This window comes from Gouania willdenowi, unplaced genomic scaffold (assembly GCF_900634775.1).
Source record: "Gouania willdenowi unplaced genomic scaffold, fGouWil2.1 scaffold_356_arrow_ctg1, whole genome shotgun sequence".
Classification (NCBI taxonomy): Eukaryota; Metazoa; Chordata; class Actinopteri; order Blenniiformes; family Gobiesocidae; genus Gouania; species Gouania willdenowi.
Window position 1 is genome coordinate 67,129 of NW_021145118.1, and position 61,765 is coordinate 128,893.

General features: G+C 35.8%; 1 protein-coding gene and 1 pseudogene across 2 annotated transcripts; one reads left to right on the top strand and one right to left on the bottom strand.

Annotated features, from left to right (window-relative positions):
• Positions 1-2,025: 2,025 nt before the first annotated feature.
• On the top strand, positions 2,026-40,803 carry LOC114459837 (serine/threonine-protein kinase PAK 3). Of its 2 annotated transcripts, XM_028441992.1 has the most exons (16): positions 2,026-2,262; positions 18,442-18,635; positions 18,742-18,842; positions 22,171-22,324; positions 22,394-22,431; positions 26,782-26,844; positions 29,766-29,921; positions 29,994-30,168; positions 31,292-31,355; positions 33,061-33,109; positions 33,202-33,314; positions 34,670-34,787; positions 34,892-34,991; positions 36,922-37,118; positions 37,554-37,691; positions 37,757-40,803. In XM_028441992.1, exons 2-16 carry the CDS (start codon positions 18,464-18,466, stop codon positions 37,844-37,846), a joined length of 1,728 nt encoding a protein of 575 aa, XP_028297793.1. In that variant the 5' UTR covers positions 2,026-2,262; positions 18,442-18,463; the 3' UTR covers positions 37,847-40,803. The 2 variants fall into 2 exon arrangements, with proteins under 2 accessions (XP_028297793.1, XP_028297794.1); XM_028441993.1 differs by lacking the exon at positions 26,782-26,844.
• A 1,100-nt stretch (positions 40,804-41,903) lies between these two features.
• Positions 41,904-56,476, bottom strand: LOC114459838 (calpain-5-like; annotated as a pseudogene).
• Between the last annotated feature and the right edge of the window lie 5,289 nt (positions 56,477-61,765).

The window sequence follows — 61,765 nt, forward strand, 5'->3', positions numbered from 1 at the left end:
GTTTGTTAAAAGGATACTACACTACAGCTTTATAAATGTTATGACATGAGTGACGATAATTTGTAATGTGTGAAATATGAATAAAAACTATTGTTCAAAAAAAAAATTACATCTTTATAATATTATATTACAATGATTATTTTACCCAATTCCATCTATTGGTTGCCTTGTTGGGCAATGAAACCAATGAAAATATTGGTATTAATATTTCTGGTATTGGCATCTGAGCCTTTTTTATAGCCTTATTTATTTATTTATTTATTTATTTATTTATTTATTTATTTATTTATTTATTTTTTATTTTTTATTTTTTATTTTTTATTTTTTTTATTTAAAATGGTAAAATGATCCACAAGAGAACTGACAGGTAGTGGGAAAACTTGGTATGAAATATATGTAATGTAATTCTCCAGTTTTGTGTTTAATTAAATTGTAATTGACAGTTTTTGTAGATTTTCCATGCCAATTACAATTACAAAGTCAATTATCTGATTTTAATAGAAAAAGTCTTAATTATGGGTTAAAAAACGTAATAATTCTCAGAACAAAAGTTATAACAATGTGATATAAATTCATAATTATGAGAAAGAAAGTGATAGTTATGAGACTAAAAAGTCATAATTATGGGATAAAAAGTCATAATTCTGAGAAAGAAAGTCACAATTATGAATATCAACTCAATACCATTTTCAATACCATGGATTAAAAAAATAATTACCCGAAAATTTCTGAGAAATATTTATATTAACAAGAAAAGAAAAGCAAAAATGCGCTCTATTAGTGTTAAATAGTTAATAATATATAATAAAATGTAAATTAATAATACATTTTTGAATACCCTCCATTGTGCTACTGAAAAAACATCTGAATAATTTCAAAACAAGAGTCATATTTACAAAAGTTTTAAAAAATGAATGGAAAACAAGAAGAGATGCTTTTATTTTGAAAAGGGGATGTTTGATTTTTAGCTTGAAGCCGGTCTGAGTTTACCTCTGTGCTTAGGTTATAACCCTAACATTGTTAGTAGTATGTATGAATAGTATGTTAGTATGAGTAGTACGTTAGTATGAGTAGTACGTTAGTATGAGTAGTACGTTAGTGTGAGTAGTATGTTAGTATGAGTAGTACGTTAGTATGAGTAGTACGTTAGTATGAGTAGTACGTTAGTATGAATAGTATGTTAGCATGAGTAGTACGTTAGTGTGAGTAGTACGTTAGTGTGAGTAGTATGTTAGCATGAGTAGTACGCTAGTATGAGTAGTACGTTATGAGTAGTACGTTAGTGTGAGTAGTACGTTAGTATGAGTAGTACGTTAGTATGAGTAGTATGTTAGTATGAGTAGTACGTTAGTATGAGTAGTATGTTAGTGTGAGTAGTATGTTAGTATGAGTAGTACGTTAGTGTGAGTAGTACGTTAGTATGAGTAGTACGTTAGTGTGAGTAGTATGTTAGTATGAGTAGTATGTTAGTATGAGTAGTACGTTAGTATGAGTAGTATGTTAGTATGAGTAGTATGTTAGTACGAGTAGTATGTTAGTATGAGTAGTACGTTAGTATGCGTCGTATGTTAGTATGAGCGTACCGTTAGTCTGCGTCGTCTGTTCGTATGCGTCGTGTTAGTCTGACTCGCGTATGTAGTATGAGTATAGTGATAGTACGTTCGTATGAGTAGTACGTAGTGATTAGAGTATGTAGTGTGATAGTACGTTAGTATGAGTACGTACGTTAGTATGAGTAGTTATGTTAGGTGTGAGTAGTACGTTCGTGTGACATTGACACACAGCCTGTGTCTCCATGAACCCTTGATTGACTTTCATGAACCAGTGTTTCAACCTTTTATTTTGTTAACTTTTATGAAGCCACTCCTTAAACACTGAGAGCAGTTAGTGATCTGTGTGTGTAGCCTCCTCCCTCCCACCTCCCCACGCTGCTCCAGCTTTGTCTGTGAAACACAAAACCAAATGTGCCTGCCTGTCGGCCGCCGCCTCCCCTAGACCTGCTGCCGGCATTAATATTCAGCCTGTGAGCCAATCAGAGAAGCGGGGTGGATGACATCATGGGCTAGGGAACAGTGAGCAGCCAGTGAAGCATCCAGCCAGCCGAGCAAGCTTTGCTTTTAAGGTCAGGAACTGGTCTGACAGGAGAATGGCAGTGCTGCCTGTAAACGCTCACTGAGGACCCATAGTGACGACTATGACCGTAGCACGTCTGGTACGCCAAGGGCACAACACTGAGGAAGAGAATGTGAAGACATATTTCAGGTAATTCCCTCTCTCTCCGTCTATCTGTGTGTGTGTGTGTGTGTGTGTGTGTGTGTGTGTGTGTGTGTGTGTGTGTGCAGTAAGGGATGTGTTGGGGGCTGTGTGTGTGTGTCGGGGGTGCTTTGTAGCCTTTTCTCTGCGTCGGCCCTGCTACAGCTGTAGCTGTTTGATCTGCAGTCAGTCCCAGAGGCTCAGATGGAAAACGGACGCCTGCATCAAAGAAAAGGGGCTGGGTGTATTTTTTTTTTCTTCTTCTTCTGTGATCATCTGCATCACATCACCAATCCTTCTGCGCCCCAAAAATGTCATGTTCCACTGATGGTGAGGATTGAGAATGTATGCAGGCCTCCTCATAGGTGTGTGCAGTAGCTGCAGTGGTAGGTAGGCCTACACTACTACTACTACTACAGAATAAGAACGAGGCTGATGTGATGGATCAGAGGTTTATGCGGGTGGTGATGGAGGCTGATGATTGCTCTTTTGTTATCTCTGCACCGCCTCACATCCAACCCCAGGATCATCATCATCATCATCATCATCCATGAAGAACCCTTTTACTGTGTGGGATCTAACATGGATGTTAGTGACACAGGAAGATGATATACAACATCTGGTCACCTGACTTCATTGGGGACGTGGGAGTGGGGGTTGGGGGAAGATTCTTCCACAGCCATAAGCAGTGGAAGGAAGATGGAGGAAACTGGGTGGCTTTAATAATATGCGATTGCTTCCTCACCGTGAAGAAGAAGAAGAAGAAGAAGGAGCATCAGGGCCTGGTGGGAGACCTGTTGTGTGGCTGCGTGTGAGCGACGGGATGTTTGGGAGGATGAAATGATGGTAGAGGTGAATTGGGGGATGGGTTAGTGAAGCAGCTCTGACATGAAATATAAATAAAGCTTTTTATTCACCTTTGACACCATTAACCATCACATAGGGCTGGGCGATATGGTCTAAAACTCGATATTTTTTCACAACATGGCAATATACGATATAAATCTTGATTTTTTTTTTTTAACTCAATAAAGTCAGACCAGAATGCCACACAGGCACGTTTCAATATTTGTTCATTTAAATGCTATTTTTCCCCAAAAAATGGCATTTAAATGAACGAATATTGATCCAAAACTTTAATGTGAGGTATTTCCGTCTCATATCCTCATTTCAAATAAAGAGGAAAAGAAACAGTTAATATTTGCTCGAATTCTGCATTTTTTTTTCCGTTTTCCTCGAGTCTGGAGTTAAAACGATTGTCAGAAATTCAAACTAAGGATCTCGGAATTTAAAAAAGGAGAGAAAAGTTCCTGTTGATGGCATGGTTTGGTCTGTCAGCGGTAGACGGATAACTGAGTATTTTCAGAAACTGAAACATTTTTAAAAAGTCGTCTGATTTGATGAGTTTGGCTTTTACATGTCAATGATATTTCAATAAAAGGGCCAAAACCACCATGAATGCAGGTGTTAGAAGGGATTGGTTGAGGTGGATTGGGGGTTGGGTTAGTGAAGGAGCTCTGACATAAAATATAAATAAAGCTTTATATTCCTCTTTGACCATGAACCATCATAAAGGGCTGGGCGATATGGACCAAAACTCGATATAATCTCAACATACAATATAAATGTTGATATTTTTCATTCAAATCAAGTCTGTGTTGAAGTCGCTGATGTTAAATCCCTCACAGACGCATTTATTAACAAACATCTGCACAATATGTGCCACTTTACCCTTTTTCTCCTCTAAGGGACAGCATGTGTGAGTGAGTTCTATAGTGTGGCTTGTTTAGGGGAAAGTCTGCACTCATAAATCCATCTAACTGAGCTTTTCATGCTGTTCTGAGTGAAAACAGCGACTTCTAAAACAAGTATTTTAAAACAAAATAAGCTATAAAATATATATATATATATATAATGATATAGGCAGTATCGTCATTTTCCATATCGCCAAAACTCAATATATCTTGAATGTCGATATATTGCCCAGCCCTAACCAACACCATTAGATTGTACCTCTCGTAATACCGATACTCTATATCATTTTTAATACCATGGGGATAAAAAAAAAAATTACCCCAACATTAATAGATATATATAAAAAAATACTCTCTATTATAACATGAAACAATTAACAGAACCACAGGTTGAATGATAATATAAAATTAAATTAAAATAAAGAGTTGTGCAAAAAAAAAAACTTCAACTTTGACAACAAGTTTCAGATAATTCGAGGTAAAATAAAGTAGCAGTATCGATAGTTTAAAAATGAATACAACGGTTTAGTATCGATACTTTCATACTTTATAGGATAGTAAACTTCCTGAAACCATATCAAACATGCTAAATACTGTTAGTAAAGTCAACTACCTTTATTATTTTATATTCATATACTTTAGATGATTTACAGTAAAATTAGCTGCCACCCATCTTAATGGAAAAATACCATTAAAAAAGCATGAAAATGTAAGCGAGGGTTTAGTTTGTGTCACTGAGATATTTTCATTTAATTTTCAGCGAAATACCACCAACTGGTAAATCACATTCTGCATGAAATCCCAAGCAAGATCTACTAAACTAACTAAACTAAACTAACTAAATGAGCGAAATTTGGCTTATTTGTCTATTTGCCACCAATTTTTCAGAGAGAAATAGTGTGTAAATGCACAATATTGACCCAAAACATTCATGTGAAGTATTTCCGTGTCATATCGGAGCTTCATTTCAAATATGAGGGAAAGAAAACGGTTAAAAATTGCTCAAATTTTGCATTTTACGTCCGTTTTCCGTGAGTTAAAACGATTGTCAGAAATCCAAACTAAAATAAAGGAGAGAAAAGTTCCTTTGATGACATGTTTTGGTCTGTCAGCAGTAGACGGAGTATTTTCACTGTAACATCTTTAAAAAGTCATCTGATTTGATGATTTGATGTCAGATATTTCAATGAAAGGGCCACAAACACCATGAATGCATCATTAACCTACTTCTGATGCCTTTTTTCTGCTAGATAAACTTTCACAGAGCTCCACTGTTTTCAAACTGTGTTATTGATCACGTGCACTCTCTCACGGCCTCTGCCGTCACCAGATCCTGATCCAATAGATCAGCTCTGACATATGGTGCAATGTGGATGTTACAGCATATGGCTGTCAGTATGGTGCACGTTGGCTCCAGGTGCCCACGTGCACCCCTGCAGCATTATTTAGTCTGTGGTGTAAAGAAAATTCACGTAACCAGGCTGGCTTTTTGCATCTTTTCATCATCTTTCCCTGTTTAGATGACTTTACTGACCAAACATGTTAAAAATGGTTAATAGACTCAACTATTGTTATTGATTTTAAACTGTATTTCTGTTTTTTTTTTTTTTTTTAATTAAATCTGCATACTTACATTGAGAACTTTGCAAGAGCGACGTTAGCAGCACTGCTAACCCTCAGCTTGCTGTTTAACAGGAAAAATCCCATTAAAATGTGTGAAATGATCCCAAAATATTATTAGTCAAACCTTTAATTACCGCAAATCCAGGAATCACCTTCACGCTTTGCGCTAAATTCCGCGTAGCCGTGTGATTGTAGATGCTTCTGCTGTAACCTGTCACCAGGTAAACTGATCACCAGTTCAGCCAATACACCATCATCTAAACCTGTCTTTGTACCAGAGACGTTTTACATTTGAATGCATTCATAATAATCTGAACCAACATGTTTAAAAACACGCTTCAGATGAAGCTGTATTCATTTTCAGTCACAGGATAACATGATCACTACATTAACCGTAACACATAACGTGAGAATATGTTTCTCCTTTTGTCAAACTTTCTAGACCAAAACTCATTTTAGTTCAGGGGCCAAATACGGAGCAGTTTGACCTCAACAGGGCCACAGATTTTATGATGCAAAATGAGTAATTTCAACATTAATGTGCCATAGTTTGCATTTTACATATACTTTAAATACAAAATATATAAGAAACTGACAATATCCAAGCAATAAGTGACAGATTTCAGTCCCAACAGGATCTACAGTTTAGATTTCCTAGATTTTGTGACCAATTTCTATTGAATTAAGGTAAATATTATGTCATAAATTGAGGAAAATTAAAAATTAAATTAATTAATTAATTAAAAATCCCTGCAATAATGCGATATAAGCACCAGGAGTGTTTCATTTACAATACACAATGATTCATATTTTTTCTCTCTCCTGCGGGCCAAATTGGATGCTCCAAAGGGCCAGATTTGGCCCCGGGCCTTGAGTTTGACACATGTTCTAGACATTCATTCCAATCACCTGTTTTATGGTGAAAATAGTGTGTAAATATGTGATATTGTCCCAAAACATTCATGTGATGCTAGGGCTGGGATTGAAGATATATTTAGTTTTCTATTTTGGTGAAATAGAAAGTTACAATATTGTATATATCAATATATATATACAGTATATAGTTTTATAACTTGTTTGTTTTAAAATACTTGTTTCAGGAGTTGCTGCTTTCACCACTTCTCAGAACAACATTAAAAGCTCAGTGAGATGGATTTCTGAGTGCGTTCTAACTCAGACCTTAACCCTAAACAAGCCACACTACCGGACTCACTCACACGTGCTGTCCTTTAGAGGAGAAAAACAAAAAAGTATTTATACTGTATATATCACCATTTTGAGAAAAAAATATCCAGTATGAGTTTTAATCCTTATCGTCCAGTCCTATGAGAGGTGCTTCCTTGTCGTGTTGTGGCCCGATTTTAAATAAAGAGAGATAAATAATGAAGATTTTTACGTTTCAAAAGCTGAATTTAGTTATTTCCAGCTGTTTTTCACGATTATGGACAATCGGAGGCCATGTAATTCTAAGTCATATTGATCTGTCAGGCAGGTTTTTGTGCCATTGAAGTGTTTTTGAATGAAATAAATAATAAAGCGTATGCCGTTCCGTACAGCGGCACAATCCGAACCATTTGTGCGTGTCCTTGGTTTCCAGCCGTTACATCTTCACGTGTATTAGTTCTTTTTTCCTGGGCTTCCCCATGTTTTCCACCGGTCGATGTAACCCAACACACGCAGCTTGTCTTACCTCAGCTCAGCCTAACAAAAGCAGCCGACACAGGAGCTGATGTTGGCCCGTGGCCCGTTAACTGGGCCTGAAGTGAAATGTGATCCCATCACACATATCACATACAACCAATCTGTGGGAAGAGAGAGATTTCTCTCAAATATATCCGCAATTTTCACATGTATTTTTCAGATTTTCACCTGTTTTTAGATTTTCATGTGTTTTTTTTTTAGAATTTCACGTGTTATTTGGATTTCAGTTGTTTTTTTTTAGATTTTCATCTTTCATTTAGATTTTTACATGTTTTTTTAGATTTTCATGTGTTTTTTTAGAATTTCACATGTGTTATTTGGATTTTCACTTGTTTTTTAGGATTTTCACTTGTTTTTTAAGATTTTCACATGGTTTTTGCTTAGATTTTCATGGTTTTTTTTTAGATTTTCACGTGTTTTTTAGATTTTCACATGGTTTTTTTTCAGATTTTCACGTTTTTTTTAGATACATATTTTTTTTTAGATTTTCACATTTTTTTTTAGATTTTCACCTGTTTTTCATCATCATCGACTCAAATTATGCAAGTGAAAATTTTGAAAAATACATGTGAAATTATGAATATATTAGAGACAAATCTCTGTTCAGGACTTAGTCGGGGTGAGTTAAGGTCCTATTGTTGGCTCGTGCTTGTTTTCTGACGCTTTATGGCTTTGTGTGTGTGTGTGCGTGTGTGTGTGTGTGTGTGTGTTCATAGGCATTGATGTCTGGAGCTAAGGTGTGTCATGGCTACAGTCAGAGTGTTGTGGATTACCATGTAGGATTGGAGGCCATCTGGCCATTTTGTCTCAGAGGAGGGAGGGTGGGAGGGAGGGAGGGGTGTAAAGAGAGGAAACACTCGCACACTGACACATTGACACAACTCCCTGTGTGTAATCTCTCCCTGCTGAAAATAAGATTGGTGTGTGTTGTCTGTCGCTGGTAATCGGATGCACTTACTTTGAATCAAACTGCCTCATGTACTGTACGAAACACAATCAGTACATTTGACTTTAAAAAACAATCCCAGTAAATCAAAGGAAGAAGAAGACGTACAGTATTACTGGTGTGATATTTAAATGGAATTAAAGCTGGGCGATATGGACGAAAATTCATATTTCAATTTTTTTTTCTCACAATGGCGATATATGACATAAATCTTGATATTTTTAACTGACCAGAGAAACAATTCTACGTTCAATTTTCTGTTGAAAAATGCCATTATTAACAACCAGCTACACAATGTTTGTCACATTTTGCTTTTCCTCTTTAAAGGCAGTGGTTCTGAACCTTTTCAGCTCTGTGATCCCCAAAATAAAGGTTCCAGAGAGCGGGGACCCCCACTGTAGCTGAAGGTGGTTGAACACAGACATGAACATTGAAGAACAGTCATGTGGAGACAGGACCATCTATAAGGGGGAATAAAGGGGAGAGATTTTTGGGGTCCATCCATAAAGTCAGTAAAATGATGGTCCATTGTTCTATGAATCTGTGATAAACACATTTATTTATTCATCTGAATAATATCCACTGTTATCCAGGTAGTTTAGTATTATTATAGTCATCTTAAAGATGGAAATCCTGGTTTTAATCAGAAATAAAATGGGTTCAAAGTGACCAAAAAAGGTGGAAAACCACAGAAGTTGGTTAAGAGTTGTAAATTAGAATAGTAATGGCATAACAAATTGTGAATGTGGTTAAGCACAAAATATGAAAATAATTGGTCAACATATGTGACATTAGGTGTAAAAGTGGTGGAAAGGGTTTATAAGTGCTGAAAAGTGGAAAGAATGTGCAGAAAATGCATTAAAATTTAATAGAGAAGTGGCAAAAATGGGAGTAATGTAGCAAAAATGCATCAAAAGGAGCAAAAATATGGCAAGAAAAAGCAATTAAATTAGATTAAAATGGCAAGTTTGGTGTAGTTGGAGAAAAAGGGTAAAAATAAACAAAATGGGCTCAAATAGTTAAAAAAAAATCCTTATTTCAATCAGAAATAAAATGGGTTAAAAGTGAACAAAAATGGTGAAATGGGATTTTAAAAACCACAGAAATTGGTTAAAAGTTAAATTAGAGTGGACAACAAAGGACAGAAAAAGTGGTAAAAAGGATTTAAAGTGTCAATATTGGAACAATTAATATAAACTGGCAAATAATGGGCATGACAAATCATGAATGTGGTTAAACTGGCAAAAAAATAAGCATGAAATATGGTGAAAAGAGGTTAAAAGTAACAATAATGGGTCAACATACAGTATGTGACATTAGGTGAAAAGTGGTGGAAAGGGTTTGAAAGTGCTGAAAAAAGACATTGACATTTTATAGAGAAGTGGCAGAAATGGGAGTAATGTAGCAAAAATGCATTAGAAGGAGCAAAAATATGGAATGAAAAAGTGATAAAAACAGGTTAAAATATGGCAAGTTTGGTGCAGTTGCAGAAAGAGGGTAAAAAATAAACAAAAATGGGCTCAAATTGTTAAATTATATATATTCTTAGGGTCTTTAAGGCTTCTGGTGACCCCCCTCCCAGTGTTTTGCAGCCCCAAATGGGGTCCTGACCCCAAGTTTGAAAACATCTGGTTTAAAGAAGCTCAAACGTTGTTAAAGGCTTTTAAATAAAGTAGATCAGGGACCATAATGTATGTCAGGCATTATTGTAGCAGTTCCATTATGATTATCTATAAGTCTAATCTAATGCTAATACAAATGTATGCTAATGCTAGCTAATGCTAAGCTAATGGAGTGTGACGCGGGTCAGCCCATGCATCCTCACTTTTATTTTCTTTGGGAAATGCAAATATTCTGGCGCTATTTAAGATTATTTCATTCTTTCAATCAATAAAATATAACTTTTTGTTTATGTAATATTTTTTTGATTCTTTATTATGACGTATTTCATATTTTCAACATGTAATCAAACCATAGAGAAGTAGTTAATCTGGAAACAAAACAATGTGATAATCTGGATTCATATGATAACTACATGTCCCATGATGCCGTGCTCTAAGCTGTCGTTTAGAGGTGGAAGTGAGTGTGAATGTGAATCAGCAGTTCTTTAATAGCTGAGCTTCTAAAGTGGAGGAACAGTGATTGTGTGTCATCATGTTCTCCTTGTCTTATGATGAACATGATTCAAGCCTTTTATAGTAACACCACTAAAACACACAACGCTCATGACTCGACTAAAAATACAAAGTGAAATATTAATCTGCTTTATCTGGAAGTTTGGAGTTTCCTGTTTGTTGTAACGTATCATGTGATTTGTCCTTTTTTTAACGCGAGACGCTATTGGTTCTCTGAAGGAAACAAACACGTAGTATTACTGTAAAAATAGCTGTAAACGGTTTTAAAACTTTGATTTATGAAAACATTGACAACCTAAGAGCCTCCTAATGTCACATTAACACACCATTTTTACAGATAATTAGTTGTAGTTAGTAGTTGTTTCTGATCCCTTTAACTCAGATAAATTAATATTCTTACAAATAGTTCCAGGGGAAAAACCTCACTCAGAGATGTCGTGCAGCAGATTCATTACATATTTCAAGAGAATCATTCACTTTGCTATAAAAGCATGACATTTTGCACAGATACTCAATTATTCACTTGTTTATTCAGATTAAAGATGTGTATTAGAGGCTACGAAGGGTTTCAAAGTCTGCATTTCAAATAATGAGCAATCGAAGCATTAATACAGGAGAGAACAAAGGTTTATTTGTGTTTTTATGTATTTTTGTTATCATTCGTGTGTGTTTTTGTAGTCATTTTGTGTATTTTCCTTGTGGTGTTTGCATGTCTGGTCTCTTTTTGTGTGTTTTTAAGAATCATTCTGTCTATTTTTCTGTCGTTTTGTGTGTTGATGAAGTCGTTTTGTGTGTTTTTGTTGTTTTATTATGTGTCTGGCCTCATTTAGTGTGTTTTTAAGAATAATTTAGTGTATTTTTCTGTAATTTTGTATGTTTAAGGATTCCTTGTGTGTGTGTGTGTGTTTTTGCTGTCATTTTAGATGATTTTAGAGCTATTTTGTGTGCTTTTAAAACCATTTTTGCACATTTTTCTTTCGTTTTGGTGTGTTCATAAAGTCATTTTGTCTGTTTTAGTTGTTTTATTGTGTGTCTGGCCTCATCTAGTGTGTTTTTATGAATAATTTTGTGTATTTTTCTGTAATTTTGTGAGTTTATGGAGTCATTTTATGTCTTTTTGTTGTTGTTTTGTGGGTTTTTGGGACCATTTTGTATATTCTTAGAAGCAATTTGTGTATTTTTCTGTAATTTTGTGTGTATATGGAGTAATTTTGTATATTTTTGCGACACTATTTTGGAAAAAGGCGTTTCCACTGACACCTTGTTTTGACCAGATCTGAGCATTTTGGGATTTTTGGAAGTTTTTACCCAGGAGATATACACATGTTCGGACTTTCCAATGTCACCTCTGTTCAATAGCAATGGTGGCCGTGAATTTTTGAGTAGGGAATGCTTTTTTCTAAAATAGTGGCCCTTAGAGAGAATCTGTGCCAAATGTCATGTTTTTATACCAGAGTGAAGGATTTTTTTACTAATCTGCTGAACTATTACCGCTAAACCAGAGAAAACATATATTTGGACAAAAGCAGATTTGACATTTCTATGGTTAAAAAAACAACCAAGGTTTCTATCTTTGTGATGTTTGTACCGGTATTTAAATACATAATGTATATTAGAGATAAGGCACTTTTATCACAGTATTTTTGGAATCATTTTGTGTATTTTTTTGTTTTTGTTGAGTGTATTTTTTTTTCATTTTGTGTGTTTTTGTTGTCGATGTTTTGTTTTGTGTATTTTTGTGTAATTTCATGATAATTTCATTGTCTCTTTGTATAATTTCCCTCAGTTAATGTGTTGTTGAAGTGATTTTTGTGTTAATTTATTTTCTTTTTGTGTATTTTCTTTCATTTTGTGTGGTTTTGTTGTTCTTTTTTGTTTTGTGTATTTTTATTCTCACTGTGTATAATTTTTACCTCAGTTAATGTGTTTTTTAAGTCATTTTTGTGTGTTTTTGTTATTATTAAGTGTATTTTTGTTGGTATTTTCTTTTCGTTTTGTGTATTTTCTTTAATTTTTTGTGTTTTTGTTTTTTATTTTTTGTTTTGTGTGTTTTTTAAGTCATTTAGTGTATTTCTGTTGTTTTGTGTTTTTTTCATTTTGTGTAATTTTATTCACACTGTGTGTATAATTATCCCTTAGTTAATGTATTTTTTAAGTCATTTTTGTGTCTGTTATTATTAGGTGTATTTTTGTTGGTATTTTGTGTATTTTATGCTCTTGTTTCTGTTGTTTTGTGTGTTGTTGTAGTACTTGTGTATATTATTGTTGTCTTTTTGTGTATTTCCTCTTCATAATAATAATAATAATAGTTTTCCTAAAGTCTGAAAGTGTCTTTGTTAATAAAGTGAATATGTTTTATTTATATTTGCTAACTTGGCGTTTAATTACAGTTAACTTAGAGACAAACTGTGACATAATGATGACTCACGGCTTAAAGTTTATATAAATAATGACTTCAAAGACATTTATTACACTTATTAATTATGAGATCCTGATTATAGACGCTGGGATTGGAAGAGTCCCCCCCCCCCTCCTCCATTACTGGACTACCATGGGCTCCAGATCATAGACTCCTCCTCTTCCTGTGCTGGAACTTTCAATTTCAACCATTAATGTTTGAACGAGACGGAAAAATGTCTGCTCTTCATGGATAGATGAATATTTCATGGAAGTCATGGAAATCCTGCTGCTTCCCTGGATTCCTTTAGACACCTTTCCTTTCAGATACCGCTGTATAAATATGAATATATGACAAACAGAAGCACGTAGTAGTGTATTGATAATAATCTGCTTTATCAATGATGGATCGATAATAATCTGCTTTATTGATGATGGATTGATTATATTCTGCTTTATTGATGATGGATTGATAATAATCTGCTTTATCAATAATGGATTGATAATAATCTGCTTTATTGATGATGGATTGATAATAATCTGCTTTATCAATAATGGATTGATAATAATCTGCTTTATTGATGATGGATTGATAATAATCTGCTTTATCAATAATGGATTGATAATAATCTGCTTTATTGATGATGGATTGATAATAATCTGCTTTATCAATAATGGATTGATAATAATCTGCTTTATTGATGATGGATTGATAATAATCTGCTTTATTAATAATGGATTGATAATAACCTGCTTTATTGATGATGGATTGATAATAATCTGCTTTATCGATAATGGATTGATAATAATCTGCTTTATTGATGATGGATTGATAATAATCTGCTTTATTGATGATGGATTGATAATAATCTACTTTATTGATGATGGATTGATAATAATCTGCTTTATCTCACAGCTTTAATATCAATGACCGATATCATTTCCCCTTTTTAAGCTGCAGAAGAGTTATTTCAGTTCACACACACACACACACACACACACACACACACACACACACACACACACACACACAGTTGATTTATGGTGTTGACAGAAGAGTCTCTGTGTGATGGTAGAAGCTGCTTGTTTTAAGAAAGGCTCTCACTGACTGACTGACACTAAATAGGTCAGTGTTTTATTAGAGGGAAGAGTAGTCACACACACACACACACACACACACACACAGTGTAGAGAGACACAACTTCTATCACAGCAGGGACACAATAATGTGACTGTATCTGATCTGAGGGTTTTGTGTGTTTATTTTAGTCATTTTTGTGTGTTTTTTCTTTTGTGAATTTTGGTATTCATTTTAATGTGTGTTTATATAGTCATGTTGTGTGTTTTTCATTCTTTCATTAGATATTCACTCCACACACACACACACGTGCAGACCTCTCTTGCATTATAGTATAGATTTATTACTTAAAGCTGATATCTGGAGTTTCTGAGAAACGTTTCGATGCCCCGCCCTAAACAGCCTCACTTCCTCCCCCTGCCTCTGCCAATCTACTAGAAGCCACGCCTCTATTTTTCTGCATGCTCATCGCGTTGCTATATGTCTATGGGTCACGTGCTGTTGTGACGTGTGGCCTTGTTTCCGTGCACAGTTCCACATTCACTTTGATTGACAGTCTCAGAAACAGGAAGTAGAAGCCTATTGGCTGGGCGCAGTCGGCGGTTGTTTCCATTTGTATAGGGGTCTATAGGACGAAGGCGGGACTTATATACATTAATGTATATGAATGACCACCAGCAGTAGACCATAGTAAAAGAATAGTTAGATATTTTTATGAATTTCAAAAGAATGATTCATAAACATAGATTTGTCAGAAACTCCGGGTATTAGCTTTAAGAATAAGACAAAATAACAGCTGAATTAGACTTTAGTAAATATCAGATAGCATGAAACCATGTGGCTAACATTCAGCTTTCAGGACATCCCACTCTGTGTGTGTGTGTGTGTGTGTGTGCGTGTTTGTATGCGTATATTTGCTGGGTTTTTATTGTTGGTGACACACCTAAAGTCTAAGCTGAACAAACCTGTTTTGTGCTGTAAACTGGACGCTCACATGGAGTCTATCCAACACGGTGGAAACCACTGACGAGAAAAAAACTAACAACCAATAATCACTCTTAAAGGACCAATAGGGCAGGATTTGTGAAAAAATAAACGTTAGGTATTTTAATACTAATGTACTAATGGTTGATTTCTCCCTATTGCATTGAACAGATTGTGTCATACATTTTGTTCTGCTGTTCTGGGCACAAAATTCCCGCGCAGTTCTGCAGATGTGACGTCAAATGACGCTGATGCGTGTTCTCAATGGCTTAGATACCGGAAATAAAGAAGAATGAGAAGAAGAGACTAAAAGAAGTCCAGCACAGTGGACTAAACTACTGTTTGGTTCCACAGAGGCATGTGCGCAGGTTTTACAGTAAACGGTCACATGAACGGAGAGTAAATAAATAACAGTGTCACAGTTGGAGTGCTGAGCAAGATGCATTGTTTTTCTCCGACCCAACAGTGAAAACCTCATTTTTTTCTCATAGAAATGACATATGTACGTTTGTTTTAGTGGTAAACAATGGTTTTATTAACAAACAACTGTTCATGTCAAAATCAGATCAGCTCACGGGTAATAAGCGAAAGTGAAACATAAACAGATGCGCAGTTAACGCAAGAGACCCATCAAATCTATTGATTTGTGTTTTTTGGGTTATTTTTGTTTTTTGTTGTTTTTAGGGTTATTTTTGTGTGTTTTTTGTTTTGGTTTTGTGGGTCATTTTGGTGATTTGTTGTTTTTGGAGTCTTTTTTTGTTTGTTTTGTGTTATTGGAGTCATCTTTGTCTTTTTTAAAATGTTTATCAGGACACATTTTCTTGTCCGACCGCACAGTGAAAACCTTGTTTTTTTCCCTCAAAGAAATGACTGTTTTCGTTTGTTTTAGTGGTAAACACTAATTTTATTAACAAAAAACCTTTATTGTCTTCATCAGATCAGCGCACGGGTAACAAGCGAACGTCAAACACAAACGGGGCGCAGTGCACGCAAGAGACCCATCAGATCTATTTACATAATCCATGTATCAAAGATCAGGATAATCCATGTTATTGTGTAGAAAAATGAATGTTTCCATAGTGTATTCCTTTCTAATCGTCCTTCACTGTGACAGTTAAAGCTGCATTCTTCAGGACTACAGCAGCTGCAGCAGGAAATGAAGAACACTGCGTGCAAACAACACCATGTGACCCAACACAAATATCTGTCAGAACCCGACCCGTCCGTTGCGTCACGTGTCCATCATCTAGTCACAGTATCAGCTGTGCTCTGGTCCTACACAGCTGATGACTACAGTTACACTAACCACCGTGGTGTCGCTATGGAGTCTGATTTATACATCCTTTAAGATTATTACTTTAAAATTACAACAAAATGATTATTGCATAAGATCATATGTCGTAATGGTTTCCAGTATCTGTCAGTAGTGAGTGAGTCACTTTTTTCCAACCCGCCTGCAGAAACAGTTTCATTTTCTATTTATGGTCTTTTAGATGACTTTACTGGTTGTTGAACTTCCTGAATTCCTACCAAACATGATAAATAGGGTTAATATAGTCAACTACTGTTATTATTATACATTTTACATGCACTAGTAGAGCTTAATAATGGTTGATATCGCTGAAATCACATTTATGCTCAAACGTGTTGCCATATATGAGGAAATAACAGGTAATCAAGCAACATAAAGAGACGCAGAGAAGTTGTGTTCTGTAAATGATCAAAAATCATGCATTCTAATCAGGTTTTGTTGATGCGATAATCACATTTTCCATATTTTGAACATTTTAAAGTGAAAACATGAGAAATGTGGGACAACTGTAAAGGCAGCGATGTGTGTCGGGGTCGTGGATAGTGCCTTTGTTTGCTAATGTAGGTCTGCTCTAAGGGCTCGGCCTGGATGGCTGCTTTCCTGGGATGGCTGCACTGCACATCACATGATGGGCTTGGCCTCAGGGCCAGTCTAAGATGGGACGGGATGGGTGATGGGTGATGGGCCAGGGTGGATGGAAGATGAAAAGGATGAATGATGGAAATATTTAGTCTTGCCCAGCTCCCTTAGAATCAAACTCCTGCTCCGTGTTTTTACAGCTGAGCTCATCTCATCTCACCAAAGTCCAGGATTCAAGTCTCTTCTGCTAAGATATTAAAACCTACGTGTTCTGCTTTTGGATTGAGGTGATCTGAGGCTGATAGGAATCAGTTGTGTGCGCATACTTTAGTCTTCCTGTTGCATTTAGGGCGAGGCAATATTTTGATATTCAAGATAGATTGAGTTTTCCATTTAGATGATATAGAAAATTACAATATTGCCTACAACCCGCCAAAATAAAGGTTCCAGAGACTGGGGACCTGAAGGTGGTTGAACACAGACATGAACATAGAAGAACAGTCATGTGGAGACAGGACCATCTATAAGGGGGAATAAAGGGGAGAGATTTTTGGGGTCCATTCATAAAGTCAGTAAAATGATAGTCCATTGTTCTATGAATCTGTGATAACCACATTTATTTATTCATCTGAATAATATCCACTGTTATCCAGAAAGTTTATTATTATTTGTGCCATAGTATATAGTCATCTTAAATATGTAAATCCTTGTTTCAATCACAAATAAAATGGGTTAAAAGTGACCAAAAATTGTTGGAAAGATGGTGAAATTGGATGTTAAAAACCCTAGAAATTGGTTAAAAGTTGCAAATTAGACCGAAAAAGTGGTAAAAAGGGTTCAAAGTGTCAATATTGAGACAATTAATAGTAACAATGGGTTAAATTGGCAAAAATAAGCATGAAATATGGTGAAAACAGGTCAAAAGTTCCAATAATGGAGTGACATCAGGTGGAAAAGTGGTAGATGTCTTGAAAGTAGAAAAAATGTGCAGAAAATGCATTAGAATTTGATAGAAGAGTGTCAGAAATGGGAGTAATGTAGCAAAAATGCATTAAAATGAGCAAAAATATGGCAAGAAAAAGTGATGAAATTAGGTTAAAATATGACAAGTTTGGTGTAGTTGCAGAAAAATGAGCTCAAATTGTTAAGAAGGCATCTGGGGACCCCCTCCCAGTGTCTCGCCACCCAAAATGTGGTCCTGGCCCCATTGTTGAGAGCTCCTGCCATAGAGCATAAAAGGCCAAAAATATCACATATTGTGCAGCTCTTTGTTAATAAATGTGCCCGTTTGGAATTTTCTTCAGCAAAATTCTCCCAGAATTGTCTTTCTGGTAAAACTTTATTGCGCTAAAAACTGGACATGGAATCGTCCGTCGAGACTAGAACGTATCTGCTTTTCTTCTTCTTCATTAATGTGATCATAAGCAGAAGCACTGTGAACTGTTCCTCATTAATGAATGTTATAATTTGACTTCAAACATTTAGCGTTAGCATTAGCTCACTGATTGGAAATCTTTTCCAGTGCCAGTTCGTCTGCATTTTTAGTTGAACAAATCTGTCAAGATGTGATATTGTTGCATGTTGTGCTTTAAAAGAGTTGTGGTCTGTTGAATGTATTTAAAAGAAACGTAAAATATATTCTTCACCTCTCGCTCTCTCTCACTTTTTATCTTTCCCAGGACATTGTGAGTGCTACTAAAGATGTCTGATAGTGTCGATATTGAAGAAAAACCACCAGCCCCGCCCTTGAGAATGAACAGTAGTTCCCGAGATTCTTCGTCAGTGAATCACGCTTCCAAACCGCTTCCAATGGCTCCCGAAGAGAAAAACAAGAAGGTTCGTCTGCGCTCCATCTTCCCCGGAGGAGACAAAAGTAAGTTTCCTTCTCCGTCCGTCACCTTAACGTTGATAGACTTCTTCTTCAAATGTATTAAAATAAAGAATTCAAGCCTGGAATCACGTGTTTTCATCCTCGGCAGCAAACAAGAAGAAAGAGAAGGAACGTCCAGAGATTTCCTTACCCTCAGACTTTGAACACACTATCCATGTGGGCTTTGATGCTGTAACGGGAGAATTCACAGTGAGTGGACCTTTTAGTCCTTTAATGTTTGATGGTAAATGACTTCTCAGCTGCTGTGGATTAACTCCAATTTACACTAAATATAAAATACATCTTTGGACTGAATCACATTCTTCCACTGTTGACCTAATTCTGTGGCTACGAGAATTATCTCCACAACTGCTGCACTAGTCAATCTAGCCGTGCTAATAGCAAATGGCTTAATCAGTTTTAGTGCTCTTAGCTGTTTTATTTTATTTTTTATTCCTGCTGTTTCACGTTATTTGTGTGGGGGAAAATTCAGTTTTTTTTTTATATATCGTGGCTTTTTTAATTGTATTTGGCAATTGAAAATTGCTTTGTCCTGGAACTCCTCCTAGGTTATTAACGTAGCACTGATGACACGTATATCATCTCATAGTGGCAATGTCAACGATGTGCAGTCGACCTTTTTGGAGCCAAAATGTCAAGGTCAAGGTCATGTCAAGTGTCAAAAAACAAAGTTTTCCATATCTCTGCCAATATTTATCGTACAAGTTTGATGCTTACATTTATGAAAAGCTCATCTCAAGTGGAGTATTTTATTTGATTGAACCGAAGCTGTACGAGCTACCAGTAAAAAGATCGGTAGGGGTCAAAGTTCATGACATCACGAAAATACTTTTTCTCTATAACTTGGCCACAAATTGAGATCCAGAGTTCAGACTGGTACCATTGAACAACGTTTCCTTTCAATGTGTGACCTTGATCTTCACTTAAGGTCATATTTAAGGTCAAGGTCAGTCTTCTGTTTTTCCTGCATTATTACTTTCAATTTCATTAGTAAAAAGACCAACATAAAAGGACATTACTCAACAACACAATAAGATGACTTTCACATGAGCAATTTTTATTTGGCAAATTGCCAAATATGTATTTGCCTTGCTAATACAGGTCTTGCCTAGTTTATTAACATTATTAAATAAATACTTCCAGTGTAAAATAGATACATCCCCGACATGCCGTCAGGTTGTGTAGTTTTTGTCACGGGAGAAAACAGACTCCGATTGTTCTTCCCATGTTAATGTTTTGCTGATGAAAAACTCATTAAAAACCCATGAATGGTTTCCCTTTGTTTCACTATCGACTTTGTTGATGTGTTAGCTAGCTGGTAAATTTAGTGTGAGTCAGAGTGTGCACAGTTAAATATGTTCAGTCCCTCCACAATTTCATGGCCAATTTCTGTGATTGTTGCGGCTTAAAATGCCTGATTTTTAAAAAAAAACTGCAGCAAAAGTTGCAGCATTTTGAGGTTTTATTGTTTTCTATAACTTTGCCTAAATTGGTCAATTTGCCTAAAAACCTGATTGCCTTTGAATTCTTCATAACAATACATAATAACTTAACAAGATATGGATTATTTCCATCACATTTTAAAGGTTTCCAGCACAAAGAATATTACAGAGAATAAGTTTTCATGTGTTCAGCAATTTGTAAATGTGTGTGTGGAGATACCACTAGGGGGCGCAAGCACCAATGATATTGGCCACTGCTTCTGTTTTAGACGGTACCTGTAATGAAGCTCTATCAAAGATGATCCATAACAGTAGAGATTTAATCAGGTTATTTTCTTTAAAAGTCCTTCTAGAGCAGCAGGAGGTCATTAAACACTTGCGTTCACAATTGCCGGTAGTTTCTCAAAAGAGTCAGCTTGGCTGTTGTGACACAGTCTGTAACCAGACTAAATGGTGATTCCGGTGCCGCCTAATTGACCAAAAGATTAGATACAATTTAGGAAATTTGCGGTAATTGGACAGAATTGCAGGGCCGAGCAGAATTTGTGGAGATTTGCTGAACTTGCATTAATAGTTGTGATCGCGACATTGCGAATTCTGGGAGGGTCTGTAAAATACTAATAAAGGGACGAAATGGAATAAATAAAAGATCCAACAAAATTCAGTCTTTTTGTTTTTTACTATTGGCATATATACTGTGTGAAAAATTGATTCGGCGATATATTGCAATATTTCACTGCACGATTATCGTATCAATACGAAGAATGTCCAAACCGATTCTTTTAATCATGTTTTTTTAACGGAAAAACAAATTTCATAGCGCTAACATATGCATAGCACGTAAACGCCCGGTCACTAGGTGTCATTTTAGCTGGAAGTTAATTGCACTTTATTTTCATAAAACACACGTGACACTTTTATTGATGTATGTAGTTAATTTTTTTTAAAGAATTTAAGAAATTAACAAAATCTTGAATAATTAGATACATTGTTTCATACCAGTTTGTACTTGTAGAGGTGAAATTTGTAATTATTGATATTGCAATACGTCATGATTTATATTTTACCGTTTAGTATCGGGATATATCGTATTAGAATTTAGGGTTGGTGAAAAAGTCGATAATCAATTAATCGTGATTTTATTATTGACGATTATGAATTAATTCTTAAAATTCCAAATATTGATTATTTGCATTTTACAAATTGTAACACAAACCAGGCGAGCCCTCCTAATTTGGATATTTCATTTATAATATACAGTATTGAGGTGCTGCTGTGACATGTTAATCAAAAGGGAAGCTAATCAGCAATAATTGAAAAGTTCATTGATAATCATTAAAAATCAAAAATAAGCTTGTAGTTAAATTTAGACTTCAATAATCGGCATAAATCTCACCAGGAAATTGGGCTGATTAACCTCTTGGTTAGAATTTAGATGTTTGGAACAAATATATGCAAAACCAGACACTGATCCTCCAACTTTCTCAGCAAACACCTTTCTTAACCTCTTCAGCCCCAACGGACCCGCCGGTGGGGGCATCTCCAGCTTCCGTGACTCCCACGGGTCTTAATGTTATAAAGAATGAATGAAATCACACATTCTATACATCTCCGTAATCCTAAGAAACCTTTTTGTCCAAAAACATGTGTAAATTTGGCCTATTGTTTATTATTATCACCAAACTTGCTGCAGTTTATGTTCATATATTAGTTCAATTATTTCTGCTTTTATAGCCTTCAATAATGAGAATTGGCTTTATATTTGATGTAAATCTCTAGGTTGTTTTTTTTGGGCGGACTACAGATTTCTGTATTTAAAACATGATTTATTGTCACTCAGTATAATTTATTTCCAAAATGTCACATCATCTATAACCACTCCTACTTCAATCTGAACTAAAATTAGCCCTGTAGGTCATGTATAAGCTTAGAAAAACTTTATTTGTTATAGGTACAGTACAGTATGTGATTTTCCACAAAAAGTGTCTGTGGTTTAAGAGGTTAAATGAGCACATTACTCTTTTTATCTGTAAAATTATATTTTTAAATATCTGTTAAACTATTTGTGTGTGCAGGGAATCCCCGAGCAGTGGGCGCGGCTCCTTCAGACCTCCAACATCACCAAACTGGAGCAGAAGAAGAACCCTCAGGCCGTGCTGGACGTCCTCAAGTTTTACGACTCCAAAGAAACCGTCAACAACCAGAAATACATGAGCTTCACCTCTGGAGGTGAGCTCACTCACGTTTAACAATCTGATCTTCAAAAACAACAACAACATGTGTTTCTGTTCTTCTCAGACAAATCTGCACACGGGTACATCGCAGCAAACACTCTGGTGAGTTCTTCCACACATGCAAAATCAAACCCTGATCAGTGTGAGTGGATTCATACATGCTCATATATTTAAAAAACACAGAGGAAAACCCACCAAATATATATGATGGATCATCAGTTTGTTAGAGGTGCACATATTACCAATATTTTTAATTATCTGATCAATTATCGGCGTTTTTTGTACTAATTTCTTATTAAAGAAAGATGAACAAACAGCATCAATTACAGGAATAAAATCAAGAAAAGTAAGGACACTACGACTATGATACGACTCTAATATCTAAATATTATGACTCTAATCTCTAATTATTACGACTTTAATCTAAAAATATTACGACTCTAATCTAAAAATATTATGACTCTAATCTCAAAATATTACAACTTTAATCTAAAAATAATATGACTAATCTCGAAATATTACGACTTTAATCTCAAAATATTACGACTCTAATCTAAAAATATTATGACTCTAATCTCAAAATATTATGACTTTAATCTTGAAATATTACGACTTTAATCTCAAAATATTACGACTTTAATATTAAAATATTACGACTAATCTCAAAATATTACGACTCTAATCTCAAAATATTACAATTCTAATCTTGAAATATTATGATTTTAATCTTGAAAAATTATGATTCTAATCTTGAAATATTACAACTCTAATCTCAAAATATTACGACTCTAATCTCAAAATAATATAATTTTAATCTTGAATTATTACAACTCTAATCTTGAATTATTATGACTCTAATCTCAAAATATTATGACTCTAATCTCAAAATATTACAACTCTAATCTTGAATTATTATGACTAATCTCAAAATATTATGACTAATCTTGAAATATTACAACTCTAATTTTGAATGATTACGATTCTAATTTCAAATGATTACGACTCTAATCTCGAAATATTATGACTCTAATCTTGAAATACGATCTCGTAGTGCCCAGATTTTATTTTAATGTGGCCCTAATATGCCTCCATACGTACCCAGACGCACATTTTTAAAGATTTGTCACAGAGTGTTACACTTTATAACAGGTAAGTTGCAATAACATGTGATTGTTTAACGAGCTAACAGTGCTAACGGTGCTAATAGTGTGTTTTTGTAGCACACTGAGGTAGTAAATGCACTGAATGGAGGAGTGGTGTCCAGTGGGCGTCCCATTGTTGATTCTTACCCACATTCTGAAACAGTCACAGTCTAAGGTTTCCCGCTGTGCTGACCTCATTCCTCGCTCTGACCACAGTAATCTATGCTGTGGAGGCTTTGGGCTGTGCACGTTCAGTGTTTCAGTGGGAATCACAGCAGCAGCAGCAGCGTGCAGGGCTTCCGCTGTACTCAGGAGGGAAAGGGGCGGGGCCACGGTCAGAGGTTGTGCGAGTTCAGAGAGTGTGTTAGAGAGGTGACTCAGCATCTTCCTCTGCTGCAGTGAGATTGAGCCGTATCACAACACACACACCCACACACACACAGAATAGAGCAGAGATACACAACTTTTATCACAGCAGGGACACAGATATGTGATTGTATCCAAGGTCACATGATCAACATTCATGTCAGCATTAGAATAACGACCAATCTGAGCATTAACACAGGAAACAACAAAGGGATTTTTGTATTGGTGTAATTTTTGTGTTTTTTTTGTCATTTTTGTGTGTTTTTTTTGTGTGGGTTTTTTTTGTCGTTTGTTGTTTTTATGCGTGTGCTTTCAGAGTACTGTTTTTTTTTTTTTTTTTTTTTTGGTCGTTTTGTGTTATTTTGTTTTTCTTTTTTTTTATTTTTGTTTTAGTTTAATGTATTTTCTTTCATTTGATGTATTGTAGTTGTCATTTTGTACATTTTTGTATTCATTTTATGTTTTTGTCATTGTTTTGTTTGTTTGCTGAGTCACACAAAATGACAGAAAAATACACAAAATGACTCCAGACATATGACAACAAAGATGTACAAAATGACTTCATGAACACACAAAATGACAGAAAAATGCACATATAGTTTAAAGAACATACAAAATGTCTCCAAAATCACATAAAATGACAACAAAAAGACACAAAATCACTCCATAAACTCACAAAATTACAGAAAAACACACAAAACGATGATAAAAGACATTTTTCATTCAATTCAATTTTATTTATTTATTAATCTTAGTTTTTTCAAATTAATCTCAAATTAATGAGTGATGTTGACCATAGTTAAGCTCTATTAGTACTCAATTTAGGTTTACTAGTACGCAAGTACACTTTACTAGTGAATCAAAACTTAGCATTTTATGCTAATAATAATGATATAAAAAAGATGATTGATAGTCATTTTGTCAGAGGTGCAAATACCACAAAATATCTTTAGTATCTCATGAAGAAAGATGAACAAACAGCATCAATTACAGCAATAATATCAATGATTAAGGACGGTAGAAAGGACACTACGACTTAATTATTTAAATCTATTTTAAATCTACTTTTACTCAAATTCATTTTGTTCAACGGATGAATTTAATGCGTGAGGATTTTGTCAATTTACTTTTTTCATATTGTTTAAACACAAACACATTTGTGCAGGCACACACACTCGTGTACACACAGACCGTGGATGGCATTGTGTTTAACATCTGCACACAGCTGCACAGCCCCCCTGTGAGGGATGTGTAAAATATGAAGTATTTCTTTGTAGAATGAGATCAGGAGGATTTTGTGGGATTAGTCGCGTCTAGTTTTTAATCAATGAAATCAATCAATCAAAAATAATCAGATTTTTAATCTCACATATTTTGAAAAATCTGGTTTTATAACATGTAAAAAGCTAGATCCTGCACTGTAAATAATTATAATTTGACTTTACTAAAAACAATATGCATTTAGATTGATTAAATTAATAAATTAATAAAATCTATTTGATCTAAGTCAACATGCATTAGCCTATCATTAGCTTAGCATTGTCATAGCATGAATCTAGCATTAGCCTATCATTATCATTAGCCTATCATTAGCTTAACATTGTCATAGTATTAATCTAGCATTAGCCTATCATTATCATTAGCCTAGCATTAGCTTAACATTATCATAGTATTAGCTTAGCATTATCATTAGTTTAGCATTAACTTAGCATTATCATTAGTTTAGCATTAGCTTAGCATTAGCTTAACTTATCATTAGCCTAGCATTAGCTTACATTATCATAGTATTAGCTTAGCATTATCAGTAGTTTAGCATTACCCTATCATTAACTTAGCATTAATCTAGAATTAGCATAGCATTAGCCTATTTTTAACTTAGCATTACCTTAGCATAAACATAGCATTAACTTATCATTATCTTAGCGTTAGCATTAATCTAGCATTAGCTCAACATTAACTTAGCATTGCCCTAGCATTAGCTTAGCATTAATCTAGAATTAGCATAGCATTAGCCTATTATTAACTCAGCATTAGCCTATTATTACCTTAGCATTAACCCATCATTATCTTAGCATCAGCATTAATCTAGCATTATCTTAGGTATTAGCCTAGCATTAGCTTAACATTAACCTAGCATTAGCCTAGCATTAATATTAGCATTACCATTAACATTAGCCTAGCATTATCTTAGCATTAGCATTAGAATAGAATCAAATACACCTTTATTGAACTCCAGAGAGGAAATTAAGCATTATCCTAGCATAAGCTTGGCATTAGCATTAATATTAGGTTCGCATTAACCTAGCATTAGCACTAGTGTAATATTAGCCTAGCAAATAAACCGTTTGTGAAATATTGAAAAACATGGTTAAAATGTGCACCACATGATATTTTGACACTTTCATTTGATTTAATGAGTAACATTTTAAAATAAAAATCAAAGTGAGTGCATATTTACTGTTACTACATATTTGGCATCTTTTTATGCTTTTAAAGCTTTTTTAACTCAAAGAAATGCAGTTAGACAAAATATTTAGGTGTCACGTCATTGATTCATAGATTAAGTTTCTTGGTTTAATCCAGAAACAGAATGTGTTTGAAACCAGTTCAACAGAAACCAGCAGAGGTTTACAGAGTGGATCCTGATTTGTTTGCGTATTCCAGTGATATGCTAATACCACCCCAGTTTGGATGTGTAGTGTACCCACAGTTATGATGTGATCTTTGTTTGTGAGTGGAAAGAGAAGCGCTCCCACAGCTCAGGGTCCGTTTCTTAGCAGACGTCAACAGGTGACATGATGTTTATTATCATGTCTTCCTCTCCTGCTGTGTGTCGGGGGGCCTGTTTATGGACCCCAACCCCACCCCTCCCCTGAACTTCACTCAGACACAGTGTGTGGGCTTGTTTTGAGTAAATCCTCCCATTTTCAACCTTCACATTCAGAACCGACTGCTGTCCTCTGGACCTCCTGTCAGCCTTAGAACCTGCAGCGCGTTATTTGACAAGGTAACTCCTCCATATTATATTACTTTCCACATGATGTATCTTTGCATTGGCCTCCCAGCTAAATTCAGCTGATTTGACGTCCTGATAGCGATCATGCCACCATCACTGTGTACTAAACCTCCTCAGGACTCACATTAGATCCTCCAGTTACGATGCATTTATGTTTGAGCATAAATGTGAAATCAACCATAGTTAAACTAATATTTACATGTGGAGTACATGTACTCAACTTTGGTTCACTAGTGTGCAAGTCGTCTTTACTAGCGAAGTAAAAAATGTGTCACAAATACTGCATTATATGCTAATAAGAGGGCGGGGAAAAGCAAATTCAGGCTTTCCAGTGGCTTTAGAAAATATTACAACCAATCATGGAGCTGGATTTCATTATTTTCTCTCCTACTTAGCTTGTATTTGGTCTATTATTAGTTAATCTTACTAGAACTACTAGTAGATTAAAAACATTTTTCTCGTACTACTAGTGATTTTGAGTGTACTAGTAAACAAAAATCTAGTTTTACTATTAAGGCAAAGTAGCACATTATATACACAAGGAAAACCAATGTGATTTACAGAATTTCAAAAGTGCAACATTAAAACGTTGAAGTTTCAAATCAACATTAAAAACATTAAAACATAAAAAAGAGTTTAAAATAAATTTAATTATTAAACAAAGTTTAAAGCAAAACATTAAACAAATTAAAATCAACAATAAAAACATTAAAAATTGTTTAAATCAACAGTAAGATGATTATAAATTTCTCAGTCATACATATTGATTGTTATGTTATAACAACTAAAAGCAGCTTAACAACTATAAGCAGCATAACAACTAAAAGCAGCACAACTAAAAACAGTATAACAACTAAAAGCAGTATAACAACTAAAAGAAGCATAACAACTAAAAGCAATACAACAACTAAAAGCAGCCCGACAACTAAAAGCAGTATAACAACTAAAAGCAGCCCAACAACTAAAAGCAGAATAACAATTAAAAGCAGAATAACAACTAAAAGCAGCATAACAACTAAAAGCAAGATAACGACTAAAAGCAGCGTAACAACTAACAACAGTATAACAACTAAAAGCAGTATAACAACTAAAAGAAGCATAACAACTAAAAGCCATATAACAACTAAAAGCAGCTCGACAACTAAAAGCAGCGTCACAACTAAAAGCAGCCCAACAACTAAAAGCAGAATAACAATTAAAAGCAGAATAACAACTAAAAACAGTATAACAACTAAAAGCAGCATAACAACTGAAAGCAGCATAACAGCTAAAAGCAGCATAACAACTAAAAGCAGCATAACAACTAAAAGCAGCCCAACAACTAAAAGCAGTATAACAACTAAAAGCAGTATAACAACTAAAAGCAGCATAACAACTAAAAGCAGCGTCACAACTAAAAGCTGAGTAACAACTAAAAGCAGCGTCACAACTAAAAGCAGCATAACAACTAAAAGCAGCTCAACAACTAAAAGCAACATAACAACTAAAAGCAACATAACTAAAAGCAGCTCAACAACTAAAAGCAACATAACAACTAACAGCAACATAACTAAAAGCAGAATAACAACTCAAAGCAACGTAACTAAAAGCAGCATAACAACTAAAAGCAGCGTCACAACTAAAAGCAGCATAACAACTAAAAGCAGCGTCACAACTAAAAGCAGCATCACAACTAAAAGCAGAGTAACAACTAAAAGCAGCATAGCAACTAAAAGCGGTGTCACAGTGTTTGCTGTGAACTCTGAGCTCCACTAAACCCATTCACACATGACCACCCCAGCAGCAGAACTATAGAGTTGAACTACGGTGGATATGACTGACTTGATGTTTATGCTCAGATGGTTTTCTTTCTCTACCTCCTTTAAACCACACACAGAGCAGTGGGTTCTGATGACTGGTTAGCTGCATGTCTATACGTTAACCTGTAACTTCATCACCGCATGGCTGCTTCCAGAAACACACGACCCTCACTGGTTAACTGCTCCTAGTGGTAGTCAAACACGGTTCAGGGTCCACCACAGACACTTTAGACTTTAATCAGCACATGTAACATAAGCTGCAGTGTTCCATTCATGCATGAGCAGAGGAAGCGTTTCCATTCCTTAAGAGGAAGTACCATCCAATGAGGGCACAGGGGGAGGACTTAGCGTTAGCGTTAGCTTTGAGGACGACTGCAGCACAGTAGTCACACCCACTTTCTATTCATCCTAGACCTGCAACAGTCTGGTACCTTAAACCCTCATCTTTACCATTGGTTCATTGCACAACTTACCAACATCCACAGCTTCAAAGCTTCAGGAAAAACTGCAGCTAATGCTTTCCATGTGGACGTGTCTTTATGAGCAGTTTTTCCTGGTTTTTAACCCAAGTTAAAGGTTCTATTAATTTGTGTCAGGTACATTTTTATTATTATTATTATTGTTATTATTATTAGTCATTGCAACAATGTTTTCTCCAGCTAATTCACAAGTTCACGCATGTTTCACAAACTCTTTCTAACCTGAACTCAGACTGTGCTCAGTGTTGGCTCCAACATAAATGTACTAATATACACAAAATTACTCTCAAAACATACAAATTGACGACAAAAATAACAGAAAAATATACAGATGATAACTGAAATGACAAAAACGTACCCCAAAAACAAACAAAATTACAGAAATATACACAAAATGATTACAAAAACATACAAAATTTACATTAAGATACACAAAATGACTCCAAAAACATGTACATAAATGTACATAAAGATACACAAAGTGACAAAAACACATAAAATGGTTGTAACAATGTTTTCTCCGACTCTTTCCAACCTGAACTCAGACTTTGCTCAGTGTTGGCTCCAACTTTACAAACCTCACTGCACAGTTTTTAAACTTTTATTCATTCTCACTGACGTTTCTTTACTGCAGGCTCCTAAAACGTCGTCAACAGAACCCCCCATCGCTCCCCCCGTGTCAGAGGAGGAAGACGAGGAGGAGGAGGAAGAGGAGGACGAGGAGGAAGAGGAGGACGATGACGACGAGTTGCCCCCCGTCATCGCGCCCCGACCTGAACACACCAAATCTGTGAGTTTGGATTCACGTGCACGTGACGTGGAAGCATCTGCGTCTCTGTGACCTTCGCTGGTCCTCCTGCAGATCTACACGCGCTCCGTGGTAGACCCGCCAAAGCCCCCGACTCCTGTGAAGGAGGTGGAAACTCCACCGGAGTCCCAGGTCCAGCCGGAGAACACGTCCAACACGATGTACCGCCACACCGACCGGCAGAGGAAGAAATCCAAGATGACGGACGAGGAGATTCTGGAGAGACTCAGTGAGTGTCGTTAAAAGGATCCTCCACTGTTTTTACAAATGTGACCTAAAACCGTTGAAATGTCATTTTTAGTAGATTTATGTCTAACAACAGGCATTATTTTGCACTATATTTGTTTTATTCACTTTTTTACCCTGTGCTCCGCCATGTTGAAATGACATCATCGGTGACGTGATTAGCACCTTTTAGTCCATTGACTTCTATAGGAGGTGAAGCATTCAGGATCATTTTGCAGCTTTTTCAGTCAAAATAACAACTTGTGCTGCTTTGGGTTGATCTGAAAACCAGTAAAAGTAAAAAATTAAATGCAAACCTTTTTTTGATGATAAATTAAAACCGTAACCCGAAAAAATCTGTGGCCACAGGGGGCGACACTTCCCACTCCGCTGTTTCGTAGACGTCATTAAGGAGAGAAGAAGAGCTCCATGTGCGTGGAAATAAATAAATCCACGACTGCTTTAATGAGCAGCAATGAATCCTGGTTGCCTGTATTTATTGCACACAGAGCTCTTCTTCTCTTATTAACTTCACTTTTTTTTTTTTGACAAGTGAGTGGAGCCAAAATGATCCAAAAATGCCAAAAACGTGGCAAGAAAAGAGTGTAAAATGACTAAAATTGACCAAAAGCAGTCAAGAGTGGCAAATAAAGAGGAACCAGGTGGTATGTAATGGCATAGTGTAGCTTTAATGAGCAAAATGTGGAGCAAAAAGAGGCAAAATGTGGTGTAAAAAGGAAACATATGGTATAAATTGGGCAAAAGTTAGCTTATTTGGATGAAAAGTGGCCAAAAAAAAATTAAGAATGGACAGCAATTGGATAAGTGGCAAAAGGAGCTAAAGTCTGAAAAATGAGACAAAGGAAATAGATTAAAAAAAAAAAGGGGGTTAAAAAGAATTCCCCCTTTTATGGTTTTCTGTGGGATTAATATTTAAAATGAAGACATAATAAGGCACATGTTGAGCATTACTAACTTAATAACAGCTTCTTCATGGTGTCCTCTGATAATGTAGTGGACTGGTCTGTGTGTGTGTGTGTGTGTGTGCGTGTGTGTGTGTGTGACAAAAAGTGCGCTCCAGCACACATTGAGTCTCATCATCATTTATCGTCTTCTCTCTCTCTCAGGGAGCATCGTGAGCGTGGGCGATCCCAAGAAGAAATACACGCGCTTTGAAAAAATAGGACAAGGGTGAGTTTTCCTCTGATAATTGACCTACAGTGGCACATCTCAAAGGGGGGGTTGTGGGGGGGGGGGGGTCTGGTCAGTGTCTGTCTGCAGTGGACAGAGCAACACTGACCACAGTGAGAGACCTTGAGATGAATACTCAAAGAAAGTTCTTCTTCTTCTTCTTCTTCTTCTTCTTCTTCTTCTTCTTCGTCTTCGTCTTCGTCTTCTTCTTCTTGTTCTTCTTCTTCTTCTTCTTCTTCTTCTTCTTCTTCTTTCTATTCTCAGTGCCACATTATTAAGATATAATTATATGCCCGATATGGGGAACTGTCGGCCCTTGGTCTAATTTTGTGCATAAACGCACAAAAATACTCTCAAAACATTACAAAATAACAGAAAAATATACAAAAGATAACCGAAATGCACAAAAGTTATTTAAGAAAAAAAACAAAATTACATAAAAATACACAAAATGACAAAACAAAACATACAAATGACTCAAAAACATTTACAAAATTACATAAAAATACACAGTGATTTCAAAGACACATAAAATGAAAGAAAAATATTCAAAATCACTCCAAAAGCACATCAAAATACACAAAAAGACTCCAGAACTATCAAATATATAAAAAAAATAACTCTGAAAACATACAAGATTACAGAAAAAATAAACAAAAGTAACAAAATGACAACGAAATTGCACAAAACGACTCTTAAAAACATATAAAAATAGCAAAAAACACTCAGAAGGATAACAGAGAATACACAAAACGACTCAGAACAATATACAAAATGACAACGAAAATACACAAAATACCTAAAAAGCCACAAAATGAGAAGAAAATGTACAAAATGACACAACACACACACAAAAAAATCACTCCAAAAACATACAATATTACATACACAAAATGACACAAAAATATCAGGAAAGTTATACAGAACAACAACAATAATAGACAAAACGCTTTCCACACCCCCCCATAAAAAGAAAATATCCATAGAACTACACAAAAGGATGACAGAAATAACAGAAAGATGAGAAAAATGACAGAAATACAGACAAAACTCTTTGTTCTTTCCCACATTATTAATGCTCTGATTTATCTTTATTCTAAATGTTGACATGAACCTTGATCATGTGATCAGAAACAATCACATTTTTGTGTCGTCAACTGTGATAAAAGTTTCCCATCTCTGATATCCATGGTAACGAGATGAATCCCATTCCTGATTCCTGACAGCAGTGTTTGTTCTCCTCCAATGAACATTGTTTCATTCTGAACTTCCATATTCAAGTACAACTGAATTATCATTACAATTACAATTAAATTACAATTATTATTTTTTCCCTGAAAGTCAATTACAATTACATTCTCAATTACTGAAGTTCAAATTCAATTAATCACAAATATTGAACCTTTAATAAATAACCATATCAAAGTTAACCTTCCTCTTGTGTTAGCTTTCTGTTAGCATCTCTCATGATAACGGGTTAGTTTTTAACCCATGTCTTAAATCAGCTGTAAAATACACTCAACAATATGTGTGTGTGTGTGTGTGTGTGTGTGTGTGCGTGTGCGTGCGTGCGTGCGTGTGTGTGTGTGTGTGTGTGTGTGTGTGTGTGTGTGTGTGTGTGTGTGTGTGTGGTGTGTGTGTGTGCGTGTGTGTGTGTGTGTGTGTGTGTGTGTGTTATTGATGTGTTGCTCTTGTGTTTGATCAGAGCGTCTGGTACCGTGTACACTGCCATCGACATAGCAACGGGCCAAGAGGTAAAACCATTGATTAATTTGATTGTACTCTAATATATGAAGGAGCTTTACGCTAACACACAGACGTGGTGTGTTGTTGTTGTTGTTTCCAGGTGGCCATTAAACAGATGAATCTGCAGCAGCAGCCCAAGAAGGAGCTGATCATCAATGAAATCCTGGTGATGAGGGAAAACAAAAACTCTAACATAGTCAACTACCTGGACAGGTGACTGTTTTTTTTTTGTTTTTTTACAGTCATGTGGAGACAGGACCATCTATAAGGGGGAATAAAGGGGAGAGATTTTTGGGGTCCATCCATAAAGTCAGTAAAATGATTGTTTATTGTTATTATTTGCACCAAAAATGGGCTCAAATTGTTCAGAAAAAAATCCTTGTTTTAATCAGAAATAAAATGGGTTAAAAGTAACCAAAAATTGTTGAAAAGGTGGTGAAATAGGATTTTAAAAACCACAGAAATTGGGTAAAAGTTGCCAATTAGAGTGGCCCAAAACAGACAGTAAAAGTGGTAAAATTGTTCAAAGTGTCAATATTGGAACAATTAGTCTAAACTGGCAAATAATGGGCATGACTGTAGTTAAAGTGGCAAAAATAAGCATTAAAAATGGTGAAAAGAGGTTAAAAGTGACAATAATATGTCAACATGAGGTGGAAAAGTGGTGGAAAGGGTTTATGAGTGCTTAAAATGTCTTGAAAGTGGGAAAAATGTACAGGTATGGCATTTAAATGTGATGGAAAAGTGGCAGAAATGGGAATAATGTAGTAAAAACACACTAAAAGACCAAATATGGTGGAAAAGGTGGTGAAATTAGATTTTATAAACCACAGAAATTAGTTAAGAATTGTAAAATGGACAGAAAAAGTGGTTAAAAAAGTGTTCAAAGTGTTAATATTGTAACAATTAGTTTAAACTGGCAAATAATTGGCATACCAAATCATGAATGTGGTTAAATTGGCAAAAATAAGCAGTTTAAAGTGACAATAATGGGTCAACATATGCGATATTAGGTGAAAAAGTGGTGGAAAGGGTTTATAAGTGCTGAAAATGTCTTGAAAGTGGAAAAAACGTGCAGAAAAGGCTTTGTAGTTTGATGTTGAAGTGTCAGAAATGGTAGTAATGTAGCAAAAATGCATTAAAAGGAGCAAAAATATATCAAGAAAAAGTGATGAAAATAGGTGCAAATATGGCAAGTTTGGTGTAGTTGCAGAAAAAGGGTAAAAATAAGCAAAAATTGGCTCAAACTGGGTTAAAAATTAAAATCCCTGCGTTAGATTCTAGATATTTGCTTTTGGAAAAACCTGCACCAACTCTTCTACTTTTATTCCTATTTTTTTTTTTTTCATTTTTCCCAACGTATCTGCACTTTAAGTCTCTCTACTGCCCCCTGCTGTTTTAAACTTTCTTACATTAACAATTTCACATTAGAATCTCTCCATTCGTTCATTTTATAAACCTTACGTATCCAGAGAAGGTTGGTAGAAAGTATCAGAAATGTATTTCTGGGCTGTTTTTTTTAAATTTTTAATTAAATGCTGTTTCTCTCTCCCTCTGCGCTCCATCAGTTACCTGGTGGGAGACGAGCTGTGGGTGGTGATGGAGTATTTGGCCGGAGGCTCATTGACAGACGTAGTGACGGAGACGTGCATGGACGAAGGCCAGATTGCTGCGGTCTGCAGAGAGGTAAGAAACCCAGCGTGATACGCCACATCAGCGATGGTTCCATGTCCTCCAGACACCAGCAGGAGGAGAGCAGTGAGGTGTCTGGTGTTTTTGTGTCCCTGTAGTGTCTTCAGGCGTTGGACTTCCTTCACTCCAACCAGGTGATCCATCGAGATATCAAAAGTGACAACATCCTATTGGGGATGGACGGATCAGTGAAGCTCAGTAAGTCCTGATGTAGAAGCTCACAAACACACAGAACGTGTTTCAGTCACACAACAAACAAAATCAGGGTGCTTTCTCAAAGGAATGCACTTTCATTTGCAAATAAGAAACGTACCAATCAGCATGTTCTACTCGTACAAAGAAACATGTCTTCAGTTATACATTTTTCCTCACATATCTTATATCTACTTCATTCATAGTCTTAGTGTAAATTGTTACAATGTTTCCTTTCTGCATATTATATACAGTATATGTGTATAGTTTTACCTCTTGTGGGTTTAGGAAAGTATAATCTAATCTAATCACAAGTGTGATTAGATTAGACATTTGTAAGTGAATCTGCAAGGTGGAAAATTACAGCTTTACAAACAGAAATGTGACAGAAATATCCAAAATTACTCTAAAAAATAGAAAAATCTCCAAAATGATAGCTGAAATGCACATAAATGACTCCAAAAACAAAGAAATTGACATAAAAATACACAAAATGACTCCAAAAACCCATAAAATCAGAGAAATATACAAAATGACTCCAAAAACACATAAAAAATACACATAATTAATCCAGAAAATATACACAATTACAGAAAAACACATAAAGGGATATCAAAAATACACAAAATAACTTAAGAAATATCAGGAAAATATACAACATAACTCCATAGAACCTACAGAATTACAGAAAAAAAACCACAAAAATGACATTTACAAAAAGCAAAACAAAAAAAACATTGCAGGTCTACACACAAATGTCCTGTTGGGTACGAGAAGGATAATTATTATTTTTTGGGAATTGAAAACATGTTTTTATATATGTGTTTGTCTGATTGGTACATTTCTTATTTGCAAATCAAAATGCATCCGTTTGTGATTCATGTTTTGTTTTTGCAAACGATGCTGAGTTTGTTTGTGAAGTAAAAGATGCTTTTGGAATGATTTTAACTCCATAAATATCAAAGCATGTTTTTAACGTGGGCTATGTGGGCGACCGTGGCTCAGGTGGTAGTGGGTCGTCTTCTGATCGAGAGGTTGGGGGTTCGATCCCAGTACCAGACTATGTGTTGAAGTGTCCTTGGGCAAGACACTGAACCCTAAGTTGCTCCCAGTGGTCGACTAGCGCCTTGCATGTCAGTCCTGTCCCACTGGTGTGTGAATGTGAGAGTGATTGGGTGAATGAGCTGATATGTAAAGCGCTTTGGGACTGTTTCAGTGGTGATAAAGCTCTATATAAAATCAAGTCCATTTACCATTTTATTTTATTTTTTTATTTTTTTATTCAGTTCATATCCGACATGGTTGCAATCACAGAAATTCACTTTGACATTCAGAGCAAAATCACATCATTGTTTTTTTTTTTTTTTGTCCTTTTTCATGCCGGAAAGGGCGACGGAAAAAAGCATTTTGCTTATCCAGATATGAACACAGATAATTTTACATCAAACCTCGTTTCTTCCCTAGTCAAACATTCTTATCTTCTTCATACCATAATTTCATCTTTTCATTAACGTCTCTTTTTTTTTTTATGTGATGTGTTCTCGTCTACAGTCATTGTTCCTGTTGTTACTCCTCCTCACTGTCCTTTTTCTTCGTATCTCCTCGGGCTTTCTTTTCCAGTCGTTGTTTACGTTCCTCCAACTCTCCAAACGAAAAGTTCTTCTTCTTTCGGAGAACCTTCATATCCTCTGAAAGTCGCCTCAGCATACGATGCATCAGAAAGGCACATGCACATACACATACCCCCATCATTAGCAGGCAGAGCATCTGGCTTCTCCCTCGTGCATCCATGACATATCCACTTGGGTATGTGTCCTTTGGGCACGCTGGTTCGTGCTGTAGTAATTGCCTCGTCGTGAAGATACATTACCGTTTTTAACCAATCAGGTGTGGTTTGTGTTCAACGTTTGAAGATGATTTCCTGTCTTCTCTGCAGCCGACTTCGGTTTCTGCGCTCAGATCACGCCTGAGCAGAACAAGCGCAGCACGATGGTAGGAACGCCCTATTGGATGGCTCCGGAGGTGGTGACACGGAAAGCTTACGGCCCCAAAGTGGACATCTGGTCCCTGGGAATCATGGCCATAGAGATGGTGGAGGGAGAGCCGCCTTATCTCAACGAGAACCCACTCAGGGTGAGAAAGAAAGACTTAGGAACAATACGCCCAAAAAACACATAATCACAGATAAATATACACAAATACCCCAAAAACATATGCAATGACCCAAAAAACACAGGATCACAAAGTAAATTAAAGAAAAAATACCCTTAATCATCCCAAAATATACACAATGACCCCAAAAACACACAGAATTACAAAATAAATGTAATAAAATAAATAAATAAAAAATACCCTTAATCACCCCAAAATATACACAATGACCCCAAAAACACACACAATTGCTGAGAAATACACATAGTTACACTAAAAACATACACAATCACAGGAAAATATACAAAATGACCCCCAAAATACACACAATCACAGATGAATAAAATCATTGACCCCAAAAACACAATCACAGAAAAGTGTGTGTGTGTGTGTGTGTGTGTGTGTGTGTCCTTCCAGGCTCTGTACCTGATAGCCACTAATGGAACTCCTGAGCTGCAGAACCCGGAGCGTCTCTCGTCCGTGTTCAGAGACTTCCTGAACCGCTGTTTGGAGATGGACGTGGACCGTAGAGGCTCCGCTAAGGAGCTGCTGCAGGTACTTATTATATCTATGATGATGATGATGATGATGCTTAGGTTATTTTTTCTCTCCATCTGCAGCATTCCTTCCTCAAACTGGCCAAGCCTCTCTCCAGCCTGACGCCTCTGATTGTAGCTGCCAAGGAAGCCATAAAGAACAGCAGTCGTTAGGGCGCGGCTCGCCGTCCGCCTGAGGCCCGCGGACCCCGCCTGCGACCCCTGAGCGCTCGTGGCTAGCAGGGCAGGGCAGGGCGTGGCTGGATGGACAGCACAAAGGAGCCACGCTGCTGACCACTCCTGATCTCCTCGTTTACTTTTCCAGCACTCTGTGTGTGTAGAGCAGTCCATCACAAGTGTGTGTGTGTTTGTGTGTGTGTGTGTGTGTGCACAAAGTGTGCACAACTATTTTGTATCAAATATGGAATCTTCAAGAAGATCCTGCGTGAATGAAGAGGACAAAAACCACGTGACGTCGCTGCTTCTTCTGGTTCTTCTTTGATAGTCGCACAGCACGACATGGCGTAACAAGGCATGACATGGCGTAACATGGCGCAACTTGCCGTCACACAGCACGACACGGCGCTCCATGGCGTAACATGGCTTGAGATAGAGTAACGGCGCGACATGGCGTGACACGGCGTAATATGGTGCGACATGGCGTAATAAAGGCGCGTCATGGCGTGACATGTTGTGACATGCTGTAACAAGGCCTGACATGGCGCGACTTGGCGTCACACGGCCTAGCACGGCGCTCCATGGCACGACATGGTGTGACATGTCGTAACATGGCGTGACAAGGTGCGACATAGTGTGACATGGCACGACATGTCGTGACATGTGCGACATGTTGTAACATGGGCGAAATGTAACATGGCGTAACATGGGCAACATGGCGTAATATGGTAACACAGCGTGACATGTTGTGACATGGGCGGCATGTTGTAAAATGGTGTGACACGGTGTAATATGGCGTAACATAGGCGACATGTTGTAACATGGTGCGACATGGGGTAATATGGTGCAACATGGCGCGACAAGGTGCGACATAGTGTAACATGTTGAAACATGGCGTAACATGGGCGACATGTTATAAAATGGCGTGACATTGCATGACATGGCATGACACGCAGCTTTTTCCTGCCCGTTCACGGCTCTACGCTGAAACGCAGCATCTGTCCCAATCCGAATGGTCGCAGCCACAGTTTCTCAGCTTTAAACCTCCCGCTACGTCACTGTACATTGATCACATCCCACCTGAAGGCAGCCATCATTGATCCCGAACATCACACACACACATGTCAGACAATATTCAGACACTAGTGTGAATGAGTGTCATGTAATAATAAAATGAAGAACAGTAAGAACATGTGAAGGTTTAGCCTTACAGCCAGGAGCTCATGGGTTCACACTGCTGCTCTCGTCTTTATTTCAAATGTTTGCCAAAAGTGTGTGAGAGGTTTCCTGTGGGAACACTGGTTTGTTCCCACAGTCCCAGTAATTATGGTTTTTCCTTTTTCCAGCTGCTTGGACACAGTTTAGAGATCTACAGTGATCCATAGGGATCTACAGTGATCTATAGGGATCTATAGTGATCTACTGTGATCTATAGTGATCTGTTGGGATCTATAGTGATCCATAGTGATCTATAGGGATCTACATTGATCCATAGTGATCTACATTTATCCACAGTGATCTACAGTGATCCATAGTGATCTACATTGATCTGTAGTGATCTACAGTGATCCATAGTGATCTACATTGATCTGTTGTGATCTACAGTGATCCATAGTGATCCATATAAACTCATCTCAAACTGCCGCTGAGGCCCAGGCAGATCTGGAATGCTTGATTTGTGCTAATGCTAATGCTAATGCTAACAAAGCTCTGAAAAAAGACAGCGGACGTCCACTGATGCTCTGACCACTAACTGTACTCCTCACTCTCTTCTTCTTTTTCTTCTTCTTCTTCTGAACTCAGTTTTCTTCCTCCTTCTTAGCTGCTGCTCATTCTTTAGCATCTTTGCCTTTAGCGTCGGCGTGGCTGAATAATTAATGGTAAACCTTTGCTCACGTGGGTGTGTTAGCGTTAGCTGCTGTTAGCTAACCGAGGAGGTGATGATTGTACGTTGACGCTGCAGAAGAGGTTCGTGTTATTCCATACAATTCCTCCCGTTCGGCCTTTTTTTCCCACCATGAGTGTGACTGACTGTGTTTTCGGGGCTACCTCAGTCTGAACTCAGTCCTGCTGCTTTGTCATTCTGTAGCTCTGTGTGTACTTTGTACAGCAGGAGGACAACGCAACGCAACACAAACCGTGCATGTGAACAAACTATACACTGTATCTCCTCTTCAAATATAGGTTTAAGATTGTTAGGAAACGTATGTATGTATGTAAATATGGGACTCAAAAATGACCGCATTCAGGTTGTTGGACGTATGTATCACATGTTTTGCACCCTGGAAACGGTAACGGAGATACTACACAACCACGCACACACACACAGTGTGTGTGTGTGTGCACGCCGCACTCCTGGATCTGCAGTTAGTTGGCCTTTCCTTGGACTCTCGTGCGGCCGACGTTGGTCGTCAGCCACCATGTACAGGCGTGAACTATGAGCACAAAGGTGACTTTAGGCCACGCCCCCTTCTCCGTGGTTACTCCTGTACATTCCTCTCTACTGAATGTGTAAACCTGTACACGTGGTGTGAAAATTCCTCTATTAATGTGTATCAAGAGAATGGAACAAAGACAAAAAATGTTACTTTTTAAATTATTATCTTTATTATTATTACTCTTATTATCGTCTAGCTTTGTAAAACTGCTGAGTCGTGCTGAGCTCAGCAGATTCTCCCTGTCGTGGGAAAAAGGATCATCCAGCGATGGGGGAGAAAAACCAAGGTTTTGGATAAACAAATGAATTTTTAATTGTGGTTGAAGCAATAGACTTTTTGAACTTTGAATCGTGCATGGCTGTGTCTTGAGTGTAAAAAAAAAAAGAAGAAAAAAAAAAGCAACAAACCCTGCAGTTTGGAAACTGGACTGAAATAAAAGTGAAAGAAAACCAGAATTGGAATTATTTATTGCATTTATGTCAACAATGTAACACTCCTAATACATGACTGTAAAATACTGCTGTAATAATCACAGGTTAGACGTGCAGAGATTGGCAACTTATAGCATTTTACTACATTTTAGTGTTTTTTATTGTCACTTTGTATATTTTTGTTTTGTTTTTTTGTGTATTTTTTTGTCAATTTGTGTGTGTTTGGAGTTATTTTGTATATTTTTTCAACTATCTTGTGTATATTTATATTTTGTTTTTGTAATTTTGTGGTCGTTATGTGTATATATCTCCCATATTATGTGTTTTATTGATTGTGTGCTTTTGGAGTTATTTGTGTGCACATGTCATTGTTGTCCTTTTGTGTATTTTTCTGTCCTTTTGGGTATTTTTGTTGTACTTTTTACATTATCCTTTCATTTTGCATGTTGGGAGTCATTTTGTGTTCTTTTGCTTGGCTGTTTTGTGTATTTTTCTGCCATTTTCTATGTCTTTTGAGTTATTTTGTGTATTTTTGTTTGTTGTTTTGTGTGTTTTTCAGTAATTTTGGAGTCATGTGATTTATCTCCCATTTTATGTGTTTTATTGTGCTTTTGGTGTTATATATATCAGTGTGTATGTTTTTGCACTTTTTTCTATAATTGTGTGTGTTTTTCTGTCATTTTTGGGGTAATTATGTGCATTTATCTCATTGTTTTACTGTTATTTAACACTTCTTTTGAGTCATTTGGTCTTTTTTTGTCATTTGTGTGGTTTTTAAGTTATTTCTGTCCACATTTGAAGTCATTATGTGTATTTTTCTGTCATTCTGTGTGTTTACTTTGAGGGCCACATGTGTCTGTTGTGGTGGAACTGTAGTGTTTTTTTACAAAAAAAAACATCTGCATTAAAATGTTTTAAATTACAACAAAACGAGATTAAAAAAAAAACAAACAATTTGGGTAAAAAGTTCTCATTCAAAACAAACATTCATAGTGTCAAACAAAATGATCTCAAAATCATTCAGAGGGGGACAGTCGCCCCAGTGGTATCTGTCATTGTGTCCTTGGGCAAGGCACTTTACCCACGTTGCCATAGCACTAGTATGAATGTAGTGTGTGAGTGAGTGATGGTGGTGGTGGGAGGGGCCAATGGCTCACTATGGCAGCCTCGCTTCCATCAGTCTGCCCCAGGGCAGCTGTGGCTACAGTAGTAGCTTACCACCACTAAGCGTGGAGTGAAAAAATAATGCCTTGAGTGTCTATGATAAAGGGTTAATAAAATCCAATACATTATTATTATTATTCACGTAAACATCAGCAGCTGTAAACAATAGTTTGTTTTTGAACCATGGTGATGATGATGATGATGCTAATGATTATGCTAATGCTGATGATGCGGCAGTGTGTGTAGGTGCTCAGATGGCTGTGAGCTGTGTTGAAGTGAAGATTCTAACTCCGATGGTTCCAGGCATCTCGTCGGCCATCTGTCGCCCACGTTTCCTCAGCTGTAACATCTGTGGAGCATCTGGGTCGTTGACCGAGCCCGACAGAACCACCTGACCCATGAACTCATCTTTCACTGCGTTGCTGTTCCACACCTGAGAGAAATACAAAATAAATGTTGGAAATATAAATGCCACGTCAGGGATTCACACCAGCAGTCACTGAGCAACTTTAATCACAGTGGGATTGTTTGATCTGAGGGTCACATGATCAACATTAATGTCAGCATTTAGAATAATGACGAATCAGAGCATTAACACAGGAAACAACAAAGCATTTTGGCTGTTGTTTTATTACCATTTTACTGTTCATTATTAGTATTTTTCTGTGTTTTTTAAGTCATTTTGTCAAATGTTCTGTTGTAATTTTTATACACATTTTATGTTATTTGAATATTTGTTTGTCTTTGTGTATTTTGTAAATCAATTTTTTTTGTTATTTTTGTGTATTTTTCATAGTCTTGTGTGTTTTGGGGCTTAATTTTGTGTATTTGTGTTGTGGTTTTATACACTGCAGTTAATTTTGAAGATGTGTGTTTTTGAGTGTTTTTTTTTTGTAATTTTGTAAAAGTTTTGGGTATTTTTGGTATATTTTGATTTGTCTTGCACAATTATTTTTGTTAGTTCTGTGTATTTCTGTTGTAACTATATATTTTCCTCTTATTTTCTGTATTTTTTGGTCATTTTGTATTTTTCTGAGTTGTTTTAAGTATTTTTGTTGTCATTTTTTAATTCTTGTGTATTTTCAGTTGTCTTGTGTGTATTTGGTTAATGTTGTGTAATTCTGTAATATATTGTTTGTATTATTATTTTGTGCATTAACTTTTTCTAATGTTTACATTGATATTATATGGTTTTATTATTTCTACAGACCTTCAGCAGAGCCGTACCTGCACTGTGATGTGTTTTCGGGGTTTTTTCCTGTAGAAAACTCCACTGATGGCGAACTCTGGCTGTAAAGTGTCCTTCTTGATGCTGGATTTCACCGACTTCCCCTCACAGGATATGATGACGTAGGGGTCAGCGCCTTGGTCAGAGGCAGAAAGGAGAGCGTTAACCAACCGTGATGGAGAAGTGAAGCTGAGGCCTGGACGGAGGTCTGACCTCCTGAGCTGTCCTGGTTCTGTAGACCCTCGGCCGCGTGCACGTACACGTGGGACACAACCTGTGGGTACCCCAGGAAGGACGTCCAGCATCTGATCCTGGGTTTGTCCTCCACTAGCTCCCTGTGAGCCCACGATAGAGAGAAGTTATCATTCTGTGACATCTGTGAGCAGCCGTCACAGCAAACACACACAATGACCACAAAAACACACAATCACAGAAAAAAACATACACAATGACCTTATAAACACACAAAATCTGAAAAAAATGTACAGAAAATTATCCTAAAAACACACGGAATTACAGAAAGATACACAAAAAGACCCCAAAACACACATAGTCATGGAAGAAAAGTCACAATGGCCCCAGAAACATTCACAATCACAGACAAAAACACACACAATTACAGAAAAATACAGACAATGACCCCATAAACACACACACTCAGAGAAAAACACACAATGTCCCCAGAAACACACACAATCACAGAATAATACACACTATCACCCCAAAAACACACAATCACAGAAAAACACACACAATCAGAGAAAAATACACACAATGACCCCAGAAACACACACAATCACAGAAAAATACACACAATGACCCCAGAAACACACACAATCACAGAAAAATACACACAATGACCCCAGAAACACACACAATCACAGAAAAATACACACAATGACCCCAGAAACACACAAAATCAGAAAAATACACACAATCACAGAAAAATACACACAATGACCCCCAGAAACACACACAATCAGAGAAAAAACACCAATGTCCACAGAAACACACACAATCAGAGAATAATACACACTATCACCCATAAACACACAATCACAGAAAAACACACACAATCAGAGAAAAATACACACAATGACCCCAGAAACACACACAATCAGAGAAAAACACACAATGTCCCCAGAAACACACACAATCACAGATAATTACACACTATCACCCCAAAAAACACACAATCACAGAAAAACACACACAATCAGAGAAAAATACACACAATGACCCCAGAAACAACACAATCAGAAAAATACAACAATCACAGAAAAATACACACCATGACCCCAGAAACACACAATCAGAAAAAATACACACAATGACCCCAAAAACACACACAATTACCCAAAAATCACAGAAAAATACACAAAATGACACCAAATACACACAACATTGTGTGTGTTTCGTGCCTCATAAATAATCAGAAAAGGATCGTAATAAAAACAAAGTTTAAAGATGTGTGTGTGTGTGTGTGTGTGTGTGTGACCTGCAGCCTGAGTCCACATCAGTGAACACTCTGATCATGTAATCTCCCAGCGTGTACGGCTCAAAGGTGGTGGGGATGACCACGTATCGGCCCTGAGGCAACGTTGACCTCAGAAACACGGTGCGAGCGTTGATGTACGTGGACGTCTCTACACACTTCTGGGTCAGGATGTCATGGAGGCGGTACTTCCTGTTCTGTTCCACCTGGAAAACACAAAACATCATCCCAGCAAATGGTAAGTTCAACAATTACTCACAAAACACAAATAGAAATAGAAATACACAAAATGACAACCAAAATACAAAAAAAACAACTTGAAAAACTTGTAAAATTACATAAAACTACACAAATGAGAGGAAAAGTATCAGAAAAAACTTACAAAATGACAACAATAAAGAAAATTACTTAAAAAACAACAACAAAATGACAGAAAAAACCGATAAAAAGGACAACAAAATACACGACTACAAAAAAATATCAGAAAAATATGCAAGATGACAACAAAAATACAAAATAACTGAAAAAAATACAAAATATCTCCAAAGAAATCCAAGTTTGCAAAAAACATACAAAAGGACAACAAAATACACAAAATGATTCCAAAAACCCACCAAAATAACTCATGAAAAATACAAAATGACAGAAAAGCACACAAAACAGAAATGCACAAGACTACAAAATATCAGAAAATAATGCAAAACGACAACAAACTCCAAAATAACTCATAAGAAATACAAAATGACAGAAAAACACACAAAAGGACAACAAAAATGCACTAAACGGCAACTAAAATAAACAAAAACAACAGAAAAATATACAAACCACAACAAAAACACATTCAATGAGAGAAAAATACACAAAATATTTCTAAACCAATTACAAAATCACACTAAATTTAAAAAATAAACATAATGATTACAAAAATATGCAAGAATGTTCTAACGTTGTTTTGCTTCTCATTAGAGTGAGTAATTCTATCTACTTTGAATCATTAAAGTTTGAAAAGGAAATACATTTTTTCCACTAGTGCTGATGCTTTAATTCATCATAGAGATAAAGATTAGCTTTAAATCTTCCTGGTCTAGATCAAGCTGAAAGCTCCCTTGGATGGATCCAAGGGACCCGATGGAGATAAGGTGACTTTAGACACAGAGATAATAAGCTAAGAGGATAATCTGCACAAAGACACACAACTGTTCACTGTTTGGTCATTTAACAAGAAAGATAGATATTAATAAAGACAGTGAATGAGAGGATTCGTCCATACAGCAGACGTAGACAACAGTCTAATTATGTATACACACAAAAATGAGTCATAAACACACAATATGGCAGAAGAAAACACAAAACAACAGCAAAAAGACACAAAATGACAACAAATACATACAATTACTGCACAACACAAAAAACACAACAGAAACACACTAAATGAGAGAAAAATGTACAAAACAACAATATAAATATACAAAATTACTCCAAACACAGACATTATGGTAACAAAAAAGACTCCAAAAACACAACATGACAACAGAAATACACAAATGACTCACCAAACACACAAGACGACTAAAAAATACACAAAATTACAGAAAAATATACAATAAAATAAAAATACACAAATTTACTCAAAACACACAAAACAACAATAAACTATAATATTTTCTTTTTCTTTAAACAAAACAAACAAACAAACAAACAAACAGATCCCAATAAAACACAAAGGAAAAATATAGAAACAACAAGAAATTAGCAAAATCACGGCAAAAAAAAAAAAAGAACACAAAATGAAAGAAAAATCTACAAAATGACAAAATACTTTTAAAAAACTTACTCCAAAAAAACACAAAACAACAACAAACAAACACTAAATGAAAGAATAATACACAAAATTACTCCAAGACACACAAAACAATGACAAAAACACTCTAATAGACATTTACACACATGCAATACACAATAAAAACAAACTACACAATAGAAAAAAAGAAATATACAAACACAATCAACAGGAAATTTGCAAATCACACAAAAACATACAAAACAACAACAAAAACACACAAATGGAGCAGAAAAAAAATCTACAAAATTATGATTAAAAGGGTAAAAAATGAGTCGAAAACACACAGAAACCCTTTGTTCTTTCCTGTGTTAATGCTCGTTATTCTAATGCTGACATGAATGTTGATCACGTGACCCTCAGATCAAAGGAAATCACCTGAAAGACGCTGAAACCCATGGATAGATTTTCTCCTTGTCCAAACTTCCTGTGGATCTTCATGTCTTTTTGTTGTAATGAAATCAGCACTTCATCCACGTCCTTGGTCACATCAAACAGGTACTACACACACACACACACACAGTGTCAGTGTGTGTGTGTGTGTGTGTGTGTGTGTGGGTGTGTGTGTGTGTAGCAGTAGAACCTGTGGGTTCTGCAGGAAGGTTCTCCTGTGGTTAGAACATCCTCCACAGCGGTTCAGCAGAGGTTCTGAGTTCTTGGTCCAGCTTCCAAAGAGCGTGACCTCGTGCCACGTCTTATGGACGCTGACGGCCGACGTGTTGATGATCCGACAAACATCTGCGTCCGTGAAGAACCTGCACCAGTCTGAGAACGACATCCTGTGGAAGCGGATCAAGGTTATTGATGATTGATTATTGATTATTGTCTAAAACAGGAGATAATGACCAGAATTCTCCATCGTCCTCCACCGTGATGCCCAGAGATCCTCTCTCCATGTCGCCCACCTTGACCACTCCTCAGAACTGATGGAGAACAATAGCTGCTTTAGTCACAAACACACACACAATCAAAGTAAAATCACCCCAAAAACACACACAGTAACAGTAAAATACACAAATTCACCCCAAAAATACACACAATCACTGAAAATACACAATTACACCCAAAACACTCAAAATCACCCCGAAAAAACACACACAATAACAGAAAAATACACACTTCACCCCCAGAACACACACAATCACATATCACTGAAAAATACACACAATCACCTTAAAACATTCACAATAATCCCGAAAACACACAATCACAAAAAATACACACATTCAAAGAAAAATACACACATTCACCCCCAAAACACACACTGTAACACAAAAATACACACATTCACCCCAATGTGTCTGTGTGTGTGTGTGTGTGTGTGTGTGTGTGTGTGTGTGTGTGTGTGTGTGTGTGTTATTTTTATTCCAGAGGATTTACAAACAGGAAACACAGTAAAGCCTGTTTTTATGAACAGAAGGATTTGATTCACTATTATAGACACTCAAAGGAAACCTTCTTTATTTTACTGTCATTGTGTGTATTTTTGTTATATTGTTGTGTATTTTACTCTCATTTATGGTTTTTTTGTGTGTTTCTACAGCGATTTTGTTTTTTTGTTGTTGTTTCGTTTGTTTTTTTAGGACATTTTAAATGTTAGTTATAGTTTGGTTTATTTCTATTGTTGTTTGTGTTGCTTGCTGTCATTTTCTTTAGTTTACTCTCATTTAATGTGTTTTTGGCGTTGTTTTGTTTGTTTTTAAAATGATTTTGTTCATTTTGGTTGTCATTTTGTGTATTCTAAATATCACTGTGTATTTCTGTTGTTGTTTGGTGTGTTTTAAGAGTCATTTTGTGCATTTTTGTTGTTGTTTTGTGTATATTAAGGGGTAATTTTGTGTGTTTTAATCTCATATAATGTGTTTTTGTTGTTGTTTTGTGTTTTTTTTTAAACTCATCTTCTTTATTTTTGTTGTCATTTTGTGAATTATTGTTATATTTTTGTGTATTTTTCTATAATTTGGGGTGTTTTTAAGGTCATTTTGAGTATTTTACTCTCATTTTGTGTTTGTTATAGTTTTGTGTCTTGTTTTGTTTACTTTTCTTGTCATTTTGTGTATTATTGTTTCTTTTTTTAGTGTTGTGTGTTATTAGTGTAATTTTTTGCTTTTACTGGACACAGAGCAAAGCTGCAGATTACCCATCATCCTCCTCACCTGTCGCTCCAAGCTCCTTTCCACTCGATCTTTCCCCACGGGTTCCTCATGCGGATCAAAGGAATGGTTTCATTTTTGAAGTACGCAATCAGGCCGTGACCCACACGTACTTTCTTCACCGCGGTCACTGAGTAGGCGTGGCCTTTCACCAGGCCATTGGCCATTCTGTTCTCAATCTCATGAGGCAGAGCCTGCAGGGTACGGAGAGATTCATCTCAAATATATTCACAAATAGATCTACAATTTTCACATGTGGTTATCGGTTTTTCACTTTTTTTTCTTAGATTTTCACTTGTGTTTTTTTTTTTCCGTGTGTTTTTAGATTTTCCACGTGTTTTTTAAGTTTCTACATGTGTTTTAAAAATTTCCAATTTTTTTTTCGCTTGTTTTTTTGATTTAGATTTTTTTTTTTTTCACGTTTTTTTTAGATTTTCACAGTTTTTTTTTTTCATTTCCATGTGTTTTTTTTTAGATTTTTACGTGTTTTTTTGGATTTTCACGTTTTGTGTTTTTTTTTTTTTTTTTACTTGTTTTGGATTTCCACATTTTTTAGAATTTCACATTTTTTTCGATTTTCACTTGTTTTTTTCGATTTTCACTTTCTTTTTTAGATTTTCAGGTGTTTTTTTTTTGAGATTTTTTGTAAACAGGTTTTTTTGAGATTTTTACAAGGTTTTGGATTTTTCCCATTTTCTTTAGATTTTACGTATTTATTTTAGATTTTACGTGTTTTTTGTTTTTTCATGGTTTTGTTAGATTTTTTACTTGTTGTTTAGATTCCAACATTTTTTTTTAGATTTTTAAGTGTTTTTTTTTTAGTTTTTTCACGTGTTTTTTTTTGATTTTCACGTGTTTTTTAGATTTTTCGATGTATCTTTCATTTTTTCACTTGTGTTTTTTGTAGATTTTCACATGTTTTTCATTAACTCATCGACACACAAATCTGAAAAATACCTGTGAAAATTGTGAATATACTTGAGACAAATCTCTTACTCCACAGCAAGAAGGTGAAATCATTCAGTTACTACCGCAGACATGAGCAGAGGAAGACAGAGAACTGACCCTGATGGAGCAGCTGATGATTCCACCTCGATCATGAACCTTCAGCAGGTTTTCAAACAGAAGCTCCTGTTTGGCCTCGTCTTTATAATAAGCTTCTTCTTCCAGTTCAGAGCTTCAGCCACTGCACCGCTGAAATCCACCACAGCGTCGCCCGTATTTCCTCCTTCCAATGATTCATAACAGCCAGAGAGCCTGGAAACAAAGATATATTTATTCATATCATGTGTAGATTAATGACTAATCTGAGCATTAGAACAGGGAAGAACAAAGGCCGTGTGTATTTCTGTTGTTTTTTTTCATAATTTTTCTATTTTTTGTGATTTTCTAGTTGTTTTTGTGTTCTTTGGTATGATTTAGTATAGTTTTCTCTCATTTTGTGTGTTTTTGTTGTCATTAGGTATATTTTTCAGTTCATTTTGTTTTTTTTTGGTAGTCATTTTGTGTATTCTGTCATCTTTTTGTGTGTGTTTTTCTGTTATTGTTTTCCAATATTTGTTGTTTTGTCTATTTTCTTTCTTTTTTTTTTTGTTCCTTCTGGGTTTTTTTGGTTTTGTGTTTTTTTTTAAAGTCATTAAGATCATTTTTTGTCATGTTGTGTAATTTCATTGTCGTTCTGTGTGTGTTTGAGTCATTTTGTGCATTTTACTGTCATTTTGTGCTTTTGTTATTCATTCATGTGTTTATTTTTGTTGTTTTGTATATTTTTTTCTGTTATTTTTGTGCATATTTGTCATCTTGTGTGTTTTAGAGTCATTTTGTGTATTTTTGTTGTCTTTTTATGTATTTTTCTGTAATTCATTTACTATTGTGGCCTCATGCATCTTAGCGGTAAATTAATTCTAAAGAAAATCCTTTTCACTCTCAGATGCTAAAAATAAATGAATGAACAAAAGTTTACATTTACTAAAACTAGAAGATATATAAATAAATTAAAGAGAAATAAATAGATACATAAATACAAAATGAAGAAGGAAAAAATAGATTATATTAAAAATAATAATACTAATAAATTAATGATTAAATATGTAATTAAATAAATAGAAAGATAAATAAATCTATTAAGATTGCTAAAATACAAAAATAAAAGATTTATCTCAAATGTATTCACATTATTTCCACTATTATGTGTTTTATTTTTCACGGGATTTTCATGTGTTTTATTTTTTTTTTCATGTGTTTTTTCAGTTTTTGCATGTTTTTTATATTTTTTTAAATTTTTACTTTTTTTTTATTTTCATGTGTTTTTTTTTTTTCACTTTTTTATTTTTATGTTTTTTTTTTTTCACATGTGTTTTTTAATTTTCGTGTGTTTTTTTTTTTACATTTTTTTTTTTTTTTCACGTGTTTTTTAAAGATTTTTACATGTGTTTTTTTGAACAATATGTCAATAAATGAGTGTGACTGACTTGGCGTAGGCCTTTTCCAACAGGGCACTCCAGAACTCGTCTTTCGTCTTGGAGTGACAGTAGATGAGTTCTCCGTTGATGGTCGGCAGACGGTCGTCCACCACCACGTCCACCCACTGCCCAAAGATCCAGAACTGGAAGTGGAAGATCCCAGCGTACTTCTCTGGGTGTGTGTGATCCCATTCCTGATCCTTCCAGTCAGGAATGACCTACGGACACACAACAGGAAGACAAAGTGACATTTCTATGGCGGGTAGTTTAGTTTGTGATGGAATGTGAGCCAGAGAAATGAGCTTTTCTTCTGTTCCTTTGTGTAACGCTCTTATCAGAGAAATCAAATATGCAACAACTAAACATTAACTTTAAAAGCAGCTCAGTGTGAGAGAAGAATTCTGTTTTAGTTGTTCATTAAAACACTAGCAAAACAAAATATTCTACGGATGTTTGTAGTCGTCTTCTCTGTTTTTACAATATTTTGTCTGTCTTTGCTGTTGTTTTGTGTGTGATGACTCCAAAAAGTCAAAAACACACAAAACGACTCCACAAACACACAAAACAACTCCATAAACACACTATGCCAACAAAAATACATGTAATTTGTCCAAAAACACACAAAATGACAACAAAAATTAACTCCAAAAACACACCAATTATACAAGACAACAACAAAAATACACAAAATGACAATAACACACTAAATGAGAGAAAATTACACAAACTAACACCAAAAACCTTTACAAAAATGACAGAAATAACACAAAAGGACAAATAAAATACACAAAATAACTTTAAATACACACTAAATGACATAAAGAGATAGAAAATGACAACTGAAATACACAAGATGTCTTCAAAACACACAAAATGATAGAAATATACACATTAAATGACTCCAAAAACACACTAAATCAAAGAAAATATTCTTAATGACAACAGAAAGACAAAATCACAGAAACATACACAAAAGGAAAGCAACAATACACAAAATGACTCCAAAACACACAACATGACAGAAAAATATTAAATATGACAACAGAAATACACAAAATGACTCCAAAAACACACTTAAAGCTGCAGTTTGTAAGTTTTTTTCTGGCCTCATTTGGTCAAAAATATTGTAATCCAAAGTGTTGAGTGGACAGTGAATCTCTTCTTCTGCTTCTGGCTGTAAATGAAGTTTAGAAATCCAGGTGCGTTACGCTGGTTGTCAGCCAATCAGAGATCTTTCTACAAACACGTGTGCTTCATGAGCTCTTTTGGGCGTTTCTATTGGCTGCTCGACTGAAGTCTAGCACGTTCACGTACGATCGGTAGTAAAAGTGCATTTGCGTTCCAGCAGCAGAAGTCTCCAGAACAGCGTTAGGAACAACAGTTACACGGCAAATCAAGCGGGAAAAGGCAGACCGAGGTTGAGAAGCAACAGAATAAAGTCGCAACCACTGAGGAGGAACTGATCGCTTTTGCTTTGCGTCCTCGCGAACCTCCGTGACTGCAGAGGGTCCGCCGCACACACTGGTGTCAGAGGGACAGTGAGAACAGACGGGATAAATCGTGTGTAAACTTAAGAGAAGCTTATTCAAGGTGAATTCATTTGACAGTCTGGATGCGGCTGACGCTCAGAGCGGCTGTTCGGGACAGTAACTACAGAGTAATATGTTTATTCATGTCAGAGTCTCTAAAACACCAGAAAATTTCTCCACTAACACAAGATACCGTCCCTACATTTGTCACAACGTCTCTATTGAGAAACAAGTCGCTAAAAGCATTCAGAAATATACCGGTAAGGGAGGACTTCAAACCGGAGCGGAGAGAAGATTCTACATACTGCAGCTTTAATGAGAGAAAAACATGAGACATCAACATAAAAACCCCAAACGACAGAAATATACATGACAACAGAAATACAAAAAATTCTAAAAAACACACAAAATGACAAAAAGATGCATAAATACACAAAATGACTCCAAAAAAACACAAAAATGACAGAAACAACAAAAATAACAAATTGACAGGAAAAAAAACGCACTAAATCACTCTAAAAAAGACACAAAACAAGAGCAAAAATGGATATAAATGACAGTATTTAGGTAATAAACTGTGAATCAATGATGAATAAATGATCACAGATGAGTTGTATCTCACCCTTTTCCACAGGTTTGGTTTCAGGGCCAAACTTGAGCAGGCAGCCACGAACCAGCAGTTTCCTACCTCCCCCTGGTTCAGGTCGTGGGCACTGATGCCTTCCACAAACAGATGAGGTTCTTGGGTTATTTCCTACAAACAGAGGTGATGATGAGAACCTGTGGTCTGCACATCTGTAGAGATGAACGTAATGTTACCCCTGGTCGTTTCCACTCCACTCGACCATACGGGGATCTCCTGAAGTACAGCGAGGAGTCGTTTGCAGGGAACTCTGCATCTTCAAACAGACTCTTACTGTTCACACAGTCCTTCCTGAGCTCAGAGTAGTGCTGGTTCCTGTACGGCACGGCTGAGGAGAACATGGTCCAAACGGAGAGAACCCTCACAGCTCCAGTCGTTCCAGATGCTTTTATTCGTCTGGGTTTTTATTTCCACTGTGGAAAAGTGAAGCAGCAGCGTAATAATAAACCTCGGCTTCATCATGGAAGGATGCAGCGTGAGCCAAACTCTGACTTACTAAACGTCCCCACAGAATACATGAGTTTTCATCATCATACTGTTTGTTTTAATCATATCTGGAACACATGGAGGCAACATTAATCACAGCAGAGACACAAAATGATGATTTCATCTCATGTTATCTAAGGGTCACATGATTAACATTCATGTCAGCATTAGAATAATGAGCATTAACACAGGAAACAACCAAAGCTTTGTGTGTTTTGGTTTCATTGTGTATATCTTTGTTGTTGGTTTGTGTAATTTACTCAAATTTTATGTATTTTTGTTGTGGGTTTATATATTTTTCTACTATTTTTGTGCATATTTGTCATCATCTTGTGTATTTTGGAGTACTTTTGTTAATTTTTGTTTTTGTTTTCTGTGTCTTTGTTGTGTATTTTTATTGTTGGTTTGTGTTTGAAGTCATTTTCTGTATTTTTATCATTGTTTTCTGTATTTTATTCCCATTCTATATGTTTTTGTTGTGGTTTTATATATTTTTCTGGTATTTTTGTGCATATTTGTCATCCTCTTGTATATTTTGGAGTATTTTTGTTGTCTTTTGTGTATTTTTGTTTATGCTTTCTGTATTTTTTTTTTTTTTTTGTTGTCGTTTTGAGTAATTTTTTGTTTTGTGTATTTTGGGGTCATTTTGTAAATTTTTGTTGTCGTTTATGTGTTTTTTGTTGTGTATTTTTATTGTCGGTTTGTGTATTTTACTCTTATTTTATGTGTTTTTGTTTTAAATATACAAATATACACACTTTTAGTGTTTGATGATGCTAATTGCTGGGGGGTGGCTAGTGGGTCTGTCCTGCTGTTTGTGGGCCGGTGGGTGGGTCCAGGGCACCCTTGGCTGGGGGCTGCTGTGCCGCACCTGATGTGTGCCATTGGTGGTGCCTACTTCCCGCGGTGTCAGCCGTCGGTCGCCTGTGTGCCGGTGGGGGGCGTTGCCCCGTGACTTGCATTGTCCGGTGGGCGGCGGGGCCTGGGCCGCTGTCCTTGCGCAGTCTGGGGCTGTGCGGTCCTGCTGGACTGTGTCCAGTTTGTGGGGGGTTCCCTGTGCCGGGGGGATGTTCTTGGGGTTGGTAGGCTTGGCCTGCTGGGCCAGCCCTGGCGGTGGTCCTCCAGGGCGGGCGGCACGGGCCACGCCCTTGCGTGCCTGCGGTGCAGCGCGGGGTGGCCCCTGCTTGGGGCGGTCCCCTGCGAGGCTAGGGTCTGTGACTCTGCCGTCTCGGGGCTGTGCTTGCCGCATGCCGGTGTGGTGGTCTTGCAGCGTCCCCTTGGTGCCCCAGGGTGCGCTGGGTCTTCAGCTCCTTGGGGCTTTCTCGGGTGTGTGTGGGGGCGGTGACTGCCTCTTGGCTTGGGATCTTGGGGCGTCTGGGGGGCTGCTTGAATGTGGGGGGGTGGCCTGGGGCTCCTTGGACCCCGCTCTTTCTGCTGGCCTGGCTGCACCTTAGGGTCCGGAGCGGTGCTTGGGTTTACAGAAGTGGTTCTTGCACATACACTGGTCTACGATGCACTGGCCTTGTTCTATGGGATAAAACTCATACTGGGCTTAACTTTAGACACGTTGATCCTAAATATCACTCCTTCCCTCTGTCCACACAGCCACCACCATTATACCTAAGCACCACACTTATCACCAGACTGGTTCACACAACACAAAAAGCACAATATACACAACTATAACATCACATCTCACTCTCACTTTAAAATAATCAACTCTTCCTCGTCCTTTCCATTGTCCTACCCTAACTCCCTCTTCCCTGTTCCCTTCCCCCTCACCCAGGTGTAACACTGCCCTCTCTTTTTATATTCTCCCTATAATAAAGTGTTTCTTCTTCCCCTTCCTTAGTGAGGGCAATAAAATAAATAAGGGAGGGAAATAAATAAATAAGACTACAGTCATGTGATAGAAAGAAATCTTTGCTTTGGCAAATATTGTAGATTTTAATTGAATGTGTGTAAGATTTATTTGGTAACTAACAAGATGTTTCTTTCTATTGTTTTTCATTTCTAAAGCGAGCCGGATTTGATGCTCTAAAGGGCCAGATTTGGCCCCCGGGCCCTTGAGTTTGACACATGTGTTCTATACACTCTCTCCTTCCTGCAATCAGGACGTCTCCGGTCACATGACTTCCTCTCTCTCTCTCTCACCTGGTTTCGTCATCACAGGCATGTTCACTGTTGACCGCCACGCCCTGACTTTAGCATGTTATTTATTAGCTCACTGGCTAACGACACTAGGCTACTACACCTTTACAACTGAGACTTCAGTGTGTGTGTGTGTGTGTGTGTGTGTGTGTTATCTTCCTGAGGAGTTCCTGGTTCATATGCTCCGACAGGTTATTTTTTGGTTATTTTCATTTAGTGAAGGTTACGACTGATTAAATCCAGGATATTTGACATTAAACAACATGAATAATGATCTTTAATGTGTTTAAAGGCGATAGTTGAGTTTAGTTTGATCCTATTTTTTTTTATAAAGCAGTTTTAGATCCAGTGAAAGATTCCTCATTAATCATCAACCAAAATGAAAGTGATATGAAGAACTCACCTGTCCAGATGTTTACCTGCAGAGGTGAAACTAGTCCGTAAATGCAGGTGTTGGGCTTGTTTTCAGCTCAAAGATCCTTCATAGAAGCCACTTCTTTTATCTGGATCAGATCCTGTTTTGTACACATTGAGCTCCAGGTTGAAGCTGAAGCTGAAGCTGAGGCTGAGGTTGAAACTGGTCTGACCAGCAGCTCTGGAGCAGGAGGAGCAGGAGGAGGAGGAGGAGGAGGAGGAGGAGGAGGAGGATCCACAGCTGAAAGGAGGAAACTCAACACCACACACACACACACACACTCAAGGTGAGACAAGTGTCAACCTGCCTTCTTTATTCCACATTACAAACCCTGTCATACTCCTATGTCTGCACAACACTGAATACATGAATGAATGAATGAATGAAGCTGTAACTGAGCCAGAACAGCTGTAAACACAGGAAGAGATTGAAATCCTCTAGAAAGATTAATTATAGCAGGGATGGGTCACGTGATCAACGATTCATGTCAGTGTTTAGAATATTAACCAAATTTGGTATATTTTACAGTTATTTTTGTGTAGTAGTTTTATGTATTTTTCTATAATTTCTTATTTTGTATGTTTTTTTAGATGCTTTTTCCCATTTTGTGTTTTAGTGTAGTTTTGTGTATTTTTTTTGTAATTTTTGTTTATTTTTGTAGTCATTTTATGTTTTGTTTTTTTTTTTTTTGCTTTCTGGAGTCACTTTGTGTAATTTAGTATTTCTGGAGTCATTTTTGTCATCATTTTGTGAATGAATGAATGAATGAATGAATGAATGAATGAATGAAGAATGAAGCTAACTGAGCCAGAACAGCTGTAAACACAGGAAGAGATTTGAATTCTCTAGGGAGAGCATGGAAAGATTATTTATAGCATGGACCATGTGATCAACATTCATGTCAGTATTTAGAATATTAAACAATCACAGCATTATGAACACAGAAAAAGAGATTCTGTGGTGTTCCGTTGTCATTTTGCATATTTTTCTGTTATTTTTGTAGTGGTTTTGTGTTTTCTCCCTCAATTTTGGATGTTTTTGGAGTTACTTTGTATATTTTCTTCTCTCAATTTGTGTTTTTGTGTCATTTTATGTATGTTTCTGTAATTTGTTTATGCTTCCTAGAGTTACTGTGTGCATTTTGTATGTTTTTGGAGTCCTTTTTCTTATAATATTTAATATTGTTATGTTATTTTGTGTGTGTGTGTATCTTTTTGGAATCATTTTGTATATTTTCTTCTCACATTTTGTTTTTGGATGAGCTTTGTGTGTTTTTCAGTAATTGTGTCTGCTTTTTGTTTTCACTGTATTTCTTTGTAATTTGTTTTTTAGTGTTTTTGGAGTCGTTTTGTATATTTTCTAACTCATATTGTGTTTTTGTTGCTGTTATGGTATATTTTACAGTCGTTTTGTGTTTATTTTTCTGTAATTGTTTGCTTTATGAAGCCACTTTGTGTGATATTTGTATGTTTTTTAATTCATTTTGTATATTGCTCTTTTATTTTTTGTCGTTTTGTGCCTTTTTGAGTCGTTTTTTATATTTTTCCTTCCTCCTCATTTTGTGTTTTGTTGTAGTTTTGTTTATTTTTCAGTTATTTTTGTAGTCATTTTATGTATTTTTCTATAATATTTTATACGTTCTTTAGTCATTTTGTGTAATTTGGTATTTTTTTTAGCCCTTTTTGTATATTTTCTTCTCTCATTTTGTGTTTTTGTTATAGTTTTGCATATATTTTTTTTCGTTTATCGTCATTTTGTGTATTTGTCTGTAATTATTCTACAATTCTACAATTTAATGTTGCAGAAACGTCTACTACCAATGTGACAACATAAGCTAGAATTTAGACGTATGCTTTATGGAGTCACTGTGTATTTCTTTGCAAATGTGTATGTTTTTGGAGTCATTTTTATTTTTTTATTTTATTTTTTTATCATTTTGTATATTGTGTGTCTTTTTGGAGTCGTTTTGTATGAGTTTTTCTCTCATTTTGTGATATTTTTCAGTTATTTTTGTTTATTTTTGGTTCTTTTGTGTGTTTTAGTTTCATTTTCTGTGTTTTTGTAATAATTTTGGTTGTTTTTGTTATTATATATATGGTTTTTTTGTGTTTTGTGTATTTTTTGATATCCTGTTGTATGTTTTTTTAATAATTTGTGCATTCATGTAATTTTTTAAAATTATAATAATAATAATAATAATAATAATAATAATATATTATTATTATTATTATTATTATTATTATTATTATTATTATTATATTATTATTATCATTGTGATGATTAATTTAATTTCTGATTTATTCCAAAGAGAATGCTATAGGAAATGGATACATTTTGTGTGGTACATGAATTAGTTTAGTTTTCTTTAGTTTAAATTTGGAAAATCAAATTGTAAATTAATGAATAGAAATACATTAATCACGTACAAAGCACATGTGGACTGAATAATTTAATATTAGCCTGTTTTATATTCCAAAATAAGTCAAATCAATCCTGAACCTTTTTTATAATTACTGTTTATTACTTAATTTAATTTAAAAATAAGTAAATATTCCTACAGTTTTTAAATGATCACTAATGGATTTTTTTTTAAATTTAAAGAAAATTGTTTGTTTGATTTGATGCATTTACTTTAATATTTGTTTTTTTGTTTTTTATTAAATGACTGATCATATATATGCTACTAAAGGTAAAATATTATATACAGTTAATTCACAGGTTCTAATAGTAATAGTTCCGGTACAATTTACCAAATAATTGTGTCATTATGTCTTTTCACCAGCAGAGGGAGCCACAGATACATAATGAATTTACTGCAACTTTTAAAAGTTCATTGTTTTGGAAAAACGTACATATGGAATTAACACTAGAGCTCTGAAAAAGGTTTATTTTGAAATTCGAAATCAGTAAGGTTTCTTTAATCAGATAAATATTGAACAGTTTGTTCAAATTTCACTGAAAAACTTAAAATAGATCAAAATCTATTAAAAAATGAAATTAAAAAATGAAATCAACAAATCTAGCTTGAGTATATGGTTTGAGTACATTATATTTACAGTATATATTTTATACACTTTAAGTGTAAGTTTTATTTATGGACCTTATTCCCCCACAAGTTTAATATTTCACGTTATTGTTATTATATTATTGTACAATCACCACTAAATTCTATGAGAAAAATATAACTTATTTTTCATAATTTGACCATGACTTATTTATTTATTTATTATATATTCAAAAATCCTTCTTTCAAAATTGTAGTAGTTCAAATAATTTTTTTTGGCTATCCAGAATTTGTTGAATCAGTAACTCTTCTTGTTTCCATGACAACAGTGGAGAGAAGTGTTTATTGCTTTGAAATCATTAATGTATCCTTCAACAAACTTTGTTATAAAAACTAAAGGATCCAACACTGGAACAAAAAAACACACAAAGCTAATCCCTTAGAGCACAAGTGTCAAACTCATGGTCCGGGGGCCAAATCCGGCCCTTTGGAGCCTCTATTGCGGCCCATAGTAGAAAGTAAAAATTAGAGAGAAAACATGAATCATTATGTAAATAAAACGAAACACTCCTAGTGCATTTTTTATTGTTAAACAGTTGGAAAAAAACTCAAAATTCTTACGAAGTCCTTCAATTTTTCTTAAATTATGACACAATATTTCTCCTAATTAAAAAGGAATTAGTTAAAAAATCCTGTTGGGACTGATCTCTGTCACTTATTGCTTAGATATTGTCGGTTTCTTACATATTTTGTATTTCATGTATATGTTGAAGTGTAAACTATGGCACAATAATGTTTAAATTACTTGTTTTCCAGAATAAATTTCAGGCAATTTAAGCAGCGTTAATACATCTTTTTACGGTAAATGAAGGGTTCTGAATGTCCTGTGATTCTTTTCCTGTGTTTTTGAGGTTGTTTATCATATTTTATCTAATTTTGTAAACATTTTATGCGTTTGTATTTCCTTTTGTGAGTTTTTCTGTCATTTAATTTGTCTTTTGCAGTCATTTTGTGTATCTCTGTCATCCTTTTGTGTATTTTTTGTTTTTGTTGCAGTATTGTGTGTCTTTGCTTGTTTTTACAGTCATTTTGTGTGTTTTTCTTTACTTCTGTGAGTTTTTCTGTCATCCTGTTTGTTTTTGAAGTCATTTTGTGCATTTTTGTAAATATTTAGTACATTTGATCTCATTTTGTGTATTTCAGTTCTCTTTTGTTGGTTTTTTCACTCATTTTGTGTATTTTCTCTTTTCCTTCGTGAGCTTTTCTGTCATTTTGTTTGTTTTATCTTGACGTGACGTTTTTATCCTTAAACTTAAACACAACTCGTCTGTGATAATGTGTTTGTTGTTTTATTATTGCATTGCACACATGACATCTACGATAGTAACAAAGTCGTGACTTGTTCATTAATAAGTGAGTATTTGTATTTCATGTATACATAGAAATGTAAACTATGGCACAATAATGTGTGAATCGGCCCCTGAACTAACATGAGTTTGTCGTCCCTGCCTTTGTGGTTTTTTCCTCTCCGTTCTATCACCAGATATTTGTTTGTGTCCTTCAGGTCATTTCCATCTCAGAGCAGCTGAGGTTGGAGTGTTTTTATCAAGGTCACGTTGACAAGTGAGTGAGCGAGGAGAAGAGAGAGAGAGTCTCCTTCTATTCCTGAACTCATTTAGAAACAAACCTTTATGTGAAAACTGAGACTTTTTTGAACCAAAAACAGAGACAAAGTCAATCAATCCATAAACAGTCAGTGTGGTTATTTTTTTTTCTGACTCTTTTATGAGTAGTTTTGTCTGTTTGTATTAATTAACAAACAAAATGTCATTTTCACAGACTGCTGTCATTAAAAGTACACTGCATTTATTTTTATATATACTGTATATATACATACATAAAATGAATTTGGGAATAAACAAAAAGTGTAAATGCCTTTTTGTCCCACATCTTTTGATGAAATTATGTATTTGTGAAATCTATTTTTAATGTTATTCTTTCATCATCTAAAGTTTGCTCTACCGTTCTTTGCGTACAGTATTTTTGATGTTGTTTTGTATATTTATCTGCTATTTGTGTGTATATTCCTAGTTGTATTGTGTGATTTTGGAGTTACTGTGTAATTTTGTTGTCCTTTTGTATATTTTTCCGTATATTCCTAGTCGCACTGTGGGTTTTTATTGTATTTGTTGTCTTTTTGTCTATTATTCTGTAGTTGTAGGTGCTTTTAGAGTCATTTTGTGTATTTCAGTGCTCTTTTTGTCTATTCTTCTGTAATTTTCTGAATTTTAGGGTTTCATTTTGTGTATTATTGGTGTTGTTTTTGTGCGTGTTTGGCGTCCTTTTGTGTATTTTTGATGTCGTTTTGTATATTTTTGCTATTTTTGTGTATATTCCGAGTCATATTGTGTGTTTTTGGAGTAAAAGTGTATTTTGGATGTTGTTTTGTATATTTCTCTGTTATTTTCGTAGTCAGT

Coding starts and splice junctions, on each gene's coding strand:
- LOC114459837 (XM_028441992.1), top strand. CDS start 18,464: ATGTCTGATAGTGTCGATATTGAAGAAAAACCACCAGCCCCGCCCTTG. Junction 26,845..29,765: donor GCAGCGCGTTATTTGACAAG/GTAACTCCTCCA, acceptor TCTTTACTGCAG/GCTCCTAAAACGTCGTCAAC. Junction 29,922..29,993: donor GACCTGAACACACCAAATCT/GTGAGTTTGGAT, acceptor GTCCTCCTGCAG/ATCTACACGCGCTCCGTGGT.